Source organism: Oncorhynchus masou, chromosome 11 (genome assembly GCF_036934945.1).
Source record: "Oncorhynchus masou masou isolate Uvic2021 chromosome 11, UVic_Omas_1.1, whole genome shotgun sequence".
Taxonomy (NCBI): domain Eukaryota; kingdom Metazoa; phylum Chordata; class Actinopteri; order Salmoniformes; family Salmonidae; genus Oncorhynchus; species Oncorhynchus masou.
This window is the reverse complement of record NC_088222.1, coordinates 16,039,389-16,111,477: the sequence shown is the minus strand read 5'-3', so window position 1 is coordinate 16,111,477 and position 72,089 is coordinate 16,039,389. Positions and strand designations below refer to the sequence as shown.

At 46.4% G+C, this 72,089-nt stretch overlaps 2 protein-coding genes across 6 annotated transcripts; one reads left to right on the top strand and one right to left on the bottom strand.

The window, feature by feature from the left end:
• Positions 1-13,232: 13,232 nt before the first annotated feature.
• c9 (complement component 9) lies at positions 13,233-26,534 on the bottom strand. The gene is made up of 12 exons (XM_064977524.1): positions 26,405-26,534; positions 26,169-26,277; positions 25,855-26,008; positions 20,610-20,751; positions 17,962-18,100; positions 17,336-17,569; positions 17,003-17,142; positions 16,709-16,809; positions 15,579-15,710; positions 14,893-15,068; positions 14,011-14,233; positions 13,233-13,892 (listed from the first exon to the last, which is right to left on the bottom strand). The coding sequence occupies exons 1-12, from the start codon at positions 26,476-26,478 to the stop codon at positions 13,720-13,722; spliced, it is 1,797 nt and encodes a 598-aa protein (XP_064833596.1). The 5' UTR covers positions 26,479-26,534; the 3' UTR covers positions 13,233-13,719.
• Positions 26,535-55,518: 28,984 nt separating this feature from the next.
• Positions 55,519-71,022, top strand: LOC135548181 (disabled homolog 2-like). Of its 5 annotated transcripts, none has more exons than XM_064977523.1 (15): positions 55,519-55,721; positions 59,235-59,510; positions 59,761-59,900; positions 63,255-63,353; positions 63,596-63,727; positions 63,806-63,886; positions 64,244-64,270; positions 64,426-64,476; positions 66,460-66,522; positions 67,319-67,930; positions 68,570-68,687; positions 68,978-69,643; positions 69,793-69,995; positions 70,318-70,384; positions 70,473-71,022. In XM_064977523.1, the coding sequence occupies exons 2-14, from the start codon at positions 59,375-59,377 to the stop codon at positions 70,357-70,359; spliced, it is 2,370 nt and encodes a 789-aa protein (XP_064833595.1). In that variant the 5' UTR covers positions 55,519-55,721; positions 59,235-59,374; the 3' UTR covers positions 70,360-70,384; positions 70,473-71,022. The 5 variants fall into 5 exon arrangements, with proteins under 5 accessions (XP_064833595.1, XP_064833593.1, XP_064833592.1 ...); XM_064977520.1 differs by lacking the exon at positions 67,319-67,930 and adding an exon at positions 58,689-58,768 and having other exon boundaries at positions 55,522-55,721; positions 59,235-59,519; XM_064977521.1 differs by lacking the exon at positions 67,319-67,930 and having other exon boundaries at positions 55,521-55,721; positions 59,235-59,519; positions 70,477-71,022.
• Positions 71,023-72,089: the final 1,067 nt, after the last annotated feature.

Sequence of the window (72,089 nt, the reverse complement as noted above, 5' to 3'; positions counted from 1 at the left end):
CTACACACTCACATGACCCTACACACTCACAGGACCCTACACACTCACATAACCCACATACACACTCACAGGACCCTACACACTCACAGGGCCCTACACACTCACACTCACCCTACACACTCACATGACCCTACACACTCACAGGACCCTACACACTCACATGACCCACCCTACACACTCACATAACCCTACACACTCACAGGACCCTACACACTCACACACTCACAGGACCCTACACACTCACCCTACACACTACACACTCACATGACCCTACACACTCACAGGACCCTACACACATAACCCTACACATAACCCTACACACTCACAGGGACCCTACACACTCACACTCACACTCACATGACCCTACACACTCACAGGACCCTACACACTCACACCCTACACACTCACAGGACCCTACACACTCACATGACCCTACACACTCACATGACCCTACACACTCACAGGACCCTACACACTCACCCTACACACTGACCCTACACACTCACATGACCCTACACACTCACATGACCCTGACCCTACACACTCACATGACCCTACACACTCACATGACCCTACACACTCACATGACCCTACACACTCACATAACCCTACACACTCACATAACCCTCACATGACCCTACACACTCACAGGACCCTACACACTCACATGACCCTACACACTCACATGACCCTACACACTCACATGACCCTACACTCACATCCCTACACACTGACCCTACACACTCACATGACCCTAACACTCACATACCCTACACACTCACATACACACTCACATGACCCTACACACTCACATGACCCTACACACTCACATGACCCTACACACTCACATGACCCTACACACTCACATGACCCTACACACTCACATGACCCTACACACTCACATGACCCTACACACTCACATGACCCTACACACTCACATGACCCTACACACTCACATGACCCTACACACTCACATGACCCCACACTCACATGACCCTACACACATGACCCTCACATGACCCTACACACTCACAGGGCCCTACACACTCACATGACCCTACACACTCACACACACTCACATGACCCTACACACTCACATGACCCTACACACTCACATCACAGGACCCTACACACTCACATGACCCTACACACTCACACACTCACATGACCCTACACACTCACATGACCCTACACACTCACATGACCCTACACACTCACATGACCCTACACACTCACATGACCCTACACACTCACATGACCCTACACACTCACAGGGCCCTACACACTCACAGGACCCTACACACTCACAGGACCCTACACACTCACAGGGCCCTACACACTCACATGACCCTACACACTCACAGGGCCCTACATACTCACACAAACAGTCACCACATCATTTGCTCACACACATAATATGAGTCTACATTCTGACTCTACACACACACTCACATACAATCACCATATAAGATGCTACTACTCTGTTTATCATATATCCTGATGCCTCGTCACCTTATCCCTATACATCTCCCTCTGTCACTCCAGTATCCCTGCACATTGTAAATATGGTACTAGAACTGACTGACCCTGTATACAGTATGTATATAGTATGCTTACGTAATTTCTTGTGTGTTTTTGTTCTACCTTACATTGTTATTGATTACTGCATTATTGGGGTTAGAGCTGGAAAAAAGTCATTTCACTGTACTTGTGCACATGACATTAAAACTTAAAACTTGCTCAAGTTACTTTTGCTTTCCTTCCCACTCAATGTAAAAAAGAAAGAAGAAAACTGTGGAAGCCCTGCAGCTTTGTCACGGTGATGTGGCGAATGCATTTATGGGCCTTTGTTTGCCGTCACAAAAGAGGGTCCTGCGGCTTTAAGAGGGCAGGCCTGGTCTCCAACCATTATTAATTGTATTGCCTCTTTATTATTGCTAGGGATAATGAAGGAATGAGAGTCATATGGGGCCCCCAAAACCATACTTTCTCCTGAAATGTTTTCAATTAACTTTTGGCACTGGAGGAAAATAGGCAAGATGTTTTTTTTCCATCATGCTGAAATAGAGGAGAGGCTAGAGGGGGATGGGTGCAGCGCTGCGGGACACACTACCTCATTAAAGTCACCTCATCATAACTCAACCCTCTACCTCTAGTACCCCCCCTTCCCCATTTATCCACACACAGATGCACCCAAGCACAAACACATACATTCAGAAGGGCATACACACACACACACAAGCACATAGCATACACACACACTAACCCCTCGTTCTGGGTAACTCTGTGATCTGCAGAAGCAGACTAAAGGTCGTACATTAGTGGACATTCTAATCTAGACACAATTAAGGCGATGATGTGACTTATGGTTGAGATGCTTCTTGGAACAATGATTAACAAACCGCTGAGCATACTGACCACATTTTCCTCTCTGAACTTTCTCTCAGTTGAAATACATTATTAGAAGGTAAACCATTAACATTTGACACAATGTAAACTGCGTAAATGTAATAAGTATCAATACTGGATATCTAAGGTAATTGTGTGGTATTCTAATATCAAAAAAGGGTATATTTCATAAGATGCATTCATGTTACACAAAAAATTTTTTTACACATTTATTTCACCTTTATTTAACCAGGTAGACCAGTTGAGAACAAGTTCTCATTTACAACTGCAACCTGGTCAAAATAAAGCAAAGCAGTGCGACAAAAAAACAACACTGAGTTACACATGGAATAAACAACCGTACAGTCAATAACACAATAGAAAAATATATGTACAGTGTGTGTAAATGGAGTAAGGAGGTCAGGCAATAAATAGGCCAATAGTAGCAAAGTAATTACAATTTAGCAAATTAACACTGGAGTGATAGATGTGCAGATGATGATGTGCAAGTAGAAATACCAGTGTGCAAAATAGCAAAAAAAGTCAATAAAAACAACATGTGTGCCCCTTAACAATTTTCTATGTTGTTTAAGAAGCATCTGTAGGCTACTCAATGAACAACAATAATAAATAGTAATAAAAATGCCAGTAATGAAATTACTCCATTTCTCTTTTAAGCTTCTGTGAAACTCTTCAAAATTCCAAACTGCCACATTGATTCTGTCACGTCAAGCCCTTTGTGAGTTCACCGGCCTTTGAAGAAAACTGTCTCTAATCCAGTTAGACTTCCTTGTGCCTCCTGTGAACCCTAAGCTAGATGGAGAGAAAAATCGGCGAGTGGGGAAAGAGTAAGACTGAAATTGTTCTGAAAAAGAAGGTTGAAGTCCTATTTGTGTGTAAACAATCAGCCTAACCTAGAAACGTTGCTTATTTGAAATTGAAATTTAAAGTATAAAGCAAGTGTGTAACGTTTTTTAAATATACAAATATACAGGTATAGGATCTTAATTTGATCACTCTTTTGTTGCTGAGAATTGTCCTGCACCGCTGGAAGTGCACAAGTTTTGTTATTTAGGTAAATTCCCTGAAAACCCACACTAAAACACGGTTTACACTACATTTGGCTAGCTAATAGACTATCTGATCAGGCAGCATTATGGACGAAACGTTCAAATCCGGTTGCTGCAGGATTATTTTGTTTTGACAATACTGGTAAAATGTAGATCCTACAGCTGTATGCTACAGTATATTTGTTTAAATGCAAGCTCTTAGGACAGGGTGCATTTTTCCTCTTTCATTGACATATTTGCTTGTCATGACTGTATTTGACCACACCATGTCTTGTGGAAGGGACTTCTGACAGTATTCTTGACTACTTACCTCTCAGGACTAACTAGAGAATAAACAAACTCACCCACAGACAAGCTGAGTAGGTAAACCCCCAGGCCAGCGGTCTACTGAGGGCTGTAGAGGTTACTGGGGTGTGAGGGAGGGGGCTGCCTGGTTCACCCTGGGCTTTAGGAGAGGTGAGGGGGTTACGTGGGGGAGGGGCTGATTTATTGTTTTTAAGTGCCGGGGGGGGGGGGCTGTGGTCTGGAGGAGGGGGGGGGGTGGATGTTGTCGAGTTCAGATCTCTCTGAATGATGATACTGACACAAAGGTATTCTCCCAAATGGCACCATATTCCCTATGTAGTGCACTACTTTTCCTGGTCAAAAATAGGATAGGGCTATGGTAAAAAGTCATGCACTTACATAGGGAATAGGATGCCATGTGGGACATAGATAAAGACTGGGGATATTCACCCAGGCCAATCAGATAACTTCTTCCAACCCATGCAGGGATCTCTGGAACGCTGGAGTTCAGCTCTCAGTGGGGCGCCCTGATTGGTTTCTCATTCCTGCGTCCAGGGCCAGAGAAGACCAATAGAGGAACGCTAATGTTTTGAAAGGACCGAGGGAGTCGAGAGTGAAGCGTAGGTTTTGAAAGGACCTAGGGAGTCGAGAGTGAAGCGTAGGTTTTGAAAGGACCGAGGGAGTCGAGAGTGAAGCGTAGGGTTTGAAAGGACCGAGGGAGTCGAGAGTGAAGCGTAGGTTTTGAATGGACCGAGGGAGTCGAGAGTGAAGCATAGGTTTTGAAAGGACCGAGGGAGTCGAGAAAGGACCGAGGAGTCGAGAGTGAGGTTTTTGAAAGGACCGAGGGAGTCGAGAGTGAAGCGTAGGTTTTGAAAGGACCGAGGGAGTCGAGAGTGAAGCATAGGTTTTGAAAGGACCGAGGGAGTCGAGAGTGAAGCGTAGGTTTTGAAAGGACCGAGGGAGTCGAGAGTGAAGCGTAGGTTTTGAAAGGACCGAGGGAGTCGAGAGTGAAGCGTAGGTTTTGAAAGGACCGAGGGAGTCGAGAGTGAAGCGTAGGTTTTGAGTTTGGGTTGCGGGGGAGAGTAGAGAAGGAGGAAGAAGGAACACAAAACATTGCTGACACGGGGCATCATTTCATTTCCACGGTGCTGAGACAGCTGTGTGCAGTAATCTGCCATGGCTCCACTGACCCCAGGGGGGGAGACTTCAACTGTGTCCAGCCGTTTAGAGGAGAGGACCAGGGAGTGGAGCCCCTTTCACACCATTCAGGGGTTTGTCTTAAAGCAATATACCCCCCTATACGTCTCTGAGAGGGGAATATGCAGTCCTGTGTTGTTTAGGTCCGAGGACGCAAGGAGACAACAATGGGTCATTTTTTAAAGCAAACTTAGAATTCATGCCTTGGTTCTATAGCTGTTTGATCAATGAGCTGGGAAACAATTACACACACACACACACACACACACACACACACACACACACACACACACACACACACACACACACACACACACACACACACACACACACACACACACAAGAGTTTAGATCTTGGGAAAATATATTTTTTAGAAAGTTAGTTGACCTTTATTTATTTTATTTTACTTTTAGCTACCATTCTGTAAGTTGCTATTTGTTGTTTGGAAAATGTACAAACATAAAAATAATATATTATCATATTGAATATGGCTTTATACAGCCTTTAAGAAACCACATCACTTCTAGCCTGGGGATACATAGATACTTAAATGGTGCATGATCATTTTTGGGAAATAATAATGGTTGTCTATTTCCTTCTGAGGTAAAGGGCCAGGTTCCTACCCTACAATTGTTTACATGTATCTTGTAATTCTGTTCTGTTTTCCCATTATGCACTTGCTGTCCTGGTATATGTTTTTTTTAATAGTTTTGTGTCAATCAAGGTTTTTAACTTCTCCTTTTCTTCATGTGATCATTAAATCATCCTCAAACTTTAATATCGCCAAATATAATTAAACCAACGTGTTTTAGCATACAAACAGAATATTAAAAAACAACTCCTTCAAATATACTCTTCTTTCAAATGACGTTTCAAAGTACTTTTCCCCTTTTGCTCAACAACCAATATAAAAATATGAGTTAACAGAGAACTGGGAGAGTCTATCGAAGGAAAGAGGTTCATTATTTTGTGCTAACCGTTTTGTTATAGAGAGGGGTGAGAACAAAACATTTTATCCTAAGATAATGGCCCGAGGCAAGGGGGATGTCGGTAGTGAATAGGGTCTCCCTGGATCTCAATGGGAGCCCAAAGCTTTACTCCATTATCTTGACATCCTGAGGGCCAGGGGCCACCACCCCCAGCCACTGTCTAGGTATTCATCCATCACACATTCCTCCCACTCTCTCTATTTCTCTCTCTCTCTAGCTCTATGCTCTGAGGTTTTTTCTTTTTACGATGAAGGGAGGATAGTTTTATGGTGTTATTTTTGAAAAACAAAATGTAGGTCAGTCTTGAGAGGGGAAGAGATGGAGTGATAGAGAGAGGAAGGGAGAGGCACTGGATATGAGAGATAGAGAACATGCAATTACAAGAGAGAAGAACAATAGAGTTCTGGTAGAGACAGACAGACAGACAGACAGACAGGCAGGCAGGCAGGCAGGCAGGCAGACAGACAGACAGACAGACAGACAGACAGACAGACAGACAGACAGACAGGCAGGCAGGCAGACAGGCAGGCAGGCAGGCAGGCAGGCAGACAGACATTGGAGTGGCAGGTAGCCTAGTGGTTAGAGCAGGTAGCCTAGTGGTTAGAGCTTTGGGCCAGTAACCCGAAAAGTTGCTGGATTGAATCCCCAAGGTAAAAATCTGTCATTCTGCCCCTGAACAAGGCAGTTAACCCACTGTTCCCTGGTAGGCCATAATTGTAAATAAGAATGTGTTCTTAACTGACTTGCCTAATTAAATAAAGGTTAATGAGAGAGAGAGAGAGGGAGGGAGAGAGAGACAGCACAGAGAGAGAGAGAATTGAGAGAGACAGAGACAGGCAGCGAGAGAGAGAGGAGTCAAGGTTAAGACTGAGGACAAAAAGTGTTTGAGTTGTAGCGGCTATTGAAACAAGCCAAGCAACAAGCACTCAGAATATGAGGGTTTACCACAAGATTTGTTTGTGGAACCAAAATATAATTATAAGAGGCCCCTTCCGTTTCCTTATCTGTGTTGCACAAATGAAATGATAAGATTCATCTCTACTGTCTCCATTACCTAAGCATAACAGCAATGGAGAAGTGATCACATTGGAAAGGTTGCCTAAAAGATAAAATATATATAAATATATCCCATTTAGCAGACGCTTTTGTCCAAAGCGAATGTGTTAGAAACTACTTTTACATATGGGTGGTCCCAGCGGTGCTGCAGTTGATTTGATGTATTACTGAGCCACACAGGACCCAGATCTCATGCGAGTGATTCAAATGTGTTAGAAACACATACCTTTAAGGTATTCTGCGGTGCTGCAGTTGATTTGATGTATTACTGTGCAACTTTCAGACAGTGGCAGCAGTGGCAGTACTCTCATTGCTTTGTAAGCAAACCAACACTCTGACACCCCCACATTTTCTCCCTCCCTCCCTCCCTCCCTCCCTCCCTCCCTCCCTCTACCACTCCACCACTGTTTGTTTAACAAGCTTGGCTCAGGCGTAGGGATCTCCAGTCATGCTTGCAGTGTTGACGGTAAATGACTCAATTTAAACCCGAGAGCAAACAGGCAAATCAAAGCCAGCCGAGCTAGGCAAATATCACAGTTCATCTCAAGCCCTTTCTAGCCATTGTGAGAGCAGGATCTAGGAGCATTAGGCCAGTCATAATGACTTTGTTCACAGCTCTCAGATGGAAACAGATAAACAGTGTCACAAAAGGGGTCAGGACACTTGTGGATGTTAGCAGAGGCTTTAACAAAGGCAGAATGGACTTGACAGTGAAGTGCTATGTAGTAAAAGGGATAATACCTTCTGGTTGTGAAAAGTAACGTGTGTGTGTGTGCATATGTGTGTGTACCATATGTGTGTGATGTGTTATGAATGTGCATGTGTAAGCCGTACGGAGCATGAGTCTGTGTTTCAGTAGTTTCATGACGAGAGGGTAAAAGTTCAAACACCAGGGAGCTGCTATCTTTCTGCCTCAACAACATCCACTGTCACTGTCACTTTCCTTTATTCTGTAAAACCCATCCTGGTTTCATCCAGCAGAACACAGAGACCAGCGGGACACAGAGACCAGCGGGACACAGAGACCAGCGGGACACAGAGACCAACGGGACACAGAGACCAGCGGGACACAGAGACCAGCGGGACAGAGACCAGCGGGACACAGAGACCAATGGGACACAGAGACCAGCGGGACACAGAGACCAGCGGGACACAGAGACCAGCGGGACAGAGACACCAGCGAGACACAGAGAACAGCGGGACACAGAGAACAGTGGGACACAGAGACCAGCCGGACACAGAGACCAACGGGACACGGAGACCAGCGGGACAAAGAGACCAGCGAGACACAGACACCAGCGAGATACAGAGAACAGCGGGACACAGAGACCAGCGGGACACAGAGACCAGCGGGACACAGAGACCAGCGAGAAACAGAGACCAGCAGGACACAGAGATCAGCAGGACACAGAGATCAGCAGGACACAGAGACCAGCGGGACACAGAGACCAGCGGGACACAGAGACCAGCGGGACACAGAGACCAGCGGGACAGAGACACCAGCGAGACACAGAGAACAGCGGGACACAGAGACCAGCGGGACACAGAGACCAGCGAGACACAGAGACCAGCGGGACACAGAGACCAACGGGACACAGAGACCAGCGGGACACAGAGACCAGCGGGACACAGAGACCAGCGAGACACAGAGAACAGCGGGACACAGAGACCAGCGGGACACAAAGACCAGCGGGCCACAGAGACCAGCGGGACACAGAGACCAGTGAGATACAGAGACCAGCAGGACACAGAGATCAGCAGGACACAGAGATCAGCAGGACACAGAGATCAGCAGGACACAGAGACCAGCGGGCCAGAGAGAAGAGCGGGTCAGAGAGACCAGCGAGACCAGCGAGGCACAGAGACCAGAGGGACAGAAAGACCAGAGGGACCAGCGGGTCAGAGAGACCAGCGATACCAGCGGGACACAGAGACCAGCTGGACACAGAGACCAGCGGGACACAGAGACCAGCGAGACACAGAGACCAGCGGGACACAGAGACCAGCGGGACACAGAGACCAGCGGGACACAGAGACCAGCGAGACACAGAGACCAGCGGGACACAGAGACCAGCGGGACACAGAGACCAGTGGGACAGAGACACCAGTGAGACAGAGAGACCAGTGGGCCAGAGAGACCAGCGGGACAGAAAGACCAGAGGGACCAGCGGGCCAGAGAGACCAGCGAGACACAGAGACCAGCGAGACCAGCTGGACACAGAGACCAGCGGGACACAGAGACCAGCGGGACACAGAGACCAGCGAGACCAGCGAGACAGGAGACCAGCGGGCCAGAGAGACCAGCGAGACACAGAGACCAGCGGGACACAGAGGATCAGGAACATCTTTATGACCTGGCCTGTCTGGTTCCAGTTTGCTCAATCTAGGAACCCTGCTGTTACCAGTTCAGACTTGTGTCAAATGATAAACTTGGCTATGTGAGAGGTAATGCCAAAATATGTTCATATCGAAAGAGAGCTCTCTTGTATACATACTTATTGCTAGCCTAAGATGTCTACATACTGCAAATCTAATTTACAAGGTCATGGTATCTCTACACTCTTAGAAAAATGGCTTCCAAAAGGGTTGGTAAGCTGTCCCAATAGGAGAACCATTTTCAGGTAAAAACGCTTTTGGGTTCGATGTAGAACCCTCTGTGGAAAGAGTTCTTCATATAACACAAAGTGGTTCTACCTGGAACAAAAAAGGTTTCTCCTATGGGGACAGCCAAAGAAACATTTCAGGTTCTAGATAGCACCTTTTTTTCGAAGAATGTATACACAATAAAAAAATATCAGAAATCTTATTTTTCTCCTGTCCATGTCAAGATAAACCATCTCTGAATCTCAATCACCTTCATTCGTCAGTCTCCATGTCCTGTCCAGATCTTAGTTTGTCTTTCCCCTCTCTCCCCTCTCCCCCTATCCTTCTATATCTCTCACCTTATCACTCTCTTTTGCTTTCTCTCTCCACCCTCTCCCATCTCTCTCCCAGTTTCAGCGCATCTGTTTCTCATTTCCATGGTGTAGCTGCTTGGAATGTGGCCATGTTTTTAGAGATGAGTTATTAGGCCATTAATACATACTTTACCCAACACTTTTTGAAGTGGGCCAAAGTGGAAAGACACAGCAGCACTGTGTTTTTAGGAACAATGCTGTTTTGGATGACTTCTTTTAGTATGTTTTCATGGTTTCATGCCTATTTGGAATGTTGGATACGTGTTTTGTAAAATGTGTTTTATATGTTTGTGACAGCAACGGGCTGATCAGATTTACCGGCTGTTGTTTTTCTGTAAGTGTATACGGCCCTCCAGTGCCGTTAGGTACATTTCCTTAGTAGACAAAAGAGGATAACTTCTTTGTGGAAGCTCTCTAACGATAATGCATTTAACTTACAGTGCATTCGGAAAGTATTCAGACCCCTTGACTGTTTTGACATTTTGTTACGCTACAGCATTATTTAAAAATGTATTCAATTGTTTTTTCTTCTTCTTATCAATCCACACGCAATACCCCATAATGACAAAGCAAAAACAGGTTTTTATAAATGTTTGCATTTTTTAAACAGAAATATCAAGGGCTGCCCCCAGGTGGTGAGGGTAGGTAGTAGCACATCTGCCACGCTGATCCTCAACACTGGAGCTCCCCAGGGATGCGTGCTCAGTCCCCTCCTGTACTCCCTGTTCACCCACGACTGCATGGCCAGGCACGACTCCAACACCATCATTAAGTTTACAGATGACACAACAGTGCCTGATCATTGCCTGATCACCAACAACAACGAGACAGCCTATAGGGAGGAAGTCAGAGACCTGGCCAGGTGGTGTCAGAATAACAACCTATCCCTCAACGTAACCAAGACTAAGGAGCTTATTGTGGACTACAGGAAAAGGAGGACCGAGCACACCCCCATTCTCATCGACGGGGCTGTACATCGATGGGGCTGTAGTGGAGCAGGTTGAAAGTTTCAAGTTCCTTGGTGTCCACATCAACAACAAACTAGAATGGTCCAAACACACCAAGACAGTCTAACCGGGCTATCTGCACCACTCGCCAACCCCTCTTTTACGCTACTGCTACTCTCTGTTCATCATATGTGCATAGTTACTTTAACCATGTCTACATGTTGTTACGAACCGGCTCAAAGCCCGTAACAAAGGGAGACAATGTGGAGATAAGGAGTAACAAAATATATATTTATTAACGAAAGCAACTAAGGAAAATATACAATGGCGTGTGTAATCAGTAGTGTAAGTGAGTGTTTTGCATGCATGTGATAATGCAGGGTGTTGAAAGGCGCCAATGCAAACAAACAAAAGGCCACCAAGAACCACAACACAATCTACAAAGGTGTCTGCATGGAGAGAGTCTCCTCCATGAATGTGGAAGAGGTCTATTTATCCTGCGACACACCTGGCCCAGGTGTTTCCCATGTAGCTGACGACCCTCCCCAACTCCGCCCACCGGCATCCTAATACGGAAACAAGAACAAAGACAGAATACGGCAGACAGAGTGGGAGGGTCGTCACAATGTACATACTACCTCAATCAGCCTGACTAACCGGTGTCTGTATGTAGCCTCGCTACTTTTATAGCCTCACTACTGTATATAGCCTGTCTTTTTACTGTTGTTTTATTTCTTTATCTACCTATTGTTCACCTAATACCTTTTTTGCACTATTGGTTAGAGCCTGTAAGTAAGCATTTCACTGTAAGGTCTACCTACACCTGTTGTATTCAGCGCATGTGAAAAATATACTTTGATTTGATTTACATAAGTATTCAAACCTTTTACTCAGTGCCTTCTTGAAGCACCTTTGGCAACGATTATAGCCTCAATTCTTCATGGGTATGACGCTAAAAGCCTCAGGTCTCTCCTCTGGCTGGCCACTCAAGGACATTTAGAGACTTGTCCCAAAGCCACTCCTGCATTGTCTTGGCTGTGTGCTTAGGGCTGCTGTCCTGTTGGAAGGTGAACCTTCGCCCCAATTTGAGGTCCTGGACACACTGGAGCAAGGATCTCTCTGTACTTTGCTCCGTTCATCTTTCCCTCGATCCTGACTAGTCTCCCAGTCCCTGACGCAGAAAAACATATCCACAGCATGATGCTCCCACCACCATGCTTCACCATAGGGATGGTGCCAAGTTTTCTCCAGACGTGACGCTTGGCATTCAGGCAAAAGAGTTCCATCTTGGTTTTATCAGACCAGAGAATCTTGTTTCTCATTGAGTTCTTTAGGTGCCTTTTGACAAACACCAAGTGGGCTGTCGTGTGCCTTTTATGGTCATGGTGGTTCCAAACCTCTTCCAGGCCACTGTGTTCTTGGTGACCTTCAATGGTGCCAACCTTTTTTGTTACCCTTCCTCAGATTTGGACTCCAATCAAATTGTAGAAACATATTAAGGGTGATCAATGGAAACAGGATGCACCTGAGCTCAATTGAGTCCCAAAGCAAAAGGTCTGAATACTTATGTAAATAAGGCATTTCTGTTTTGTTCTTTTATCAATTTTTAAAAATGTCTAAAAACCTATTTTCGCTTTGTCATTATGAGGTATTGTGATTAGATTGATGAGGAAAAACGTTTTATTTAATCCATTTTAGAATAAGGCTGTAACATAACAAAATGTGGGAAAAGGGATCTGAATACTTTCTGAATGCACTGTATATACACAGTGGACAAAACATTAACAGCTTCCTAATATTGAGTTGCACCCCCCTTTTGCCCTCAGAAAAGCCTCAAATCCTTCATTAACCTTCAAAAATCTCCCCCTTCTTCTACATTGATTGAAATAGATTTAACAAGTGATCATAGCTTTCACCTGGATACACCTGGTCAGTTTATGTCATGAAAGAGCTGGTGTCCTTAATGTTTGGTACACTTTGTGCATATTTTAACACGAGAACATTATGGTTCTAGATATTTGGTTTCCTGAAGGAGGAATCATGACATTATGATTGCCAAACAGCAATAGGTTTCGGTTAAAATGCATTCCAAGCCTCCATTTCCCTTAACTTCCTGAGATTATGAGATTATCAAAGATGATCATGAAGAAGGTTATGAAGGTTTCTAAGGAACATATGAATTGTATTAACACTGTTGGCCACAAGGCAGAATAGTTTCTTGTTAGACAATCAGTCAAAGGAAGCTACTTCAGGTCACAGTTTAGTGAACACTTGAGATTAGGATGAATTTTAAATATGTAATGGGAGGTTTTCATGCTGTATGGATACCTTACATCATGAACTCTCAATAAAAGGTCAAACTTTATTGGCAATGTTGATTTGTAAAACAGAACTAGGCCTACTTCAAGGAATACGTTGATACAGTTTTTAATATTAAAAAATGACATAGGTGTGTGTGTCTGGCGCGTGCGTGTGGATGTGTTTGCATGTGTGTATGAGTGTGAGTGAGTGAGCGAGCAAACATGTGTATAATAACCATTAACTCCTCTTTGTCTACATGTATGGGGTTCCGTTAGTTATGCTGTCATCATAGTGTTCTGTATGAGTGTGAGTGAGTGAGTGAGCGAGCGAACATGTGTATAATAACCATTAACTCCTCTTTGTCTACATGTATGGGGTTCCGTTAGTTATGCTGTCATCATAGTGTTCTGTATGAGTGTGAGTGAGTGAGCGAGCGAACATGTGTATAATATCCATGAACTCCTCTTTGTCTACATGTATGGGGTTCCGTTAGTTATGCTGTCATCATAGTGTTCTGTATGAGTGTGCTCAGCAGTAGTCTTCAGTGACTATGTCTCCCCTGCAGGTGGCATCAGAAAGGCCCTGTGTGTTACAGCTGCGGGTCCTGATCCGTTTTCCTCCACTGCAGCCTGACCAGGCTGCCCAACACGACCAGTTCCCCTCCTGAGGAACCCTCTCCACGGGGGTTTTAGTATTCTTATCTGGAGAAGAAAACTATATTTTCAGCTTGACAGCTTTAACTGTATACATAGGACAGTGTGCTTGTGCGTGCATACATGCTTGGGCATGCGTGTGTATACAACGGCTGGCTCCACTCACTGTTATCAGCCTTGGCATCCTGGCAGGCCAGACCTTCAAACTGGGGCAGACAGAGACACAGGCAATTCCCGTCCAGCAGGGCCAGAGAGCCCCCGTTGTGACAGGGCTTACACTTGCACACACTGTACTCAGCCTCGTACTCCTGAGTGGCTCTCTGCATGTTAAGCCTCCTGGTGTTCGCATCAGGCATACTCAGTGGGATCAGGGTCTGAATGGGTTCTGGCTATGAGGGGAGACAGACAGAACAGGAAACTGACTTACTGTAACATTCAGTTCAATACAACTCAAGGAAACAGAGTTGTGATGTAAACTGGAGACAGATGGAAGTGGAGTTATTGGGCATGGGATAGAATGACGGTCAAAGATAAAAGTAACAAAACGTTTTTAAAAATACATTTGAATGACACCGAGGGGCAACGCTGTTACATCCACTCGCATTCAAACCCATGCATGTGCACACACACTCATACACAGATGTAAATAGTGCAAACATGCACTGAAACATATTCATTTGGCCTTGCTGTTATATATATGATGTTTGTTGTCCTGGAAGTATTTTGTTTTCTGTTGTTTTCAGTTGTTATTTTCTGATGGTGTTTCTGTTTTCCTTTGTTTACATTTTCTTCTCTTTTGTTCATTTTGTTGGCTGTTGGGGGACTGTGGCTTGGGGGGAATGGAAGGTGAAGTTGTTGTTTTTTGGGGGGGAGGGGAGGGGGCTTCACTGCAGGTAGATTGTATGTTTTAATATACATACAGTATATATTTTTTATTACAAAAATACAACTTTAACAATCCCCTTTTGGGCAATGTAACACCTTTTTCAGATCTACAGTGTTTATAGGAATGAGACAGTATGGGATGGATTTGGAATTGTGCCCTCACCTCACTGCTGAGGAGTGCAGGGGCATCGCCCACTGTCCGGGCCCAGTTCTGATAGGTCTGCACGTCCATTAGCCCCTCCTTCGTTATCTGGGTTCTCATGGCGACAGCAGCCTCCAGGGTTCCGCCCCTGACTACAGTTATCACCTTATCCACCAGCGCCTTGCCCTCCTTCTCAGCTGTGGATACAGAGCCACCATTGGAATCAGGAATCAAGGAGGGTGGGTGTTGTGTGTGTGTGCCAGCAGCATACCACCCTGCATGCCACTGCTGGCTTGCCTCTGAAGCTAAGCAGGGTTGGTCCTGGTTGGTCCCTGGATGGGAGACCTATTGCTGCTGGAAGTGGTGTTGGAGGGCCAGTAGGAGACACTCTTGATTGGGGACATTGCCCTTTGTAGGGTGCCGTATTTCACATGGGACATTAAACGGGTGTCTTGACTCTGTGGTCACTAAGGATCCCTTGGCACTTATCTTAAGAGTAGGGGGGTTAACCCTGGTGTCCTGGCTAAATTCCCAATCTGGCCCTCATACCATCAGGGCACCTAATCATCCCCAGCTTCCAATTGGCTCATTCATCCCCTCTCCTCTGTAACTATTCCCCAGGTCTTTGCTGTAAATGAGAATGTGTTCTTAGTCAACTTACCTGGTAAAATAAGGGTTAGTTAAATGGTATGTTTGTGTTGACGGACCTGTGTTTTTATTCACAGTGTCTTTACAGTGTCCAGGTCTGATGTGGGCATCTCCTCCAATCCCGATGTTGGTGTCAAAGTTTGCTGAGATTCCAACTTTAATGCAGTCCTGGAGCTTTCTCTCAGTCAGCTCTATAGGAGAGACAACATTGCTAAAACATCAAATACGGATATCACTGCAAACAGGAGAGGTTTTTATATGGTCACATTTCATTCATTTTCCCAAATCATTATAAAAAACATTCATATAGAACCAAATATTTTCTCTCTGATCCTCAATACATTGTTGGGCTGTTTTGAATAAGAGCCCTAGCTAGTATTGATGTTTCATGTATCAGTGGTAGTCTCTTAAAGGCCCAGTGCAGTCAAAATTGTGTTTTTCTTATATCATATGTACAACAGCTGATGAAACTAACACTGTAAAGTGTGATTTTTTAAATGTTTATCAGATGGCAAATGTCCCGACGTTAAATCTTCGTCATACTTCTTCTGCACAAAACTCCTCTTTTGTTACTAATAACACTAATCAGCTACCTTGACCACTTTTCTCAACAATATGTCGTAGACAAAACCTTAAAGGGTATGACACCTTGGTCTACTTCTCATATATTCAAATCTGAAATCAAAACAACAATAACAATAACTACTTAAGTAAAATATTTTAAACTTCTTCCACTACCACAAAAATACTTGTAAAGATTTTAAAGCAAGTCCCACCAATTTTTCATCACGGAAAATAACCATCCAGTTTCCTGATAGTTGCTGGTAAAAAATGCACTCGACACAGGAACTTCTAATCAGCAGGTTTGCATTGGCGGGAATTCCGGCTTTCCATGATGACAACACCATACAGTAAATAGGTTAATTGACCAATAACAATGTTCTAAACCTCTGCCAATAACAGCTAGTTTTCCGGTTTCCCCTCCCCACTCAGACCACTCCCAGCCAGTCCTATAAAATTATTGGTTGAGAAATACTTTTACTAAAAAGTTATTTTTGCCAATTTTAATGTAAATCTATTACAATAAGGTATTTAATTGTTACCCAGAAATGATTTGATATAAAAACAGCTGCATTGGACCTTTAAGAGTGGTGTTGGTAGAAAAACAACACGATTTTAAGATCCCTACTTTTGTCCTTGATGGTGTCCTGGTTGAGAACGTAGACCAGCTGGTACTCTCCTCCAGACTTCCCATTCCTGGTGTAGTGAGTCCCATAGTCCTCCAGAAAGCTGCATTCCATTCAATTCAATTCCATTAAATTCCATTCCATTCAACTTAACTCAAAACACTTCATCCATCCCACAATTGTCCAAGCAGGAGTAGGCAAATACACACACAACAATTTATATACATTATATATCAATTTACATAAGATATAGTCACAAAAACTATGTGTTTCTAGTGTAATGATAACAGTCCAACCTGAAGTACTGTCCTTTCTCGTACTCCAGAGGTAGAGACTTGACATGCTCTAAAAACTCCCCAGCCACCTGAAGGTCCCGGGAACGCATCCTATAGGTGCTCAGCTGCACATGGCCGTTCACACGCATGAAACTCTTGTTCTGATTGGACAAGAACCAACATCAATTCATAAATTCAAATCAGGGAGTTTAAACTCAATCAGCCTTCAGTCAAATATAAAGCCACTGTGATTTACAAGATGGATGAAATAAACAAATACAAATGGACTGAAAGTATTTTATCCATGGGGGTACAGAGAGCGTACACTACAGTATAACATGAAGCCTACTGTACCTTGATGGTAGTGTACTCCGAGACTTCCTTGATCATCTGTGTCCTGTCATACTCAGCATCCAACCCAACCCCTCCTGACACAGTCGTATTGGACTTGGCCATAGACTTTTCTGTGGGGGTGAATTTTATGTTCAACCCAGCGCTCACAGTCAACTTGGTCTCAGTCATCAGTTCCCTCAGGAGGGTGTATGTGTCCTCATAGATCTCTTTGGAAACGGTCTCCTCTGCTATAGTCTGGGAAAGACACATGCAGGGGTCAGAGGTCAATCACCAAGGTTTGAATTTGCTGAAGTGTTACATACTGTATTGTCTCATCTTCAAACCCAGAAGCAAATCTCACATGCTCATTGGCCAGCTACTAGATGTTAATAGTCTGTCACAATGTGGGATGGAACTTTGAGCAAATATACAGACAATATCATAAAGCCAGAATGGTTTGAGTCAGTGCAATTTAAGAACTGATTTGAAATTACATAAAGATGATTTGAAATTACAATGCAAGAATTGAAAAGTTACATTTATGGACGGAGAAGTGATTCATCTTAGTCTGAAATCTGAGCTGAATATCTCTGTTTCAATATTGTTTTACTGAAGTGAAGGCAAATTCCAAGCTAGGCCTTACTCACCTCATAGTTGAGCAAGCCCACGTTCCAAGGCAGCCTGTTGTACTCGTTGTTATTGGTGTTCTTCACCTTGTTGCACATCCCATTGAAGTAGTCGTTGTTGAAGGGGTTTATACGGGGCTCCATGCCCAAGATGTTGACTCTGTCACAGCATAAAGACAGACACAGAACTTAATAGAACACTAATATAATATGTATTTCTATGGACATGTCAGAGAGCTCTGTATTCAGACCTTAGTGGCTGCTGGAGAGCATTCAGGAGCAGACCCGAGTTCAAATAGTATTTGTTTTCTTTACTTTGTGTCTTTGATTAAGTGTGCCTGGAGTCAAGGTTTGCATTTTTGGGAATATTCCATTGCACCAGGCATACTCAATCAAGTGCAGCTATCATCCCGTGCTCAATGAAAGGGAAAGTAACTGAACAACTAGCGATCCGTAGCACTAACTTCCATCATCAAAAAAAAAAGTATGTATGTCTATATAGGTATGTGTATGTATATGTATATATGTATGCATGCGTGTATGGATATATATATTTACCCAAAAAATATGGGGGATTGGAAATGATGCATTCAATTACATTGGAAGCGACATTATTTCCACAATATTAAGCTGATCCACCCTCTAGAGAAAAAATAAAAAATAAATTAAAAAAACATCCGTCATCATGAAATGCTTCAAAAGGCTAGTCAAAGACGACATCACCTCCTCCCTCCCCTGACACACTCAACCCTCTCCAATTTGCCTACCGCCCTGACAGATCTACGAACGAAGCAATCACCATTGCGCTGCACACTGCCCTCACCCACCTGTACAAAAGGGATGCATACAGTATGTGAGGTGTCACGATCGTTTGTAGAAACGGACCAAGGCGCAGCGAATGTTCAGATCCACATTATTTATTATAAAGTGAAACTAAGCAAAGACAAATAAACAAACTAACCACGAACTGTGACTACAGAGATGCTACAGGCACTAACACAAAACAATATCCCATAACACACAGGTGGAAAAACCGCTACTTTAGTATGATCCCCAATTAGCAACAACGATAGCCAGCTGCCTCAAATTGGGAATCATACTAAAACACCAACATAGAAAAAACTAACTAGAACCCCACATAGAAAATATAAACTAGACTAAACCCCTGGTCACGACCTGACCTACTCTACCATAGAAAATAAAGGCATTCTATGGTCAGGACGTGACATGAGTTTGCTGTTCATTGACTACAGCTCTGTCTTCAATACCATAGTGCCATCTAAACTCATCACAAAGCTCACGACCCTTGGACTGAACTCCTCTCTCTGCAACTGGGTCATGGACTTCCTGATGGGTCGCCCCGAGGTGGCATCATTACCTCCGCCACAATGATCCTCATCACAGAGGCCCCAGAGGGTGCATCCTAGGCCCCCTTCTGTATTCCCTGTATACACACGATTTTGTGGTTTCACACAGTTCCAACTCCATTATCAAGTTCGCTGATGACACGACAGTAGTAGGCCTGATTACCAACAATGACGAGACGGCCTACAGAGAGGAGTTAGGCACTCTGACGGCGTGGTGCCAGGTAAACAACCTCTCCCACAACATCAGCAAAATAAAGGAGCTGATTGTGGACCTCAGGAGGAACCAGGTTGGGCACGCCCCCATCCACATCAACGGTGCCATCGTGGAGACGATACAAAATAAAGGAGCTGATTGTGGACCTCAGGAGGAACCAGGTTGGGCACGCCCCCATCCACATCAACGGTGCCATCGTGGAGACGATACAAAATAAAGGAGCTGATTGTGGACCTCAGGAGGAACCAGGTTGGGCACGCCCCCATCCACATCAACGGTGCCATCGTGGAGACGATACAAAATAAAGGAGCTGATTGTGGACTTCAGGAGGAACCAGGTTGGACACGCCCCCATCCACATCAACGGTGCCATCGTGGAGACGATACAAAATAAAGGAGCTGATTGTGGACCTCAGGAGGAACCAGGTTGGGCACGCCCCCATCCACATCAACGGTGCCATCGTGGAGACGATACAAAATAAAGGAGCTGATTGTGGACTTCAGGAGGAACCAGGTTGGACACGCCCCATCCACATCAACGGTGCCATCGTGGAGACGATACAAAACGTAAAGTATACACACACATCTCTGATGAGCTCAAATGGTCAAACCACACGGACACCGTAGTGAAGCAGGCAAGGCAGCAACTCTTCAACCTTAACAACACACATTTACCCTGCACACCCTCCAATGGACATTTATCATTGTTACAGCTGGAAATATGTATATATTATTACTTTTTATTATTGTTTCATTCACTTCTCACCGCCCTCCCCTGCTGCTCCCCCTCTATGGACACTTAACCTCCACCCCCCCCCCCCCCCCCCCCATGGACATTTATCATTGTACAGTTTTAAATGTGTATATTATTATTATGATTGTCTCATTCACTTCTATTTTTTTGACCTGCACTGTTGGAGCTCGGAGCATAAAAATTGCACTGTAACCTGCGAAACAATCTGCGATCTTGTGCATGTGAATAACAAACTAATCTGATGTAAAATATTTAAAGCAGAAATAAATACTAGTTGAACCCTATTTGGTCTGCTACTGTCCAGGTGTTTGAGAGGTGAGTGCTGCTGTGCTGACCCGTATCCTGCAGTCCTGCCCTGTTCGTTGGTGTCGTACAACTTTGTGCCACAGGGCTTACGTACGGGCTCACAGTCCTCGTCTGACCCGTCCTCACAGTCATAGTCTCCGTTACACGACAGTCTCAACTTAATACATGCACCTTCACAAAAAGAGGGAGAGAGAGCGAGAAACACAGATAGACAGAAACGTGCATGATCAGTGTATGACGACAGTTTTATAAATTAATTCACTGCAATAGCACTACTGCAACTGTGTAAATTGTATTACTGTTAACTTAACTTTAGTCCATAGCTGCTCAGAGTAAACGTCCTGCCCTAACTGAAATATTGCCACCAGCTTTGATGCACACAGATTCAGCTTCATATTCGATCTGAAAAATGGAGGCACCATTGTGACAGCCCCTCCCTGCTCTGTCTACTGGGTTTTGCTGTGCTTACTTTCTGCAGGAGATTGATGGGCGGAGTAGTAGAGGTGGGTGGAGCTGGGAGGGTCGTCAGTGCTGATGGGGCACACTTCTGAAATCTCAGCTGTGGCATAAAGCCACTGTTTACCCATTCAGCAAGAGATTCCTCTCTCCATGCATACCTTTGGTTGTTTTGATGTAGCTGTGGCAGTTGACACATGTTGGGCAGTGTTAGCTCTTTGTTATTTTTTGTGTGGTGACCATGGCTGGGGCAGTTGTCTCAGGAGCACATCCGTGGCTCAGTGGGGTAACCAGCTTGCTAGGAGCTTTGTCTGTGACAGCGGGGTAAAGTGCATGAAGACTGAGGTTGAGCTAGTAATAGGTCTTTGGGAAGCTCCACTTGTTTTTTTTGTTTTTTTCTATCCTGTGTGGTTGACACTGATTCTGTTTTGTCTGGTTTGGGGTACTCAATTGGGGCGAGAGCAGGTTTTTGTTCGTTGACTGGTTGACTATGGCTAACATTGAGTAATTATTCCAAGTCCTGAGGGAGGAGCTTCCTGGATTGTTATACTAAAGATCAATTATTACAAATTGCAACATATAACATTGAGATTGATGATAAACGTCTAAAAGAGACGGTTAAGTCCATACTAAAGGCCAAGTCCATACTAAAGGTCAAGTCCATACTGAAGGTTAAGTCCATACTAAAGGTTAAGTCCATACTAAAGGCCAAGTCCATACTGAAGGTTAAGTCCATACTGAAGGTTAAGTCCATACTAAAGGTTAAGTCCATACTAAAGGCCAAGTCCATAATAAAGGTCAAGTCCATACTGAAGGTTAAGTCCATACTAAAGGCCAAGTCCATACTAAAGGTCAAGTCCATACTGAAGGTTAAGTCCATACTAAAGGTTAAGTCCATACTAAAGGCCAAGTCCATACTAAAGGTCAAGTCCATACTGAAGGTTAAGTCCATACTGAAGGTTAAGTCCATACTAAAGGTTAAGTCCATACTAAAGGCCAAGTCCATAATAAAGGTCAAGTCCATACTGAAGGTTAAGTCCATACTAAAGGCCAAGTCCATACTAAAGGTCAAGTCCATACTGAAGGTTAAGTCCATACTGAAGGTTAAGTCCATACTAAAGGTTAAGTCCATACTAAAGGCCAAGTCCATAATAAAGGTCCATACTAAAGTTAAGTCCATACTGAAGGTTAAGTCCATACTAAAGGCCATAGTCCATACTAAAGGTTAAGTCCATACTAAAGGTTAAGTCCAAGTCCTTACTGAAGGCCAAGTCCATACTAAAGGTTTTACTAAAGGTTAAGTCTTAAAGGTCTCCAGGCCAAGTTTTCCATACTAAAGTAGTCTTCTAATGGAGTTGTATTCTCCTGTGTTCCAGCCCATAATCCAATCTTATCTTTTGAACAGCAAAAAGAACTGTTCTACAACTAGAGCATGATAGACTAAAACGGCAACAAGCCTTGGAAAAGGAGTTGGAGGTAGAAAGGTGCGGAGCATGCCAAACTGACGCTGCAACAAGTCCGTTTAGACATGGTCTGTCGCGCCTGGCCTTAATTCTATGTTTTCTTTATTATTTTGGTTAGGCAGGTGTGACATGGGTGATTTATGTGTTTTGTCTTATCTAGGGTTTTTGTAGTCTATGGGGTTGTGTTCTTGATTTCTAGGTAAGTCTATGGTTGCCTGGACTTAATCAGAGGCAGGTGTTTATTTATTGTGAACATATTTAGCCATATTCTTTAGGTATATTGTGTGTGATTGTTCCTGTCTCTGTGTTTTGCACCAGTTAGGACTGTTTTGGTTTTTCCAAGTTTTCTTATTTTGTAGAGTGTTCACGTGGTCATCTTTCATTAAAGATGTTTATAAATAACCACGCTGCATTTTGGTCCTCCGATCCTTCTCGCATCTCCTCTTCGGAAGAAGAAGAGGAAATCCCTTACAGAATCACCCACCACAACAGGACCAAGCGGCGTGGTGACAGGTAGCGGCCGCAGGAGCAGCGCAAGGAGGAATGGACATGGGATGATGTGTTGGACGGCAAGGGTTGCTACACTTGGGAGGAGATCCTGGCGGGTAAGGATCGCCTCCCATGGGAACAGGTGGAGGCAGCTAGGAGAGCAGAGGCAGCCGGAGAGAGGAGCCGTTGATACAAGGGAACATGGCTGGCAAGGAAGCCCGAGAGTCAGCCCCAAAAATTTCTTGGGGGGGAACACAGGAAGTGTGGCAAAGCCAGGTAGGAGACCTGCGCCAACTTCCTGTGCTTACCGGAGGGCTAGAGAGACCAGGCAGGCACCGTGTTATGCTGTGGAGCGCACGGTGTCCCCAGTGCGTGTGCATAGCCCGGTTCGGTACATACCAGCTCCTCGTATCGGCCGGGCTAGAGTGGGCATCGAGCCAGGTGCCATGAAGCCGGCTCTACACATCTGGTCTCCGGTGCGTCTCCTTGGGCCGGCGTACATGGCACCAGCCTTGCGCATGGTGTCCCCGGTTCACCTGCACAGCCCAGTGCGGGCTATTCCACCTCGCCGCACTGGCAGGGCGACCGGGAGCATTCAACCAGGTAAGGTTGGGCAGGCTCGGTGCTCAAGAGCTCCAGTGCGCCTGCACGGTCCGGTCTATCCAGTACAACCTCCACGCATCAGCCCTCCGGTGGCAGCTCCCCGCACCAGGCTTCCTGTACATGTCCTCGTCCCAGTACCACCAGTGCCAGCACCACGCACCAGGCCTACAGTGCGCCTCGCCTGTCCAGCGCTGCCAGAGCCTTCCTCCTCTCCAGCGCTGCCTGAGCTGCTCGTCTGCTCAGCGCCGCCTGAGCTGCCCGTCTGTCATGAGCCGCCAGTCTCCCGTCTGTCATGAGCCGCCAGAGTCTCCCGTCTGTCATGAGCCGCCGGAGTCTCCCGTCTGTCATGAGCTGCCAGAGCCACCAGTCTGCAAGGAGCCGCCAGAGCTGCCAGTCAGCAAGGAGCCACCAGAGCTGCAAGTCAGCATGGAGTAGCCAGAGCCGCCAGTCAGCATGGTGCAGCCAGAGCCGCCAGTCAGCCAGGATCTGCCAGAGCCGCCAGTCTGCCAGGATCTGCCAGAGCCGCCAGTCTGCCAGGATCTGCCAGAGCCGCCAGTCTGCCAGGATCTGCCAAAGCCGCCAGTCTGCCAGGTTCCGCCAGATCCGCCAGTGTGCCAGGATCCGCCAGAGCCGCCAGTCTGCCAGGATCCGCCAGAGCCGCCAGTCTGCCAGGATCCGCCAGAGCCGCCAGTCTGCCAGGATCCGCCAGAGCCACCATTCAGCCAGGATCTGCCAGAGCCATCAACCTGCCTGAGCTATCTCTTAGTCTTGGGCTACCTCTCAGTCCTGAGCTACCTCTCAGTCCTGAGCTACCTCTCAGTCTTCAGCTACCCCTCAGTCTTGAGCTACCCCTCAGTCCCGAGCTACCCCTCAGCCCTCTCAGTCCTGAGCTACCTCTCAGTCTTCAGCTACCCCTCAGTCTTGAGCTACCCCTCAGTCCCGAGCTGCCCCTCAGTCCTGTGGGGCCCTTTGTTACTAGGCCAAGGTCGGCGGCGAGGGACGCCACTCAAGGGACGCTAAGTAAGAGGACTAAGACTGTGTTGGAGGGCCAGGTCCATGTCCCGCGCCAGAGCCGCCACCGTGGACAGCGGCCCACCCAGACCCTGGGGGGGTAGGGGGGGTACTGTCACGCCCTGGCCTTAGTATTCTGTGGGAAACCACAGACTGAGTGAAGGAATAACAAAATGAAATTATTCCATACATAAAGTAAACACTCTCAACAATAATTAGATGAGGCAGGAAGGTCAGTAAATTAGGTGTCAACTGCCAAAGCCACAACAAAACAACCAGAGGTATGCATGGTGAGGAATTACTTGCTGAATGGTGAAAAAGTGGCTTTAGCTGAGATTTCACAAGTGTGCCCCATGAGCACTGACGACCCTCCCAGCTCCGCCCACCTCTACTACTCCGCCCACCTCTACTACTCCGCCCACCTCTACTACTCCGCCCACCTCTACTACTCCGCGAAATGCACCAGCCACTTTTCAACGCCTTATGAACAGGGTTGTTTCTGGTTTGGAGGGATGAGCTGTGTACCTCGATGATGTAGTTGTGTACAGTGATACATGGGAACAACACTTGTGCCGTGTAGCAGCACTGTTTGGTCGCCTGGCAGAAGCTCGACTTACCATTAACTTGGCAAAGTGTGAGTTTGCCAGGGCAACTGTGACATACCTTGGTGAAGTTGTCGGTCAGGGGGAAGTAAGGCCGGTACGCGCTAATGTTTTGGCCATTGATCATTATACTCACGTCCAACCACTAAAAAAAGATCTCCAGTGTTTTTTGGGGATGGTCGGCTACAACCGCAGTTTTGTAAGAATATTTCGACTGAGGCCGCACCCCTTACTGACTTGCTTAAGGCAAAGGCCAACTTTGTCTGGTCTCCATTATGTCAATGGTCCTTTGCGGATGTTAAAGCTCTTCTCAGTACTGCTCCTGCAGGAGATTGGTGGGCGGTGTAGGTGAGGTGGGTGGAGCTGGGAGGGTTGTCAGTGCTGATGGAGCACGCTTGTCAAAGCTCAGCTCTGGCATAAAGCCACTGTTTCCCCTTTCAGCAAGAGATTCCTCTCTCCATGTTGACATCTAATTTACTGACCTTCATCTGATTATTGTTGTGAGTGTTTACTTTATTTATGGAATAAATTAATTTTGTTATTCCTTTACTTAGTGTGTGGTTTCCCATTGTTTGTTCCAATCTTGAGCCAGGTTGTAACACGATACACATACATACTCATGGCTATGACCTAATTGGGAGGTACAGTACCTGATTCACAAGTGAACTCAGTGCTGGAGCACTCAGAGGGCAGGGCCTGTTCACACACAGCTTCACTGGTGCACGCCTGCTGCTCTCCTATTGGCTGTCCTTGGCAGGGCTTCCCACCAAATTGACCGAACACCTCCACACTCCGAGAACGGTGCTGCCAACATGACAGAGTTCACACAGTTAAGGAGCATACAAACTTTCACTCGTGCTTTTTAAGCCATGAATAATTTGAGTCTGACATTTGAGAAAAATGAGAGACTGGGAGGCCAAATTGCTAGGCCCTGATCTGTATATTTTATTAATCTGGGACCCACCCGTATCTTGGTGCAGCTGTTACAGGGGGTCCACTCAGACCAGCGGCTCCAGACACAGTCCACCGGGTCAGGGGGAGCCACCTTGACCTCCCGAGTGTCCCGTTTGCCTCTATGGGTTACACACATAAGGTTCAGAGCTCAGATTACTAGAACAAGTGTCCTCTAATTGTATGTTGTGTAATGAGAGAATAAACAAGAGTAATGAGAGTATTTTGTGTCAAATAGAGCATACGTACGTTCTGTTTTCATCACCAGACACAGCCACAGCACAGAACCCCAGGAGAAGAGCAGCAGCTACCTCAGTCCTCATAACGGCAGAATGATAAACAGAAGTTTGGTATGTCTTGCTTTATATTTACGGCCTTTCTGTTAATGATTGCAGAACAAATCGATAGTTTGGATCTTGATTTATGGAAAAACGCAACCCAGAGTGTTATCAGTGGACTCATGGTAGAGTTAGTGGACTATCCCCTATTTCGCAATTTATTACAATTATTGTGTATTAGAATAAATGGACAGAAGATTTTCGAAATACAGTGTATTTTGCATTTTTCTATCCAATATATTATCCCAACATATGATACATTTCTGGAATCCTCAAGACGTTTCCTAATCACACAAAAATGACAAATGTTAATATCATATTCATAGGAGGCATTACACACCATTTTGTGTACTCTGAGCCAAAACCATATTTTCAATTTGGGACAGTTTATTTCTTGGTCTGACAAGTGAAAATCTAAACTATTGTTTCTAAACCCTTGTAGAGAAACCACATGATCAAAATCACATCACTTCATTGGTGTGACCTTATAGAGGAGGGGAAAGCAAGCTTCAAACAGGAAGCTCACCTCTGTGAAGAACACAGTGATTTTAGTGACAGTTTTTTTCTGTTTTGATGTTAAGGTTATAAAACTGTCATAAATAATGCACTGTGCCAAACTGTGATGTAAATGTGCATACTATCTACTGGTACTATGTTAAAAAAAATTGTTGTCCCGCTTTACCAACCATAGCTAGCTAAAGTAGAACAGCATAGCTAGCTAAAGTAGCACAACATGGAGTAGCTAAAGTAGCACAGCATAGCTAGCTAAAGTAGGACAACATGGAGTAGCTAAAGTAGGACAGCATAGTTAGCTAAAGTAGGACAACATGTAGTAGCTAAAGTTGTACAACATGGAGTAGCTAAAGCAGGACAGTCTTATAGGCTTTTCTAATGGATGAAAGAGATCCAGTTTACATCAGGGACCCCCTGTACTCATGTTAGGCAGAGCTCTGGTTCTCATAGTACTATATCCTGTTTAATTTACATTTATTGGCACCAAATATAACTATTGTAGGCCTACTGTATCTACCATGAACAAATTATTACAATTAGCTATGTCTAACATCTGCAAAGGTATTGATTCAAGAGTATTACTGGAAAATGTCCTCTGTCCCCCTGACCACTGGAGTTTGTGGAAATAGAAGAGCAAATAGTTGCTTTGTTTGTAGAAACTTGTGATGCAATGGTATTATTGACAAGATAAAAGTCCAACAACATTTTTGGGCCAGTTTTCCATTCTGGGAAAGCATTCCCATTAAACTGTTTTTAGTCCAGGCTGGACTAGGCTTAGTCTGTGTCTTGATACCTGGCCCTAAATCATTTATAAAATAGCCTCCAACACTCTACTCAACAAATTGGATGCAGTCTATCACAGTGCCATCCATTTTGTCACCAAAGCCCAATATACTACCCACCACTGCGACCTGTACGCTCTCGTTGGCTGGCTCTCGTCGCCAAACCCACTGGCTCCAGGGCATCTACAAGTCTCTGTTAGGTAAAGCCCTGCTTTATCTCAGCTCACTGGTCACCATAGCAGCACCCACCCATAGCACGCGCTCCAGCAAGTATATCTCACTGGTCACCCACAAAGCCAATTCCTCCTTTCTTTCCAGTTCTCTGCTGCCAATGACTGGAACGAACTGCAAAAATCACTGAAGCTGGAGACTCATATCTCCCTCACTAGCTTCAAGCACCAGCTGTCAGAGCAGCTCACAGATAACTGCACCTGTACATAGCCCATCTGTAAACAGCCCAACCAACTACCTCATCCCCATTCTGTATTTATTTATCTTGCTCCTTTGCACCCCAGCATCTCTACTTGCACATTAATCTTCTGCACATTGCTATATTGCAATTACTTCGCCACCATGGCCTATATATTGCCTTACCTCCCTTATCTTACCTCATTTGCACTCACTGTATATAGACTTTTTTTCCTACTGTATTATTTACTGTATGCTGGTTTATTCCATGTGTAACTGTGTTTTTTTTATTTTTTGTTTTTTTATTTCACCTTTATTTAACCAGGTAGGCTAGTTGAGAACAAGTTCTCATTTGCAACTGCGACCTGGCCAAGATAAAGCATAGCAGTGTAAACAGACAACACAGAGTTACACATGGAGTAAACAATTAACAAGTCAATAACACAGTAGAAAAAAAAGGGAGTCTATATACAATGTGTGCAAAAGGCATGAGGAGGTAGGCAAATAATTACAGTTTTGCAGATTAACACTGGAATGATAAATAGTCATGTACAGGTAGAGATATTGGTGTGCAAAAGAGCAGAAAAGTAAATAAATAAAAACCGTATGGGGATGAGGTAGGTAAAATTGGGTGGGCTATTTACCGATAGACTATGTACAGCTGCAGCGATCGGTTAGCTGCTTAGATAGCAGACGTTTGAAGTTGGTGAGGGAGATAAAAGTCTCCAACTTCAACGATTTTTGCAATTTGTTCCAGTCACAGGCAGCAGAGAACTGGAACGAAAGGCGGCCAAATGAGGTGTTGGCTTTAGGGATGATCAGTGAGATACACCTGCTGGAGCGCGTGCTACGGGTGCGTGTTGCCATCGTGACCAATGAACTGAGATAAGGCGGAGCTTTACCTAGCATGGACTTGTAGATGACCTGGAGCCAGTGGGTCTGGCGACGAATATGTAGCGAGGACCAACCGACTAGCACATACAGGTCGCAGTGGTGGGTGGTATAAGGTGCTTTAGTGACAAAACGGATGGCACTGTGATAAACTGCATCCAGTTTGCTGAGTAGAGTGTTGGAAGCAATTTTGTAGATGACATCGCCGAAGTCGAGGATCAGTAGGATAGTCAGTTTTACTAGGGTAAGTTTGGCGGCGTGAGTGAAGGAGGCTTTGTTGCGGAATAGAAAGCCGACTCTAGATTTGATTTTTTTGATTGGAGATGTTTGATATGAGTCTGGAAGGAGAGTTTACAGTCTAGCCAGACACCTAGGTACTTATAGATGTCCACATATTCAAGGTCGGAACCATCCAGGGTGGTGATGCTAGTCAGGCATGCGGGTGCAGGCAGCGAACGGTTGAAAGCATGCATTTGGTTTTACTAGCGTTTAAGAGCACTTGGAGGCCACGGAAGGAGTGTTGTATGGCATTGAAGCTTGTTTGGAGGTTAGATAGCACAGTGTCCAAAGACGGGCCGGAAGTATATAGAATGGTGTCGTCTGCATAGAGGTGGATCAGGGAATCGCCTGCAGCAAGAGCAACATCATTGATATATACAGAGAAAAGAGTCGTGTTGTTGTATGTGTCGAACTGCTGTGCTTTATCTTGGCCAGGTCGCAGTTGTAAATGAGTACTTGTTCTCAACGAGCCTCCCTGGTGGAAAAAAAGAAAAGAAAAATGGCCCTCCACAAACAGGGGGGGTCATCTGTGTCTCTAATGTGTGTCGTTTAACAAATGTCCACAAGGTGGCAACCCTAGACTGATCTGAGGTCTGATCTGAGGTCTGTGCCTCTGTCTGTCTGAAACTGTGAACTCATGAATTACAGCGGCTTTTAAAACAACCTGCAACAACATTACAAATGTTCCACTCTGGTTCTTTTTCCTCATCATTTAAAAACATTTGCAATCACTGCAATGTCTGTTTACATTTGCTACCCTCCTGTAGGCATTTATGGAAAAACCACAGTCGGCCTAATGAGCAACATGACTAAAGTACAGTACATTAAAACATAGCCTAACACAAAAAAAGCTTGCTTCTGAGAACATTTCAGAATGTTCTACAGAGTGATCTTGCCGTCATGTGATCTGATCGTTAAGGAAGCAGGAGTTTTCTGTGCTGAGAGAGAAAAGAAGAGAGAAGAGAGAACAAGAGATGTTAGGGCAAGAGAGAGAAAGGCTCATTGTCAGCACGGATCGAAGCTCTTTTACACTGAAGGGGTTTGTTTAAGTCTGGTTTGATCAATATTGATTTATGTTTTATTTAATGGTGGATTATTTCATGTTGAAGAAATGTTGGTCACATATTTATTGTGAGTATTTTTATGTGTGTAAAAGTGTAATTATTTGGTTTATGTACTGACCTTATGTCATGAAATAAAACTCCCAGCCCAAGCTGCTAGCAATTGATGAAGAGTTAGCAGTAAGCTGCGAGCAATTCTTTAACCAAAGCAACCCTCCTTTTAACCCCTACCGCCCCCCCCCCCCCCCAGTCAATTTGGAGGCTGCCTGCTCCTGACTCCTCCTCTCCTCCTTTCCTCCCCTCTGCCCCTCCTCCGCTCCTTCCCTCTGCCCCTCCTCCTCTCCTCCTCTCCTCCCCTCCTCCGCTCCTCCCCTCTACCTTTCCTCCCCTCCTCCACTCCTGCACTCTTCCCTGAGCAGTGATAAATGCCAGGCAGAGAGAGAGGTAGAACAGAGGCCATCTGGCCAGGGTTTGTGTGTACATGTTGTGCATGCATGTGTGTGTCTCTCTCTTAGGTCCTGCCTGAGAGGCACAAATATGTGCTGAAGTCACCATTTTTCACCGGGCTCTGCCGCTGCAGCCTGTTTCCTCCCAGCCTTCTCAGGAAGCCAGAGGGGAGGCAAGGTGCTGCTTGGTCAAGGTTTCTCCTCACTAGAAAGACTTCCTGATTTAGAGGGGGGGTTGGGTCAGTGTCATCAGCAGGAACAGAGTTTGAGCAATGATGTATAACATTATAGGATATGTAGAAACATCTATACTCAAAAGCAGTAAGAAAGTGAAAAGATGAATCACAGTTCAAAACCAGACATGGTTCAACATCACCAGTAGTACCTTAGAGTGTACTCTAAGAGAGAAAAAATGCTTTATACTCTGTCTTTCATATGGGGTGGCAGCCAGAGGGCCAGGGGACCCAGTCAGATAATAAACCAGTCCAAGATTCAAAGTAGACATTCAGGGAGACCAGGATAAGAAGCATATCAACTTCTCCTCTGGCACAGTCAGAAGACTAAAATAAGAAAAACAGACAAAGGAAGAAGACTCCCTCAATTATGGAGTTAATTGTCTTCTTTGGGTCCAGGCTGTGATCTGATTGGCTCCTTTGGGTTCAAGCTGTGATCTGATTGGCTACTTTGGGTCCAGGCTGACACTGTGGTCAGGTGGCCAGAGGTGATGCCAGAAGTCACTCCTCACATTGTTCCTGCAGGGACTGGAGCCTTCCTGTGGTATACTTGAGTCAGCTGCACTGCTATGGACATGGCTATTGGCTAGTTCCCAGGTACAATTGGTTTTAAATAATTACATAGAACTCTTACTCATCACATTCAGCAGAATTTCATCAGCAGAATAATTTCTCAGAATAATTTAGTAGAATAATTTAGCAGAATCATTTAGCAGAATCATTCAGCAGAATCATTCGAATCATGGCTAATACATCAATATGAATTGGTATCTCTTGTTTGGCTCCTATTTGTGGCAGGTTTGGCAACACATTTCCCTTCATAGTGCACTACTACAGAGCCCTGGTAGTAGTACACTAGTAGTACACTATTTAAGGAGCCATTTGAGATGCAGTCTTGATGTCTGTTCACTAAATCACATTCCCCAAATATAGACTGTGGAATGTTTATTCAACTTTGTGTGTTGTTGTTATCTCTGTCACCACAGACGTCAGTTCAATGTCTAGTTTTGATTTACATTTGTTTGAGTTGTCAACTAATGTGAATTCAGCATGAAATCAACAAAGAATATCACCATGCCATTGGATTTATGTTTAAAATTGGGTGAAAAAATACTAAATGCTCCTACACTGACTTTGCAAATCCAATTAGTTTTCCACGTTGATTCAACATCGTCACATAGATTTTGGGGTTTGAAATGATGTGTAAACAAGGTTAATTCAACAGTTTTTGCGCAGTGGGTGGATACTAGACAGGGAAGTTGGGACATGTATCTGTGGTCAGAAGTGTCCCAATAGTGTTCTTGTTATTGGGTGTGCTTCACAACTAAATGGAATGGAAGTGATTTATATTCAACAGAAATATGAAACACCATTTTTTCCCCCTGACACCAGAGTCATTGAAAGAAGAATGAACTTGTCACCATTGACAGATTTGATAGAGGGCATTGTTCTGTGCCTATATTGAATATGCCTATAGGATACTATGTGTCTCGTACACATGCGTCTACATCTGTTTCGTAAAGATTCTATATCTATTGCTGAATGGAAAATACAGTGCCTTGCAAAAGTATTCGGCCCCCTTGAACTTTGCGACCTTTTGCCACATTTCAGGCTTCAAAAAAAGTTTGAAATATCCAATAAATGTCGTTCCACTTCATGATTGTGTCCCACTTGTTGTTGATTCTTCACAAAAAAATACAGTTTTATATCTTTATGTTTGAAGCCTGAAATGTGGCAAAAGGTTGCAAAGTTCAAGGGGGCCGAATACTTTCGCAAGGCACTGTAGTTCTACACGCCCACGGTAATTCCACCCTAACCTGTATCATATATGGTGGGTTGACATAACAGAATCCTGCTGATATACTCCACTAGCCCTGACTGGCCATTTCTCAAATGGCACCCTATTCCCTTTATAGTGCACTACTTTTGACAAGAGTACTTTTTGTTGTTGTTTATTTGTTTGACCATTTAAAAGCACAATACAACCACATGTGGACACAATGCATTTAAACATGATTGAAGATGACACAAAAATAGATTTAAAACACATTTCCGTTCTTGTCGTGTTGAAAACAGAATATCAAATCAAATCAAATCAAATGTATTTATATAGCCCTTCGTACATCAGCTGATATCTCAAAGTGCTGTACAGAAACCCAGCCTAAAACTCCAAACAGCAAGCAATGCAGGTGTAGAAGCATACATACACAAGATTAGAACATGAAAACAAAATACACATCATCAAATTAAAGTGTATTGGTCGCGTACACAGATTTGCAGATGTAATAGCAGGTGCAGTAAAATGCTTGTGTTACCAGCTCCTGCAGGGCAGGAGAACATCTCTCAAAAACAATACAAATACACACATAATCAAATCAAAGATCAAATCAAGAAATGACAGAATGAATCGAATAAACAACCCAGAGGAGCTATACTAGAGTGAGAATGTGTCAGAATCCAGAATATAAATACGTGGTGTGTATAGACAGTATATACTTCATATACTGTATAGACTTCAGAAGCAATCGTTGGGCAAGTGTAATTTCAGTGTAGGAAAGGATGAAACAGCGTCTGTGTAGTAAGTACAGATAGTAGTTTAAATCCCCTCCCACAGTCTCCGCAGCCGGACAACTTTCTCATGGCTTCAGGAGGGAATGATGTAGAAATACTCACCCGGTGTCGCTCATTCAGCCAACAGAAACGTTCAACTGAGTCTCCCCATTAAGCAACGGGTCGGTCAGAGGCCGAGCCTTCTCTGGTCTCTACTCCTCCCGTTAAAGGGTCTGAGACGCCGAAGCCTCCCACCATCAGCTCTGACATATTGAAAACCCTAGTCATTGGTGATTCCATTACCCATAGTATTAGACTTAAAACGAATCATCCAGCGATCATATATTGTTTACCAGCGGGCAGGGCTACCGACGTTAAGGCTAATCTGAAGATGGTGCTGGCTTAAGCTAAAACTGGCGAGTGTAGAGAGTATAGGGATTTTGTTATCCACGTTGGCACCAACGATGTTAGGATGAAATCAGCTAGAAAGATGTGTCGGCATCGAGTAATTGTCTCTGGCCCCCAGTTAGGGGGAGTGATGAGCTCTACAGCAGAGTCTCACAACTCAGTCGCTGGTTGAAAACTGTTTTCTGCCCTTCCCAAAAGATAGAATTTGTAGATAATTGGCCATCTTTCTGGGACTCACCCACAAACAGGATCAAGCCTGTTGAGGAGCGCCGGACTCCATCCTAGCTGGAGGAGTGCTCTCATCTTATCTACGAACAAAGACAGGGCTCTAACTCCCCTAGCTCCACAATGAGAGTGCAGGCCAGGCAGCAGGCTGTTAGCCAGCCTGCCAGCTTAATGGAGTCTGCCACTAGCACAGTCAGTGTAGTCAGCTCAGCTATCCCCATTGAGACCGTGTCTGTGCCTCGACCTAGGTTGGGCAAAACTAAACATGGCGGTGTTCGCCTTAGCAATCTCACTAGGATAAAGACCTCCTCCATTCCTGCCATTATTGAAAGAGATTGTGATACCTCACATCTCAAAATAGGGCTCCTTAATGTTAGATCCCTCACTTCCAAGGCAGTTATAGTCAATGAACTAATCACTGATCATTATCTTGATGTGATTGGCCTGACTGAAAAATGGCTAAAGCATGATGAATTTACTGTGTTAAATGAGGCCTCACCTCCTGGTTACACTAGTGACCATATCCCCTGCGCATCCCGTAAAGGCGGAGGTGTTGCTAACATTTATGATAGCAAATTTCAATTTACAACCCCCCCCCCCCGATGTTTTCGTCTTTTGAGCTTCTCGTCATAAAATCTATGCAGCCTACACAATCACCTTTTATAGCTACTGTTTACAGGCCTGTTTACAGGCCATATACAGCGTTCCTCACTGAGTTCCCTGAATTCCTATTGGATGTTGTAGTCATGGCAGATAATATTCAAATTTTTTGATGACTTTAATATTCACATGGAACAGTCCACAGACCCACTCCAAAAGGCTTTCGGAGCCGTCATCGACTCAGTGGGTTTTGTCCAACATGCCTTCGGACCTACTCACTGCCACAGTCATACTTTGGACCTAGTTTTGTCCCGTGGAATAAATGTTGTGAATCTTAATGTTTTTCCTCATAATCCTGGACTATCGGACCACCATTTTATTATGTTTGCGATTGCAACAAATAATCTGCTCAGACCCCAACCAAGGATTATGTCATGCTATAAATTCTCAGACAACCCAAAGATTCCTAGATGCCCTTCCAGACTCCCTCTGTCTACCCAAGGACATCAGAGTACAAAAATCAGTTAACCAGTTAACCAATCAGTTAATCAGGGCGTGACTGGGGGGTTAGTCTAGTTTATTATTTCTGTGTGGGTGTTCTAGTTTTCATGTTTCTATGTTGGTGATTTGTATGATTCCCAATTAGAGGCAGCTGGTAATTGTTGTCTCTAATTGGGGATCATATTTAAGTAGTGTTTGTTCCCACCTGTGTTTGTGGGATATTGTATTTTGAGTAAGTGTATGTAGCACCTCTGTAGTCACGGTTCATTGTTCATTTATTGTTTATTGTTTTTGTTAAGTTTCACTATTAATAAATGATGTGGAACTCAACATTCGCTGCGCCTTGGTCCGTTTCTACAAACGATCGTGACACTTGCACAATACCCTAGCTGCAGTTGCATCCCTAAAAACAAAAAACATTTTTCATAAGAAACTGGCTCCCTGGTATACAGAAAATACCTGAGCTCTGAAGCAAGCTTCCAGAAAATTGGAATAGAAATGGCACCACACCAAACTGGAAGTCTTCCGACTAGCTTGGAAAGACAGTACCATGCAGTATCGAAGACCCCTCACTGCTGATCGATCATCCTATTCTTCCAACTTAATTGAGAAGAAAAAAATCCAGAAAATCACATTGTAGGATTTTTTATGAATTTATTTGCAAATTATGGTGGAAAATAAGTATTTGGTCACCTACAAACAAGCAAGATTTCTGGCTCTCACAGACCTGTAACTTCTTCTGTCCTCAACTCGTTACCTGTATTTATGGCACCTGTTTGAACTTGTTATCAGTATAAAAGACACCTGTCCACAAACTCAAACAGTCACACTCCAAACTCCACTATGGTCAAGACCAAAGAGCTGTTAAAGGACACCAGAAACAAAATTGTAGACCTGCACCAGGCTGGGAAGACTGAATCTGCAATAGGTAAGCAGCTTGCTTTGAAGAAATCAACTGTGGGAGCAATTATTAGGAAATGGAAGACATAAAAGACCACTGATAATCTCCCGCGATCTGGGGCTCCACACAAGATCTCACCCTGTGGGGTCAAAATGATCACAAGAACGGTGAGCAAAAATCCCAGAACCACACGGGGGACCTAGTGAATGACCTGCAGAGAGCTGGGAACGTGGAGGACGGGTGGGCATATAATGAGAACGGGGAGGACGGGTGGGCGTATAACATGAATGTGGAGGACGGGTGGGCGTATAATGAGAACGTGGAGGACGGGTGGGCATATAATGAGAACGTGGAGGACGGGTGGGCGTATAACGTGAATGTGGAGGACGGGTGGGCGTATAACGAGAACGTGGAGGACGGGTGGGCGTATAATGAGAACGTGGAGGCGGGTGGGTGTATAACAAGAACATGGAGGATGGGTGGGCTGATAACGTGAACGTGGAGGTTGGGTGGGTGTATAACGAGAACGTGGAGGACGGGTGGGTGTATAATGAGAACGTGGAGGACGGGTGGGCGTATAACGTGAACGTGGAGGACGGGTGGGTGTATAACGAGAACGTGGAGGACGGGTGGGCGTATAATGAGAACGTGGAGGATGGGTGGGCGTATAATGATAACATGGAGGACGGGTGGGCGTATAATGAGAACGTGGAGGACGGGTGGGCGTATAATGAGAATGTGGAGGACGGGTGGGCGTATAACGAGAACGTGGAGGACGGGTGGGCGTATAATGAGAACGTGGAGGACGGGTGGGCGTATAATGAGGACATGGAGGACGGGTGGGCGTATAATGCGAACATGGAGGACGGATGGGCGTATAATGAGGACATGGAGGACGGGTGGGCGTATAATGAGGACATGGAGGACGGGTGGGCGAATAACGAGAACGTGGAGGACAGTGGGGCATATAACAAGAACGTGGAAGACGTGTGGGCGTATAATGAGAACGTGGAGGATGGGGGGGCGTATAATGAGAACGTGGAGGACGGGTGGGCGTATAACGTGAATGTGGAGGACGGGTGGGCGTATAATGAGAACGTGGAGGACGGGTGGGCATATAATGAGAACGTGGAGGACGGGTGGGCATATATTGATAACATGGAGGATGATTGGGCGTATAATGACGACATGGAGGACGGGTGGGCGTATAATGAGAACATGGAGGACGGGTGGGCGTATAATGAGGACATGGAGGACGGGTGGGCGTATAACAAGAAAGTGGAAGACGGGTGGGCATATAATGAGAACGTGGAGGATGAGTGGGTGTATAACGTGAATGTGGAGGACTGGTGGGCGTATAATGAGAACGTGGAGGACGGGTGGGCATATAATGATAACATGGAGGATGGGTGGGCGTATAATGAGGACATGGAGGACGGATGGGCGTATAATGAGGACATGGAGGATGGGTGGGCGTATAATGATAACATGGAGGACGGGTGGGCGTATAATGAGGACATGGAGGACGGGTGGGCGTATAACAAGAACGTGGAAGACGGGTGGGCGTATAATGATAACGTGGAGGATGGGTGGGCGTATAACTTGAACGTGGAGGACGGGTGGGTGTATAACGAAACGTGGAGGACGGGTGGGCGTATAATGAGAACGTGGAGAATGGGTGGGCGTATAATGATAACATGGAGGACTGGTGGGCGTATAATGAGAACGTGGAGGATGGGTGGGCGTATAATCAGAACGTGGAGGACGGGTGGGCGTATAATGAGGACATGGAGGACGGGTGGGCGTATAATGAGAACATGGAGGACGGATGGGCGTATAATGAGGACATGGAGGACGGGTGGGCGTATAATGAGGACATGGAGGACGGGTGGGCGTATAACGAGAACGTGGAGGACAGTGGGGCATATAACAAGAACGTGGAAGACGGGTGGGCGTATAATGAGAATGTGGAGGATGGGTGGGCGTATAACGTGAACGTGGAGGACGGGGGGGCGTATAATGAGAACGTGGAGGACGGGTGGGCGTATAATGAGAACGTGGAGGATGGGTGGGCATATAATGAGAACGTGGAGGACGGGTGGGCATATAACGTGAATGTGGAGGACGGGTGGGCGTATAATGAGAACGTGGAGGACAGGTGGGCATATAATGAGAACGTGGAGGATGGGTGGGCATATAATGATAACATGGAGGATGGGTGGGCGTATAATGAGAACGTGGAGGACGGGTGGGCATATAATGAGAACGTGGAGGACGGGTGGGCATATAACGATAACATGGAGGATGGGTGTGCGTATAATGACGACATGGAGGACCGGTGGGCGTATAATGAGGACATGGAGGATGGGTGGGCGTATAATGATAACATGGAGGACGGGTGGGCGTATAATGATAACATGGAGGATGGGTGGGCGTATAATGAGGACATGGAGGACGGGTGGGCGTATAATGAGGACATGGAGGATGGGTGGGCGTATAATGATAACATGGAGGACGGGTGGGCATATAATGATAACATGAAGGATGGGGGCGTATAATGAGGACATGGAGGACGGGTGGGCGTATCTTGAGGACATGGAGGATGGGTGGGCATATAATGATAACATAGAGGACGGGTGGGCGTATAATGAGGACATGGAGGATGGGTGGGCGTATAACGTGAACGTGGAGGACGGGTGGGCATATAATGATAACATGGAGGATCGGTGGGCTTATAATGAGAACGTGGAGGCGGGTGGGTGTATAACAAGAACATGGAGGATGGTTGGGCTTATAACGTGAACGTGGAGGTTGGGTGGGTGTATAACGAGAACGTGGAGGATGGGTGGGTGTATAACGAGAACGTGGAGGACGGGTGTGCGTATAATGAGAACGTGGAGGACGGGTGGGCATATAACGAGAACGTGGAGGACGGTTGGGCGTATAATGTGAATGTGGAGGACGTGTGGGCGTATAATGAGAACGTGGAGGACGGGTGGGCATATAATGAGGACATGGAGGACGGGTGGGCGTATAATGATAACATGGAGGACGGGTGGGCGTATAACGTGAACGTGGAGGACGGGTGGGCATATAATGATAACATTGAGGATGGGTGGGCGTATAATGATAACATGGAGGATGGGTGGGCGTATAATGAGGACATGGAGGACGGGTTGGTGTATAATGAGGACATGGAGGATGGGTGGGCGTATAATGATAACATGGAGGAAGGGTGGACATATAATGATAACATGGAGGATGGGTGGGCGTATAATGATAACATGGAGGACGGGTGGGCGTATAATGAGGACATGGAGGACGGGTGGGCGTATATCGTGAACGTGGAGGACGGGTGGGCATATAATGATAACATGGAGGATCGGTTGCCTTATAATGAGAACGTGGAGGACGGGTGGGCATATAATGATAACATGGAGGACGGGTGGGCATATAAAGAGAACGTGGAGGACGGGTGGGCATATAATGAGAACGTGGAGGACGGGTGGGCATATAATGAGAACGTGGAGGACGGGTGGGCGTATAATGAGAACGTGGAGGACGGGTGGGCATATAATGAGAACGTGGAGGACGGGTGGGCATATAATGAGAACGTGGAGGACGGGTGGGCATATAATGAGAACGTGGAGGACGGGTGGGCGTATAACGAGAACGTGGAGGACGGGTGGGCGTATAATGAGAACGTGGAGGATGGGTGGGCGTATAATGAGAACGTGGAGGACGGATGGGCGTATAATGAGGACATGGAGGACGGGTGGACGTATAATGAGAACGTGGAGGACGGGTGGGCGTATAACGTGAATGTGGAGGACGGGTGGGCGTATAATGAGAACGTGGAGGACGGGTGGGCATATAATGAGAACGTGGAGGACGGGTGGGCATATAATGATAACATGGAGGATGGGTGGGCGTATAATGAGAACTTGGAGGACGGGTGGGCATATAATGAGAACGTGGAGGACGGGTGGGCATATAACGATAACATGGAGGATGGGTGGTCGTATAATGACGACATGGAGGACGGGTGGGCGTATAATGAGGACATGGAGGATGGGTGGTTGTATAATGATAACATGGAGGACGGGTGGGCGTATAATGAGGACATGGAGGACGGGGGGCGTATAACGTGAACGTGGAGGACGGGTGGGCGTATAATGAGAACGTGGAGGACGGTTGGGCATATAATGAGAACGTGGAGGACGGGTGGGCATATAATGATAACATGGAGGACGGGTGGGCATATAATGAGAACGTGGAGGAAGGGTGGGCGTATAATGAGAACGTGGAGGATGGGTGGGCATATAATGATAACATGGAGGATCGGTGGGCTTATAATGAGAACGTGGAGGACGGGTGGGCATATAATGATAACATGGAGGATCGGTGGGCTTATAATGAGAACGTGGAGGCGGGTGGGTGTATAACAAGAACATGGAGGATGGTTGGGCTTATAACGTGAACGTGGAGGTTGGGTGGGTGTATAACGAGAACGTGGAGGACAGTGGGGCATATAACAAGAACGTGGAAGACGTGTGGGCGTATAATGAGAACGTGGAGGATGGGTGGGCGTATAACGTGAACGTGGAGGACGGGGGGGCGTATAATGAGAACGTGGAGGACGGGTGGGCGTATAACGTGAATGTGGAGGACGGGTGGGCGTATAATGAAACGTGGAGGACAGGTGGGCATATAATGAGAACGTGGAGGACGGGTGGGCATATAATGATAACATGGAGGATGGGTGGGCGTATAATGAGAACGTGGAGGACGGGTGGGCATACAATGAGAACGTGGAGGACGGGTGGGCATATAACGATAACATGGAGGATGGGTGGGCGTATAATGACGACATGGAGGACCGGTGGGCGTATAATGAGGACATGGAGGATGGGTGGGCGTATAATGATAACATGGAGGACGGGTGGGCGTATAATGATAACATGGAGGATGGGTGGGCGTATAATGAGGACATGGAGGACGGGTGGGCGTAGAATGAGGACATGGAGGATGGGTGGGCGTATAATGATAACATGGAGGACGGGTGGGCATATAATGATAACATGAAGGATGGGGGGGCGTATAATGAGGACATGGAGGATGGGTGGGCGTATCTTGAGGACATGGAGGATGGGTGGGCATATAATGATAACATAGAGGACGGGTGGGCGTATAATGAGGACATGGAGGATGGGTGGGCGTATAACGTGAACGTGGAGGACGGGTGGGCATATAATGATAACATGGAGGATCGGTGGGCTTATAATGAGAACGTGGAGGCGGGTGGGTGTATAACAAGAACATGGAGGATGGTTGGGCTTATAACGTGAACGTGGAGGTTGGGTGGGTGTATAACGAGAACGTGGAGGATGGGTGGGTGTATAACGAGAACGTGGAGGACGGGTGTGCGTATAATGAGAACGTGGAGGACGGGTGGGCATATAACGAGAACGTGGAGGACGGTTGGGCGTATAATGTGAATGTGGAGGACGTGTGGGCGTATAATGAGAACGTGGAGGACGGTGGGCATATAATGAGGACATGGAGGACGGGTGGGCGTATAATGATAACATGGAGGACGGGTGGGCGTATAATGTGAACGTGGAGGACGGGTGGGCATATAATGATAACATTGAGGATGGGTGGGCGTATAATGATAACATGGAGGATGGGTGGGCGTATAATGAGGACATGGAGGACGGGTTGGTGTATAATGAGGACATGGAGGATGGGTGGGCGTATAATGATAACATGGAGGAAGGGTGGACATATAATGATAACATGGAGGATGGGTGGGCGTATAATGATAACATGGAGGACGGGTGGGCGTATAATGAGGACATGGAGGACGGGTGGGCGTATATCGTGAACGTGGAGGACGGGTGGGCATATAATGATAACATGGAGGATCGGTTGCCTTATAATGAGAACGTGGAGGACGGGTGGGCATATAAAGAGAACGTGGAGGACGGGTGGGCATATAATGAGAACGTGGAGGACGGGTGGGCATATAATGAGAACGTGGAGGACGGGTGGGCGATAATGAGAACGTGGAGGACGGGTGGGCATATAATGAGAACGTGGAGGACGGGTGGGCGTATAATGAGAACGTGGAGGACGGGTGGGCGTATAACGAGAACGTGGAGGACGGGTGGGAGTATAATGAGAACGTCGAGGATGGGTGGGCGTATAATGAGAACGTGGAGGACGGATGGGCGTATAATGATAACATGGAGGATGGGTGGGCGTATAATGAGAACTTGGAGGACGGGTGGGCATATAATGAGAACGTGGAGGACGGGTGGGCATATAACGATAACATGGAGGATGGGTGGTCGTATAATGACGACATGGAGGACGGGTGGGCGTATAATGAGGACATGGAGGATGGGTGGTTGTATAATGATAACATGGAGGACGGGTGGGCGTATAATGAGGACATGGAGGACGGGGGCGTATAACGTGAACGTGGAGGACGGGTGGGCGTATAATGAGAACGTGGAGGATTGGGCATATAATGAGAACGTGGAGGACGGGTGGGCATATAATGATAACATGGAGGATCGGTGGGCTTATAATGAGAACGTGGAGGACGGGTGGGCATATAATGATAACATGGAGGACGGGTGGGCATATAATGAGAACGTGGAGGACGGGTGGGCGTATAATGAGAACGTGGAGGATGGGTGGGCATATAATGATAACATGGAGGATCGGGTGGGCTTATAATGAGAACGTGGAGGACGGGTGGGCATATAATGATAACATGGAGGATCGGTGGGCTTATAATGAGAACGTGGAGGCGGGTGGGTGTATAACAAGAACATGGAGGATGGTTGGGCTTATAACGTGAACGTGGAGGTTGGGTGAGTGTATAACGAGAACGTGGAGGACAGTGGGGCATATAACAAGAACGTGGAAGACGTGTGGGCGTATAATGAGAACGTGGAGGATGGGTGGGCGTATAACGTGAACGTGGAGGACGGGGGCGTATAATGAGAACGTGGAGGACGGGTGGGCGTATAACGTGAATGTGGAGGACGGGTGGGCGTTAATGAGAACGTGGAGGACGGGTGGGCATATAATGAGAACGTGGAGGACGGGTGGGCATATATTGATAACATGGAGGATGATTGGGCGTATAATGACGACATGGAGGACGGGTGGGCGTATAATGAGAACATGGAGGACGGGTGGGCGTATAATGAGGACATGGAGGACGGGTGGGCGTATAACAAGAAAGTGGAAGACGGGTGGGCATATAATGAGAACGTGGAGGATGAGTGGGTGTATAACGTGAATGTGGAGGACTGGTGGGCGTATAATGAGAACGTGGAGGACGGGTGGGCATATAATGATAACATGGAGGATGGGTGGGCGTATAATGAGGACATGGAGGACGGATGGGCGTATAATGAGGACATGGAGGATGGGTGGGCGTATAATGATAACATGGAGGACGGGTGGGCGTATAATGAGGACATGGAGGACGGGTGGGCGTATAACAAGAACGTGGAAGACGGGTGGGCGTATAATGATAACGTGGAGGATGGGTGGGCGTATAACGTGAACGTGGAGGACGGGTGGGTGTATAACGAGAACGTGGAGGACGGGTGGGCGTATAATGAGAACGTGGAGAATGGGTGGGCGTATAATGATAACATGGAGGACTGGTGGGCGTATAATGAGAACGTGGAGGATGGGTGGGCGTATAATCAGAACGTGGAGGACGGGTTTAATGAGGACATGGAGGACGGGTGGGCGTATAATGAGAACATGGAGGACGGATGGGCGTATAATGAGGACATGGAGGACGGGTGGGCGTATAATGAGGACATGGAGGACGGGTGGGCGTATAACGAGAACGTGGAGGACAGTGGGGCATATAACAAGAACGTGGAAGACGGGTGGGCGTATAATGAGAATGTGGAGGATGGGTGGGCGTATAACGTGAACGTGGAGGACGGGGGCGTATAATGAGAACGTGTAGGACGGGTAATGGGTGGGCATATAATGAGAACGTGGAGGACGGGTGGGCATATAACGTGAATGTGGAGGACGGGTGGGCGTATAATGAGAACGTGGAGGACAGGTGGGCATATAATGAGAACGTGGAGGACGGGTGGGCATATAATGATAACATGGAGGATGGGTGGGCGTATAATGAGAACGTGGAGGACGGGTGGGCATATAATGAGAATGTGGAGGACGGGTGGGCATATAACGATAACATGGAGGATGGGTGGGCGTATAATGACGACATGGAGGACCGTTAATGAGGACATGGAGGATGGGTGGGCGTATAATGATAACATGGAGGACGGGTGGGCGTATAATGATAACATGGAGGATGGGTGGGCGTATAATGAGGACATGGAGGACGGGTGGGCGTATAATGAGGACATGGAGGATGGGTGGGCGTATAATGATAACATGGAGGACGGGTGGGCATATAATGATTACATGAAGGATGGGGGGCGTATAATGAGGACATGGAGGACGGGTGGGCGTATCTTGAGGACATGGAGGATGGGTGGGCATATAATGATAACATAGAGGACGGGTGGGCGTATAATGAGGACATGGAGGATGGGTGGGCGTATAACGTGAACGTGGAGGACGGGTGGGCATATAATGATAACATGGAGGATCGGTGGGCTTATAATGAGAACGTGGAGGCGGGTGGGTGTATAACAAGAACATGGAGGATGGTTGGGCTTATAACGTGAACGTGGAGGTTGGGTGGGTGTATAACGAGAACGTGGAGGATGGGTGGGTGTATAACGAAACGTGGAGGACGGGTGTGCGTATAATGAGAACGTGGAGGACGGGTGGGCATATAACGAAACGTGGAGGACGGTTGGGCGTATAATGTGAATGTGGAGGACGTGTGGGCGTATAATGAGAACGTGGAGGACGGGTGGGCATATAATGAGGACATGGAGGACGGGTGGGTGTATAATGATAACATGGAGGACGGGTGGGCGTATAACGTGAACGTGGAGGACGGGTGGGCATATAATGATAACATTGAGGATGGGTGGGCGTATAATAATAACACGGAGGATGGGTGGGCGTATAATGAGGACATGGAGGACGGGTTGGTGTATAATGAGGACATGGAGGATGGGTGGGCGTATAATGATAACATGGAGGACGGGTGGGCGTATAATGAGGACATGGAGGACGGGTGGGCGTATATCGTGAACGTGGAGGACGGGTGGGCATATAATGATAACATGGAGGATCGGTTGCCTTATAATGAGAACGTGGAGGACGGGTGGGCATATAATGATAACATGGAGGACGGGTGGGCATATAAAGAGAACGTGGAGGACGGGTGGGCATATAATGAGAACGTGGAGGACGGGTGGGCGTATAATGAGAACGTGGAGGACGGGTGGGCGTATAACGAGAACGTGGAGGACGGGTGGGCGTATAATGAGAACGTGGAGGACGGGTGGGCATATAATGAGAACGTGGAGGACGGGTGGGCGTATAATGAGAACGTGGAGGACGGTGTCAAGATCTGGAGGACGGGTGGGGAGTATAATGAGAACGTGGAGGATGGGTGGGCGTATAATGAGAACGTGGAGGATGGATGGGCGTATAATGAGGACATGGAGGATGGACGTCGTGAGGACGGGTGGGCGATAACGTGAATGTGGAGGACGGGTGGGCAGTATAATGAGAACGTGGAGGACGGGTGGGCGTAAAATCAAACGTGGAGGACGGGTGGGCAATAATGATAACATGGAGGATGGGTGGGCGTATAATGAGAACTTGGAGGACGGGTGGGCATATAATGAGAACGTGAGGACGGGTGGGCATATAACGATAACATGGAGGATGGGTGGTCGATAATGACGACATGGAGGACGGTGGGCGTATAATGAGGACATGGAGGATGGGTGGCGATATTGTGAACGTGGAGGACGGGTGGGCATATAATGATAACATGGAGGATCGGTTGCCTTATAATGAGAACGTGGAGGACGGGTGGGCATATAATGATAACATGGAGGACGGGTGGGCATATAAAGAGAACGTGGAGGACGGGTGGGCATATAATGAGAACGTGGAGGACGGGTGGGCATAAATGAGAACTGGAGGACGGGTGGGCGTATAATGAGAACGTGGAGGACGGGTGGGCATATAATGAGAACGTGGAGGACGGTGGGCGTATAATGAGAACGTGAGGACGGGTGGGCGTATAACGAGAACGTGGAGGACGGGTGGGAGTATAATGAGAACGTCGAGATGGGTGGGCGTATAATGAGAACGTGAGGACGGATGGGCGATAATGATAACATGGAGGATGGGTGGGCGTATAATGAGAACTTGGAGGACGGGTGGGCATATAATGAGAACGTGGAGGACGGGTGGGCATATAACGATAACATGGAGGATGGGTGGTCGATACGACATGGAGGACGGTGGGCGTATAATGAGGACATGGAGGATGGGTGGTTGTATAATGATAACATGGAGGACGGGTGGGCGTATAATGAGGACATGGAGGACGGGGGGCGTATAACGTGAACGTGGAGGACGGGTGGGCGTATAATGAGAACGTGGAGGACGGTTGGGCATATAATGAGAACGTGGAGGACGGGTGGGCATATAATGATAACATGGAGGATCGGTGGGCTTATAATGAGAACGTGGAGGACGGGTGGGCATATAATGATAACATGGAGGACGGGTGGGCATATAATGAGAACGTGGAGGACGGGTGGGCGTATAATGAGAACGTGGAGGACGGGTGGGCATATAATGATAACATGGAGGATCGGTGGGCTTAGAGAACGTGGAGGACGGGTGGGCATATAATGATAACATGGAGGATCGGTGGGCTTATAATGAGAACGTGGAGGCGGGGTGGGTGTATAACAAGAACATGGAGGATGGTTGGGCTTATAACGTGAACGTGGAGGTTGGGTGAGTGTATAACGAGAACGTGGAGGACAGTGGGGCATATAACAAGAACGTGGAAGACGTGTGGGCGTATAATGAGAACGTGGAGGATGGGTGGGCGTATAACGTGAACGTGGAGGACGGGGGGCGTATAATGAGAACGTGGAGGACGGGTGGGCGTGGAATGTGGATATAATGAGAACGTGGAGGACGGGTGGGCATATAATGAGAACGTGGAGGACGGGTGGGCATATATTGATAACATGGAATGATTGGGCGTAACGACATGGAGGACGGGTGGGCGTATAATGAGAACATGGAGGACGGGTATAATGAGACATGGAGGACGTGGAGGAAAGTGGAAGACGGGTGGGCATATAATGAGAACGTGGAGGATGAGTGGGTGTATAACGTGAATGTGGAGGACTGGTGGGCGTATAATGAGAACGTGGAGGACGGGTGGGCATATAATGATAACATGGAGGATGGGTGGGCGTATAATGAGGACATGGAGGACGGATGGGCGTATAATGAGGACATGGAGGATGGGTGGGCGTATAATGATAACATGGAGGACGGGTGGGCATATAATGAGAACATGGAGGACGGGTGGGCGTATAACAAGAACGTGGAGGACGGGTGGGCGTATAATGATAACGTGGAGGATGGGTGGGCGATAACGTGAACGTGGAGGACGGGTGGGTGTATAACGAGAACGTGGAGGACGGGTGGGCGTATAATGAGAACGTGGAGAATGGGTGGGCGTATAATGATAACATGGAGGACTGGTGGGCGTATAATGAGAACGTGGAGGATGGGTGGGCGTATAATCAGAACGTGGAGGACGGGTGGGCGATAATGAGGACATGGAGGACGGGTGGGTGTATAATGAGAACATGGAGGACGGATGGGCGTATAATGAGGACATGGAGGACGGGTGGGCGTATAATGAGGACATGGAGGACGGGTGGGCGTATAACGATATAACAAGAACGTGGAAGACGGGTGGGCGATAATGAGAATGTGGAGGATGGGTGGGCGTATAACGTGAACGTGGAGGACGGGGGCGTATAATGAGAACGTGTAGGACGGGTGGGCGTATAATGAGAACGTGGAGGATGGGTGGGCATATAATGAGAACGTGGAGGACGGGTGGGCATATAACGTGAATGAGGACGGGTGGGCGTATAATGAGAACGTGAGGACAGGTGGGCATATAATGAGAACGTGGAGGACGGGTGGGCATATAATGATAACATGGAGGATGGGTGGGCGTATAATGAGAACGTGGAGGACGGGTGGGCATATAATGAGAACGTGGAGGACGGGTGGGCATATAACGATAACATGGAGGATGGGTGGGCGTATAATGACGAATGGAGGACCGTGGAGGACATGGAGGATGGGTGGGCGTATAATGAGAACATGGAGGACGGGTGGGCGATAATGATAACATGGAGGATGGGTGGGCGTATAATGAGGACATGGAGGACGGGTGGGCGTATAATGAGGACATGGAGGACGGGTGGGCGTATAATGATAACATGGAGGACGGGTGGGCATATAATGATTACATGAAGGATGGGGGCGTATAATGAGGACATGGAGGACGGGTGGGCGTATCTTGAGGACATGGAGGATGGGTGGGCATATAATGATAACATAGAGGACGGGTGGGCGTATAATGAGGACATGGAGGATGGGTGGGCGTATAATGAATGTGGAGGACGTGTGGGCGTATAATGAGAACGTGGAGGACGGGTGGGCATATAATGAGGACATGGAGGACGGGTGGGCGTATAATGATAACATGGAGGACGGGTGGGCGTATAACGTGAACGTGGAGGACGGGTGGGCATATAATGATAACATTGAGGATGGGTGGGCGTATAATAATAACATGGAGGATGGGTGGGCGTATAATGAGAATGGAGGACGGGTGGAGAGGACATGGAGGATGGGTGGGCGTATAATGATAACATGGAGGAAGGGTGGGTGTATAATGATAACATGAACGTGATAACATGGAGGACGGGTGGGCGTATAATGAGGACATGGAGGACGGGTGGGCGTATATCGTGAACGTGGAGGACGGGTGGGCATATAATGATAACATGGAGGATCGGTTGCCTTATAATGAGAACGTGGAGGACGGGTGGGCATATAATGATAACATGGAGGACGGGTGGGCATATAATGAGAACGTGGAGGACGGGTGGGCATATAATGAGAACGTGGAGGACGGGTGGGCATATAATGAGAACGTGGAGGACGGGTGGGCGTATAATGAGAACGTGGAGGACGGGTGGGCATATAATGAGAACGTGGAGGACGGGTGGGCATATAATGAGAACGTGGAGGACGGGTGGGCGTATAACGAGAACGTGGAGGATGGGTGGGCGTATAACGAGAACGTGGAGGACGGGTGGGAGTATAATGAGAACGGGAGGATGGGTGGGCGTATAATGAGAACGTGGAGGATGGATGGGCGTATAATGAGGACATGGAGGACGGGTGGACGTAATGAGAACGTGGAGGACGGTGGGCGTATAACGTGAATGTGGAGGACGGGTGGGCGTATAATGAGAACGTGGAGGACGGGTGGGCATATAATGAGAACGTGGAGGACGGGTGGGCATATAATGATAACATGGAGGATGGGTGGGCGTATAATGAGAACTTGGAGGACGGGTGGGCATATAATGAGAACGTGGAGGACGGGTGGGCATATAACGATAACATGGAGGATGGGTGGTCGTATAATGACGAACATGGAGGACGGGTGGGCGTATAATGAGGACATGGAGGATGGGTGGTTGTATAATGATAACATGGAGGACGGGTGGGCGTATAATGAGGACATGGAGGACGGGGGGCGTATAACGTGAACGTGGAGGACGGGTGGGCGTATAATGAGAACGTGGAGGACGGGTGGGCATATAATGAGAACGTGGAGGACGGGTGGGCATATAATGATAACATGGAGGATCGGTGGGCTTATAATGAGAACGTGGAGGACGGGGTGGGCATATAATGATAACATGGAGGACGGGTGGGCATATAATGAGAACGTGGAGGACGGGTGGGCGTATAATGAGAACGTGGAGGATGGGTGGGCATATAATGATAACATGGAGGATTGGTGGGCTTATAATGAGAACGTGGAGGACGGGTGGGCATATAATGATAAAATGGAGGACGGGTGGGCATATAATGAGAACGTGGAGGACGGGTGGGCATATAATGAGAACGTGGAGGACGGGTGGGCATATAATGAGAACGTGGAGGACGGGTGGGCATATAATGAGAACGTGAAGGACAGTTGGGCATATAATGAGAACGTGGAGGACGGGTGGGCATATAATGAGAACGTGGAGGACGCATGGGCATATAATGAGAACGTGGAGGACGGGTGGGCATATAACGAGAACGTGGAGGACGGGTGGGCGTATAACGAGAACGTGGAGGACGGGTGGGCGAGGACGGGGGGCGTGTATGAAAACGTGGAGGACAGGTGGGGCATATAACAAGAACATGGAGGACGGGTGGGCGTATAACGAGAACGTGGAACGGGTGGGCGATAATGAGAACGTGGAGGACGGGTGGGCGTATAACGTGAACGTGGAGGACGGGTGGGCGTATAACGAGAACGTGGAGGACGGGTGGGCGTATAATGAGAACGTGGAGGCGGGTGGGTGTATAACAAGAACATGGAGGATGGGTGGGCTTATAACGTGAACGTGGAGGTTGGGTGGGTGTATAACGAGAACGTGGAGGACGGGTGGGTGTATAACGAGAACGTGGAGGATGGGTGGGCGTATAATGAGAATGTGGAAGACGGGTGGGCATATAACAAGAACGTGGAGGATGGGTGGGCGTATAACGTGAACGTGGACGACGGGTTGGTGTATAATGAGAACGTGAAGGACGGGTGGGAGTATAATGATAACATGGAGGACGGGTGGGCGTATAATGAGAACGTGGAGGATGGGTGGGCGTATAACGAGAACGTGGAGGACGGAGGCGATAACGGAACGTGGAGGATGGGGGGGCGTATAATGAGAATGTGGAAGACGGTGGGCATATAACGAGAACGTGGAGGACGGGGGGCGTATAACGAGAACGTGGAAGACGGGTGGGCTTATAATTAGAACGTGGAGGACAGGTGGGCGTATAATGAGAACGTGGAGGACGGGTGGGCGTATAATGAGAACGTGAAGGACGGGTGGGCATATAATGAGAACGTGGAGGACGGGTGGGGCGTATAACGAGAACGTGGAGGACGGGTGGGCGTATAATGAGAACGTGGAGGACGGGTGGGCGGTAATGAGAACATGGAGGGCGGGGTGGCGTGTTATGAAAACGTGGAGGACAGTGGGGCATATTACAAGAACGTGGAAGACGGGTGGGCGTATAACGAGGGACGACGGGTGGGCTTATAACGATAACGTGGAGGACGGGTGGGCATATAATGAGAACGTGGAGGACGGGTGGGCGTATAATGAGAACGTTGAGGAATGGTGTGCATATAATGAGAACGTGGAGGACGGGTGGGCGTATAACGAGAACGTGGAGGACAGGTGGGCGTATAATGAGAACGTGGAGGACGGGGGGCGTATAACGAGAACGTGGAAGACGTGTGGGCGTATAATTAGAACGTGGAGGACAGGTGGGCGTATAATGAGAACGTGGAGGACGGGTGGGCGTATAATGAGAACGTGGAGGACGGGTGGGCATATAATGAGAACGTGGAGGACGGGTGGGCGTATAACGAGAACGTGGAGGACGGGTGGGCGTATAACGAGAACGTGGAGGACGGGTGGGCGAATAACTCGAATGTGGAGGGCGGGGGGGCGTGTTATAAAACGTGGAACAGTGGGGCATATTACAAGAACGAAGACGGGTGGGCGATAACGAGAACGTGGACGACGGGTGGGCTTATAATGATAACGTGGAGGACGGGTGGGCATATAATGAGAACGTGGAGGATGGGTGGGCGTATAATGAGAACGTGAGGAATGGTGTGCATATAATGAGAACGTGGAGGACGGGTGGGCGTATAACGTGAACGTGGAGGACGGGTGGGCGGGTGGGCATAACGAGAACGTGGAGGACGGGTGGGCGTATAACGAGAACGTGGAGGACGGGTGGGCGAATAACTCGAATGTGGAGGGCGGGGGCGTGTTATGAAAACGAGGAGTACAGTGGGGCATATAACAAGAACGTGGAAGACGGGTGGGCGATAACGAGAACGTGGACGATGGGTGGGCTTATAAATGATAACGTGGAGGACGGGTGGGCATATAACGTGAACGTGGAGGACGGGTGGGCGATAACGAGAACGTGGAGGACGGGTGGGCGTATAACGAGAATGTGGAGGACGGGTGGGCGATAATGAGAACGTGGAGGAATGGGTGCATATAATGAGAACGTGGAGGACGGGTGGGCGTATAACGTGAACGTGGAGGACGGGTGGGCGTATAACGAGAACGTGGAGGACGGGTGGGCGTATAATGAGAACGTGGAGGCGGGTGGTTGTATAACAAGAACATGGAGGATGGGTGGGCTTATAACGTGAACGTGGAGGACAGGTGGGTGTATAACGAACGTGGAGGACGGGTGGGTGTATAACGAGAACGTGGAGGATGGGTGGGCGTATAATGAGAATGTGGAAGACGGGTGGGCATATAACGAGAACGTGGAGGATGGGTGGGCGTATAACGTGAACGTGGACGACGGGTTGGTGTATAATGAGAACGTGGAGGACGGGTGGGCGTATAATGAGAACGTGGAGGATGAGTGGGCGTATAATGATAACATGGAGGACGGGTGGGCGTATAATGAGAACGTGGAGGATGGGTGGGCGTATAATGATAACATGGAGGACGGGTGGGCGTATAACGAGAACGTGGAGGACGGGTGGGCGTATAATGAGAATGTGGAGGACGGGTGGGCGTATAACGAGAACGTGGAGGACGGGTGGGCGTATAATGAGAATGTGGAGATGGGTGTATAACAAGAACATGGAGGATGGGTGGGCTGATAACGTGAACGTGGAGGTTGGGTGGGCGTATAATGAGAACGTGGAGGACGGGTGGCCGTATAATGAGAACGTGGAGGCGGGTGGGCGTATAACAAGAACGTGGAGGACGGGTGGGCGTATAACGTGAACGTGGAGGACGGGTGGGTGTATAACGAGAACGTGGAGGACGGGTGGGCGTATAATGAGAACGTGGAGGATGGGTGGGCGTATAATGATAACATGGAGGACGGGTGGGCGTATAATGAGAACGTGGAGGACGGGGGGCGTATAACGAGAACGTGGAGGACGGGTGGGCTTATAATGATAACATGGAGGATGGGTGGGCGTATAACGAGAACGTGGAGGACGGGTGGTTGTATAACGAGAACGTGGAGGTTGCGTGTTGAAATCACATTCGGGACAACTTATGCATTTTACCTAATTAGCACCTTTACAACTATTTAACATGCTAGCTAACCCTTCCCCTAAGCCTAACCTGAACTCTCACCTTAACCCCTAAACCTAACCTTAACTCTTACCCCTAACCTTAACCCCTAAACCTAACCTGAACTCTCACCTTAACCCCTAAACCTAACCTTAACTCTTACCCCTAACCTTAACCCCTAAACCTAACCTTAACTCTCACCTTAACCCCTAAACCTAACCTTAACTCTTACCCCTAACCTTAACCCCTAAACCTAACCTTAACTCTCACCCCTAACACCTTGCCTTGCTAACATTTGTCACCTAGCTAATGTTAGCCACAACATATTGGAATTCATATAAGATATCATATGTATTGCAAATTCGTAACAAATTGTACGAATTGCAATTAGTAACATATCATACAAATTGTAATTCCTAAAATATCATAAGAAATGGATGATGGATATCCACAAATTACAAAACGTAACATATCAAATTAAATGGAGAGAGACAGATTTACATTTACTATGTTACGTCTACCCCTGAGTCCAGGTTGGTCTTAAAGCATTTTGCCCATTAACCAATCAGGGGCCCACAAGGCTCTGGTCAAAAGTAGTGCACTGTAGTATGTAGGGGATACGGTTCCATTTGGGACGAAGCCACTGGCTATCCACTCCAGAGGTCACAGGCACGGGAAAAAGGGAAAAGAGGTTCTTCCTCAGCTTGACAGTGATCTGGTTCAGAGACACTCTCCTCCCTAACTCCTCCTAAACAACATCCTCTGTCAGCAGATCTACACAGGAAACCTAGCCAGGAAGGAAAGCTTCCCTCTATATCTAACTCTCTCCCCTAATCTGTCTCATAAGGCTAGTCTGGAATCACACACACGGACACACACGCACACGCACACACACACACGCACGCACGCACGCACGCACGCACGCACGCACGCACGCACGCACACACACACACACACACACACACACACACACACACACACACACACACACACACACACACACACACACACACACAGGGTGGCTGTGAAATACTACTTCAACAACCACTTTTATTCTACTGTCATCATGCCCAGTGTGAACAATAGAAGCGTAAGATAAAAAAATTAAAAAATGAACTGATATCCTACCCTTCCTTTTTCTCTGAAGGAGGTTCTGACAAAATGCTGCCCTATGCAACATGTGTTACTGAAATAGTTTCACTTCATGGAAATTGCATTTCAAATATTTGTCTTTGGCCTAACAGGCCTACTAAATTTGGGTCAAATAAACCTGAGGCAGTGCAGTGGGGAATTATTAAATGTTTTAATCTGCAAAACATCAGAAAATATCTGATATGTTCTTATAGGCTTAGGCTACACAGATCCCAAGCAGTATGGCCAAAATATTAGAATGTACATTTAGAGAGCAGTTACATTGATTTGCATAAAACTAAAGGCAACATCAGAAGGGTATACTAGTACAAAGTATGTTTAATGAGTTAGCCAGCTAACTTTGATGAACAGACAGAAATAGCTTGATGTTCCTTTTTCATTAGGAAAGCTAAACTTAGATATGTGTTTTTGGTTGTTGACTCAATTAGACCATTCCCATTTCAAGCTAATTTTTCTGAGAAATGTAAAGTTATTTCAAAATATTTAGGCAAGTTAGCTGGCTAACTCATTCATTTTGCTTTGTAGTATGCCTCTTTTTTTGCGATGTGGTGTGAGAATGAAATAATGCTTTCATGTCAATCATATTGGTCTCATCATTGGTTGGTGTAGATTTGGGGGCTCTGACGTTCTGGCATGCAAGGGGTTAAATTGGGAGGTTGCATGATCCTGCTGCTGTGGGGGGAGTAGCCAATTCACTGCATAGCGGCACATCTCAGCGGTAACATCTGATTCCAACAAGTCTTTGAAAAGCTGCGTTTGATTTAACCCTCATAGCGGACAGGAGACGTGTCGACGGGCAAAGTAGTATTCGCATGACATTCAGAACGCAAGACAAACCTCGAATATGAAGAAATCTGTCTGGAGCGCTTGTTAACGGTACGTGACAGCCACATTCACCAGGCAGGGATCGCAATTTGTCTTGTCACGGAGTCCTATATACAATGATACATTTGGGATGATATTTGTGACATGTTTTACATGCTGAATCAAACAAACTCAAAGCCTCCTGGTTTTTCTATTAGTTCCAGCTGTGCGCACGTCACTTGTAATTGTGGGAGTTCTCTATTTTTCATGCCGAAAATGTACTTCGGCTGAATAACGGATCGCCTTGTCTGTCTTGTTGAATGTAAGGCTAAAACGACGTTCAAATCATATTTTGGCCACCTTGGCTGTTTATCCATCATGGTTAATATTTGTCCTATTGCGCAACCAGATGTATTCCTGTCCTCCTATAGCCTAATGCTATTTATGACTGCATCTTTTGAGTTTATTAAACACAATACAAATAGCAGCTTTTTTATCCCTAGTAGACTGTTTCCCTGTAGTCCAGGCCACTGCCTGTACCCACAGTGGGCCTATAGGCAGTAGTGCATTTCACCATTCCATTGAGTATGTGATTAATCCCATGATCTCCTCCAGATGTGCTGAATCTCTCTCTCCAGCAGTTCTACTGACTTGGTGAAAAAACACTATGAATTCAGTCTATGCATTTGGGCAAGATGGCCAATGTTCATGTTGATTCCCTGGCAGCTTTCAAATGGCTTCTAGCTATTTGTTAAGCGTCTGGTTCTTCTTTCACTTCTAAAGCTGTGGAAATGCCAATGGTTTTTGTCTGTTCTTAGACTGGTGGCAGGTTTTCACGCAGTGTGTCAGCCAGGTTCGTTAACATGCTGACATTGAAGTTGTATTTTATTAGTGTTTTCTATAGTCGCTGACCCCACCACTTATCTGGGGCAAAGTTACCTGGACTGTCACCCCATGGTAGTTATAGACCAGCTAAGATCATGTGGGTCGTGTCACCACCCCTAAACTATTTCAGTCTTAACCTTCCTGTCTGACAGTATCCCAAATTGTCCTCTTCTCACCCATTACTGGAGGTTCTTTGACTTGTCACACACAGAAACCCCAGTGTTTTTCCTATATTTATTTAGCAGCGTCAGGCCTTCCTGTATAATACATTTTGTATTTCTTTTAGTTTTTGTTGAAGAATTTATGTTTGCGTCCCTCCGATAGCATAAGAACACAGCATAAGTGACTGTATGTGTAGAATTGCAAGAAATTAGCTTTAAAACAGCAATATTCTCAGCCCCTTGCCAAAATTTGTAGAATCGCAGGAAATTGGCTTTAAAACGGCAACATTCTCTGGCCAAGAGGATTGCCTCTAAAAATGTAGGGGGTGTGGCCAATGGCACAGTCCTATCACGCCACCACGCCAACTTTGCCACCACTGCTGAAATAAATCTTGGGGGTAACAGTCACAAACAGTGTGGTGTGATGTGAACCATAGCTGAACCAATCAGTCATGAGATATGATCTGGGATGTGATTGGTATGGTATCTAACTCCTAATTGATTTGGAACCTAGGCTTAATTGTCTTCTCTGTGCTGGAGGCCCACTAAACACACATGCAATGAATAAGAACACTTGCACTCAGTGACAGATGGGACCAGCGATTCCGCAAGTCTTTAAGCGGGGGACTCAACCAAACCCTGCTGTCTCTGACTGCATCAGCTATCATGTCATGACTGGAAAACACTTCTGGACGCTGCTGCTGTTAACTCTGAACATGGTAGCGCTAGAAAGCATTTCATCTGACTTTGAAAATCAAATGGCTTTAGAAGAGATGCATACTTCTCATAGTGGAAGTTTAAACGGTTCAATCTCTTTGACAGCCTCCAGTCTCTATCATTGTTTTAATGTTACTGTGATTAGCTGACATCAGGTTAGAGCTCAGAATGGACTTTACTTGATGAGAGTTGGATTAATGTTAGCTACTCCTCAGCAGTCACTGACTGTGCTTTGGGTTTTAAAAGTGCCTGTAGACTGTCAGCTTTCTGCTTGTTTTCAGGAAATGGACTGTTTTTATGAGTAACCCCCCCCCCCAGACTAGCACAGGGAGGGGAGGGGGGGGGACAAGGATTTACAAGAGGCATCTATGTAAAGGGGAGGGAATTTAACTTGAGCTGTGTCAAACAGGAGGTTCTTGGCCTTGCATGTCTCCCTATTCCAGTGTTATGATGTTTGTTGGATTTTAGCCAGCCTGGAGACATACACTGAGTATACCAAACATTAGGAACAACTTCCTAATATTTGCCCTCAGAACGGCCTCAATTAGTCTAGGCATGGACTCTACAAGGTGTCGAAAGCATTCCACAGGGATGCTGGCCCATGTTGACTCCAATGCTTCCCACAGTTGTCATTTGGGTGGTGGACCTTTCTTGATACACACGGGAAACTGTTGCGTGTGAGAACCTCAGCAGCGGTGCTGTTTTTGTCACAAACTGGTGCGCCTGGCACAACCTTTTTTTCAAAGGCATTTAAACATTTTGTCTTGCCCATTCACCCACTGAATGGCACACATACACAATCCATGTCTCAATTGTCTCAAGGCTTAAAAATCATTCTTTAACCTGTCTCCTCCCCTCCATCTACACTGATTTTTGAAGTGGATTTAACAAGTGACCTCTAAGGGATCATAGCTTTCACCTGGTCAGTCTATCAAGGAAAGAGCAGGTTCTTAATGTTTTGTATGCTCGGTGACATTGTCAAGTTGTTTGCATTTTGGTCTATTATGATTCCCATCTGAGGTTTTATAGGGTAGACCTGCAGTTGCTGAAGGAGAATTGCAAGCTGTACTGTCATGTTGTCCTTAGGTGTGTGTCATTAAGAGCTAACTGGAGCACTTGGTCATCATGGGATCTGTCAGTTTTAACACCAACCAGCTAGCGTAAGATTAAACTTTGGGAGCGACCAAAGGTTGAGCTATTAATCTTTGCTCTGCCAGAATGAGTCGTGGCTTATTCAGATTTTAAACACCCAGCCTTTTGCCTATGCTCGTCTCAGACTTGGACTGGTGGTGTTCTGGACAGGACCCCTGTGACTGTGGGAATCTGACTGACGTGATGCACAGTTCGAAACAGGAGGTGCGTGTGTGTGGCCAGTTGCACAACTCTTTTTGACGCCCTCTAGGAGTTTCTCTCTCTCACACATACACTCAATATTAATTAAAGAGCCCACTGAATTCAATGGCACTTCCATTACCTGCGATCAGCCATCGTTACATAAAGCACATGGTTCACAGCAAGGCTACAACAAGGGTCTAAATGGTGTGTGCTCCTTGTGCGTGGTTAGTAGGAACAAGGTACTGGAGTCATGACTCTTGGTGGTTGATCATTAAAGTGATATTACTTTTTATGACGCGAACAAAACCCGCAAGGGACAATATTCAGGTAGCACAAGCCAGCGAAAGCTGTTGGTCTTTAAAATGTTTAGAGCTTTAATGTCTTTTATCACCAGAAATGTTTTTGTATTTCACCTTAACTTTTCCTGAAAGCTTAACATCGGTGTGTCATTGCATTGTCACACTCCTTCCCCTCAACCCTCCTTCAGGCATATAACTGAGCATATACGAGTGCTGAACCTCTTTGCTGAGTTAACCCCTGACCGAGCGACCGGAGCTGCCACCTCATCAGGTTTACCCGTTCTGTCTGCCTGTCCCAACTCCCGTAAGGCTGGCCCCCCAACCCACCATGTCTACGGAAGTGGCGAGCAATACACCTGTCGTCCCAGCCGACCCCTCCAGCACTCCCTCCCCCACAACAAGCATCCCCACCACCCCTTCCACAGCACCAGCCAAGACCCCCTTCAAGAAAGAGAAGAAGAAAGGTATTGTATGTAAGGGCCCCTCCCTCTCTCCCCACATGTGAGTGATTTGGTGGTAAGGGCTGAACAGCCTTTTTCTGTCACCTCCGACTTGACCTATTTTGACTCTGCATATTTTGATTTCTATGCTTCTTGTGGTGTGATGTTTGAGGCTATGTCATAAAATAAATACAGTAGAATAAGAGGGCATGCTCAACCGGATAGGAAGTGAAAATCAATCAGTTTGATATCCTTCTCTCATACCTCTGTCCAGCTCCAGAGAAGACTGATGAGTACCTGCTGTCCCGGTTCCAGGGTGATGGTGTGAGGTACAGGGCCAAGCTGATTGGCATCGATTATGTCCCAGAGGCCCGAGGGGACAAGATGAGCCAGGACTCCATGATGAAACTCAAGGTACCACATATCATGACGCAACCGCTACAGTACACTTACTGTTACGCATCTACACTCAGTGGTCAGTTTATTAGGTACACCATCTAGTGCCAGGTCGGACCACTTCATCTCCAGAACAGTCTGAATTCTTTGGGGCATGGAAACGGTATCACCGGGACCTAACATGTGCCAGGAAAACATTCCCCTCACCATTCCAACACCACCTGCCTGTACTGTTGACACCAGGCAGGATGGAGCCAGGGCTGCTTATGCCAAATTCTGACTCTGCCATTGGCATGATGCAATAGGAATCTGGATTCATCTGACCAAGTTGTGTTTTTCCTCTTAAACTGTCCAGTGTTGGCGATTGCGTGGCCATTGGAGCCGCTTCTTGTTTCTAGCTGATAGGAGTGGAACCCGGTGTGATCTGCTGCAATAGCCAGTCCGTGACCAGGATCGATGAGTTGTGTGTTCCGAGATGCCCTTCTGCACACCACTGTTGCTGAGTACCAAGCTGAGTTTGTGGGCGCGCCTGTTAGCTTTCATGATTCTTGCCAGTCTCCTTCGACCTCATCAACGAGCTGTTTTCGGCCACAGGACTGCCACTGACAGGATGTTTTTTTGTCTGTCGCTTCATTCTCCATAAACCTTAGAAACTGTAGTGTGTGAAAAGCCCAAAAGGATGGCAGTTTCTTAGATACTGGAACCGTCGCGCCTGGCACCGACGATCATGACACGCTCAGTCGCTTTTGTCACTCATTTTCCCATTCGAACATTCAATCCAACAGTGCTGATATAGCAAGCCAAGGTTATGTGACTGCCTGTAGAAGCAAACCATTTTCGTGAACGGGGTAGTGTACCTAATAAACTTGCAATCCTCACTTACCTAAATACTATCCGGAATGACAAAGTGAGAACATGTTTTAGGAATTCTTAAATGAAATACAGATATATTTCATTTGCATAAGTATTCACACCCTGGAGTCAATACATGTTAGAATCACCTTTTGCAGCAATTACAGCTGTGAGTCCTCTGGGTAAGTCTAAGCTTTCCACACCTGGATTGTGCAACATTTGCCCCATTATGCTGTTCAAAATGTTAAGTCGAAACTAACTCGGCTACTGAGGAACATTCACAGTGTTCTTGGTAAGCAGCTTGAGTGTAGATTCGGCCTTGTTTTAGGTTATGGTCCTACTGAAAGGTTAATTAATCTCCCCATGTCTGGTGGAAAGGAGCCAGTTTGACACATGTTTTCCTCTAGGATTTTGCTTGTGCTTAGCTCCATTGTTGTTTTTTATCCTGAAACTCCTGTCCTTTTACAATTACAGGCATACCCATAACATGACTCAGCCACTCCTATGCTTACAAATATGGAGGGTGGTACTAAGTAATCTTCTTGGGTATGACTCTAAAAGCTTGACACGCCTGTATTTGGGGAGTTTTTTTCCCCCATTATGCTTGGGACAAATCCAATAACACTTAACTAAATGAATTGCTTTGACATTTTTTGCAGCATTACTGGAATATTCTCATTTTGTACAGACTTCCTTTTCACTCTGTTATTTAGGTTAGTTTTTTGGATTAACTACAATGTTGATGCCATCCTCAGTTTAATGGTTGTGAAAGGAGAAAACTAACTGTTTTAAGGTCACCATTGTCTTCACGGTGAAATCCCGGAGTGGTTTCCTTCCTCTCCGGCAACAGAGTTAAAGACGCCTGTACAATGCATTTGGAAAGTATTCAGACCCTTTCAACTTTTACACATTGTTACATTACAGCCTTATTCTAAAATGTATTAAATTGTTTTCGCTCATCAATCTACAGAATAATGACAAAGCAAAAACAGGTTTAGAAATTACATTTACGTATAAGTATTCAGATCCTTTACTCAATACTGTGAAGCACTTTTGGCAGCAATTACAGCCTCAAGTCTTCTTGGGTATGACGCTACAAGCTTGGCACACCTGTATTTGAGGAGTTTCTCCCATTCTTCTCTGCAGATCCTCTCAAGTTCCATCAGGTTGGATGGGACTGCCGCTGCACAGCTATTTTCAGGTCTTTCCAGAGATGTTCAAGTCTGTGCTATGACTTGTCCCGAAGTCACTCCTGCATTGTCTAGGCTGGGTGCTTAGGGTCGTTGTCCTGTTAGACTGGGGCGACGGTTCCCCTTCGGTACTGGAGCAGGTTTTCATCAAGGATCTCTCTGTACTTTGCTCTGTTAATCTTTCTCTCAATCCTAACTAGTCTCCCGGTCCCTGCTGCTGAAAAACATCCCTACAGCATGATCCTGCCACCACCATGGTTCATTGTAGGGATGGTGCCTGATTTCCTCCAGATGTGACGCTTGGCATTCAGGCCAAAAGGTTCAATCTTGGTTTCATCAGACCAGAGAATCTTGTTTCTCATGGTCTGTGTCGTTTAGGTGCCTTTTGGCAAACTCTAAGCAGGCTGTCATGTTCCTTTATACTGAGGAGTGGCTTCCATCTGTCCACTCTACCATAAAGGCCTGATTGGAGTGCTGCAGCGACGGTTGTCCTTCTGGAAAGTTCTCTCATCTCCACAGAGGAGATCTGAACCATCAGGTTCTTGAACACCTCCCTGACCAAGGCACTTCTCTCCCGATTGCTAAATTTGGCAGGGTGGCCAGCTCTAGGAAGAGTCTTGGTGATTCCAAACTTCTTCCATTTAAGAATGGAGGCCACTGTGTTCTTGGGTATCTTCAATGCTCCAGAAATGTTTTGGTACCCTTCCCCAGATCTGTGCCTCCACACAATCTTGTCTCGGAGCTCGACAGACAATTCTTTGGCTCGTTATTGCTCTGACATGCATGGTCAACTGTGGGACCTTATAGACCGACGTGTACCTTTTTCAAATCCTGTCCAATCAATTGAATTTACCACAGGTGAACTCCAAGTTGTAGAAACATCTGAAGGATCATCAATGGAAACCGGATGCACCTGAACTTAATTTCGAGTCTCATAGCAAAGGGTCTGAACACTTAAGGTATTTTTCACTTTTTATAGAATACATATATTTTTGCTTTCTTGTTATGGGGTATTGTGTGCTGAGTTTATTTTTATTTCATCCATTTTAGAATAAGGCTGTAACATAACAAAAAGGGAAGGGGTCTGAACTTGCTGATTGCAATGGATCTTTGTCGTGACTCGTTGTATTGATACATCATCCAAGTGTAATTAACATCACCATGCTCAATAGGCTTATTTCATGTTTTTTACTTATTTTTACCCATCTACCAATCGGTGCCGTTCTTTGCGAGACATTGGAAAACCTCCCTGGTCTGTGTTAGTATGTATTTTTTTGTGTGGCGTTTATGTAACTCTGTTCTGTGCATGGCTGTCATTGTTTCGTTGAAGGGCTTGGCAATAGCCTCTCGGTCACAGGGCAAACACAAGCAGAGGATCTGGGTCAACATATCCATGTCGGGCATCAAGATCATTGATGAGAAAACAGGGGTGAGAACAACTCTTCTATGGCTTTCTAAACCATGTCTCAGTGGCTGGGGATTACCAACCTACAAATGGAATGATCTATTGTAGACATCATAGAGGGAGCACATTTTCAGAATAATATGAACACAGGACATGATCTCGGTCAAGAGTAGATGCCATGTAGGCCTCCGATCAGTTATATTATGCTAATGAAGACACTATTTTTTTATTTTTTTAAAGCTGTTTTTTCATTTCCTCCCTCTCAGGTAATAGAACATGAGCACATGGTGAATAAGATCTCGTTCATCGCCAGAGACGTAACAGATAACAGGGCCTTTGGTTACGTGTGTGGGTCCGAGGGACAGCACCAGTTCTTCGCCATAAAGACTGGCCAGCAGGTAACACACAGGGACACAGACTGAAAGTCTTTGATTGTTTCTATTGACTGTGTTTTTCCATTCATCTCCTCCATATAGGCAGAGCCCCTGGTCATTGACTTGAAGGATCTGTTCCAGGTCATCTTCAACATGAAGAAAGAGTCTGAGGCCTCACAGAAGGTAAATTACTATGGTGAGATCTGGGTTGTGTTCAGTAGGACACACCGTAGCTAAACATTTTGCAACTGAAAACACTTCTGTGCTAATAGTTCTTCCCTGCTTCAATCAGTTTCACTGAACGTGACCTATTTATTGTTTTTGGGGAGGTAGCGTTTTGCGTTTGCTGACTGAAGTTGTGAGTTCGACGCTGCCCCCTAGCGCTGTATTACAGTCCTGCACCACAAATCATGCTTTCTTTGTATTGCAATGATGACTCGTTATGGCACAAATCACCTCTCAGCCAATAAGTAAATGGATTACATATGACATTACTCCAATGGAATCACCTTGTTTTCCCCTCTTCCTCCATCTGTTCAGGATCAGCGCAATAACGCAACAGTTGAGGTAAGCGCCTGTGTATTTGTCATGCCACTTAACACCTATTTGTGGTTAGTTTTGCTTTTTTAATTGCCTGTATATGTTGATTTTAATAAGCTTGATCTGAGATGTAGGAAGGAGTAGTGCATACTTGACCCTTAATTGCGGTTTCTCAATTATAGAATGGTGGCAACACCTTGCTCAGTATCGATGGCCAGGCAGGCACTGCCAAAGTAAGTGTTTCAGATCATAGAATCATACATGCAAAAGAGCGCCTAGTGGATGCAGAAGAGCATTCTCCAGGACCACCTGTCTACTAGTAGACATTATGTGGTGTTTTGATCAATACTATTTTGTTACATCTTTCTTTATGATGGCACTGGATATATCTTGCTGATACTGGATATACAGTGCCTTCAAAAAGTGTTCAGAAACCTTGACTTTTTCCACATTTTGTTACATTACAGCCTTATTCTAAAATGTATTTTATTTTTAAATGTATATAAAAAATCCTCAGCAATCTACACACTACCCCATAATGAGAGAGTAAAAACAGGTTTTTAGGAATGTTTGCAAATATATTACAAATAAAAAAACATATTATTTGAGTTTTCAGACCCTTTGCTATGAGACTGGAAATTGAGCTTGGGTCCATCCCGTTTCCATTGATCATCCTTCAGATGTTTCTACAACTTCATTGGAATCCACCTGTGGTAAATTCAATTGATTGGACATAATTTGGAAAATGCACACATGTCTATATAAGGTCCCATAGTTGACCGTGCATGTCAAAGCAAAAACCAAGCCATGAAGTCGAAGGAATAGGATTGTTGAGGCACAGATCTGGGGAAGGGTACCCAAAAAATGTCTGCAGCGTTTATGGTCCCCAAGAACAGTGGCCTCCGTCAATGTTAAATGGAAGATGTTTGGAACCACCGAGACTCTGCCTAGATCTGGCCGCCCGGCCAAACTGGGCAATCGAGGTAGAAGGGCCTTGGTCAGAGAGGTGACAAAGAACCTAATGGTCACTGACCGAGCTCTAGAGTTCCTCTATGGAGATGGGAGAACCTTCCAGAAGGACAAGATAAGAAACAAGATTCTGTGGTCTGATGAAACAAAGATTGAACTCTTTGGCCTGAATGTCAAGCGTCATGTCTGGAGGAAACCAGGCACCATCCCTATGGTGAATCACAGTGGTGGCAGCATTATCCTGTTGGCATGTTTTTCAGAGGCGGGGACAAGTCAGAATCGAGGCAAAGATTAAAAGAGCGAAGTGCAAAACCTGCTCAGGACCTCAGACTGGGGCGACGGTTCACCTTCCAACAGGACAACGACCCTAAGCACACAGCCAAGACAACGCAGGAGTGGCTTCAGGATAGGTCTCTGAATGGCCTTGAGTGGCCGAGCCGTAGCCTGGATTTGAACCCAATCAAACGTCTCTGGAGAAACCTGAAAATACTTGCGCAGCGACGCTCCTCATTCAACCCGACAGAGCTTGAGAGAATCTGCAGAGAAGAATGGGAGAAACTCCCCAAATACAGGTGTGCCAAGCTTGTAGTGTCATACCCAAAAGACTCAATGCGGTAATCGCTGCCGAAGGTGATTCAACAAAGTACTGTGTGAAGGGTCTGAAATGCTTATGTAAATGTGATATTTCAGTGTTTTATTTTTATAAATTTGAACCTTTTTAAGCTTTTCTTGCAATGTCATTATGGGGTATAGTGTGAGATTGCTTTTTACGCTAATGCTACTCTCTGTTCATCATATATGCGTAGTCACTTTAACCATACCCACATGTACATACTACCTCAACAAGCCTGACTAACAGGTGTCTGTATAGAGCCTTGCTACTCTTATTTTCAAATGTTTTATTTCTTTACTTACCTACACACATACCCCCCCCCCCCCCACACTATTGGTTAGAGCCTGTAAGTAAGCATTTCACTGTAAGGTGAAACTTTGATTTGAGATTGGAGGGGGGGGGGGGACCCATTTGTATAATAAGGCTGTAACGTAACAAAGTGGAACATATCAAGGGGTCTTTATACTTTCCGAAGGCTCTGTATCTTTATGATATGTAGACCTCTGCGCCACTCGGCAGGCCTAAGGCACTGTAGGCCGTCGTTGTAATTAAGTGTTCTTTACTGACTTTCCTAGTTAAAGGTTCAATAAATGTCTTTATGATGCTGATACTAGATATTTGCGTGTTTGTTCAGGAGGTGCAACAGCTGGATCTGTTTGGAGACATGTCCACACCTCCAGACATCCATTCTCCTACAGTAAGTTGGCCTGTTGCTGTAGGCTGAGGCTCACTGGATGTGCGGACACACAATATAGAACCCCTCGTTTCTGGAAACATGTCATTCTGCGTTCATAAGGAGACCAAATGATGGAACTGGGGAAATGCTCATAACACAAACACTTTAGAAATGTGTATAGTAATGCAGTGGTTGGAGGTTAGTATGCTCAAACGTTTGTCATTATATTTTAGGACGGTACCGCCAACACAACTTTGCTTCTATTTTATTTTTGAAGAAGATCGGCGGCTTTTTGCCCGTTCTTCTTATTACTAACAGGGATCTTTATAATCAGGTGACTTTGACAACTCAGTCTCTGGTAAAGTTTCTCTCAGGTTCTCGCTAGCGCAGTCTTGCCAGTTGTCAAAGATGTCTGTTTTGTTCTGCATTGCGGCAGTGTCTCAGGCTCTACTGCATAACTTCACCCTCATTTTCCACCAATCATATCATCCCACATGTCATACAGGGCTCTCAAACTCAACTCTGTGAAGGTGTGTAAATCTGACTGTCTTGAAGTCGTTTGATGGATTACAAAGGTAAAATCCTGGATATATGGTTAAATCGTCAATCGGACACAAAAGCTAGCCTACTGCCATCACAAAGCACATTCTTAGAGTTGAGTTTCTGATTCCTGTTAAAATGTTCATTGGTCTGTCGTCAATACTGTTGCTTCAACAATCAACTGTCATGTCATTATGTGATTAATTTAGCTATGTTAACAGTTGCTTCTCTTTTTCAGCACAACTGATTTTTATCTCTTTCTCCTCTTGATAACCAGGAGACTAATGATATTCTATTGCTGGATCTGTCCGCTGAGGTTGACAGCAATCAGAACTGTATTAAAGGAAATCCCTTCACTTCCTACGCCTCTAACCTTTGGGGAACCCCCCAAACAGAGAACCCCTTCTCCTCCGCGTTTGGCTTCTTTCCAACCCCAGACTCTGACCCTTTCAGCGACGACCCCCTTGCCCAATCAGCACCCCCCAATTCTCAGATCTCAGCACCCTCCACCAATCACAGCCAAGAGAGCTCTGTTTACATCTTGGGCAGGCCAATCATGAACGGCAATGGTCTTATTGGAGACTCTGACCACTCCGGTCAGCAGTTGAATGGGTTGTCCAATAAGAACAGGACCCTGGCTCTCAGTAATTGCCAGTGGCCACTCAGTGGCGTTATGTCAGAGTGCAGGGTTCCTGTTCTAACCCAGAACAGTTTGGGACCTGTGGCCTCTCCACAGAACCCCTTTCTCGACATATCTGGGGAAGTCCCACCCCTCTGTGACGGTGTGCTGTTCGATCCAAAAGAAAACACACCCATGGGTCATGGCAAGGACAGTTGGGTAGTGATAAGCCTCCCTACTAAGGCTGGACGAGGTCTGAGCAGTGCCAAGGTGAAGCTCCATAATGAAGCTCTGATGTTGCTGCGTGTCTGAGAATAAGTCTCTGCACACCACCTCCCCAAACCATGAGAGGTTTTCTAACAACCCCTTTTACAGCACTGGGATACCATACCACTATACTCTGTTCCTCAAGGGCAACAGGTTGTGATGCACTGGGTTTTGTATCTACCGACATGGTTTTTGTAGAAGTATATTAGGGTTGGTGTGTGGGTTTTGTCTCTGGGATGCGGATGGAACTGGTGCGGGTTTCTAATGTAGCTAACTGCATGGTGGTGCTCCCATGGCTTCTCTAACTTGCTTGTCCCAGGGAAGTTTAACAACCTCTCTGCTTGACTGTAAACACTGCATCTGTCTCCTGTTTGCTATCTATTCATATGTTCCTTGTCCTAACGTTCATGCTTCAGTGAGGTGTGGAGGTAAGTGTTGGTATTTGCGTCTAAGTATTGTTAGAAATATTTGTTTTTTATTATCATATAACTGAATACAGTATCATTTAGTTTTCATCCATACAATAAACAATTTAATTTTGTGCTTACCAGTTCTCTGTTCATGATTCATTGAGGGCCAGTAAATCATTCTTCACTATTCCTGTGATAAATTTGGTTGAATAATCTGATATTTCACTGACAGTGTCCTCCTGCTGACGACCTGTTTGGAGCTGACATGTTTGCTGCTCCCAGTCAGCCTGACAGCTCGTCTGCCTCCAATGACCTCTTCAGTCCCACCACCTCCTCCATGGCAGCTCTCGGTAAGACTAGTGTTACCATTGGCTCGAAATAGTCAATGATGCTACCCATGCAGTGTTGACGCATGTTAGTTCTATAAAGTGGTAAAATCTGCATCCGTAGCTGTGTAGCTCCAGCAACTGTTTCATGTGTAATCAGGCTAGAGCAGTACGGCATGGCTCAGCTGGACACCGCTCAGTAGTGTGCATACTAGCTAGTGTGTTAGATTCTGTTGATTTGCAGCCAGTAGGCTACCTACTGTACCCAAACCTAAATACATCACCCTCCTCTCTGTTCTCGCTCTCCTCTCCAGGAGCTTTGCAGTTGGGTCCCCCTTCAGTCACCATCCCTCGGACCGCCCCATCACCATGGGGAGCCCCAGCCTCTTCCATGTTCACCATGCCAGGAGGGGTCACAATCCCCAACCCCCAGCCCACCTTCCCCCAGCCATCTGCCTTCAGTGCCCTGCCCATACCTCCAGCCCCCTGGGGCCAGCAGGCGCCATCCCCTTATGGGGCCCCGCCAGTCAGCCAGGCTTGGGGACAGCCTGCACCTGCAGGGCCCATGGGTGCACCAGGCTGGGGCCAGCCTCCTATGGCTAACCTCTTCCAGCCTGAGCCTTACACCATGATGGGAGGCCCTCCACAGGGTATGCTGCAGGGTCCACCACGGCCCCCACCCCGGCCACTAGTAAAGGAAGCCCCAGCTAAGGTGGAACCCAGTGCCTTCACAGCTCTGGACCCACTGGGAGGGGAGAAGGAGAAGAAGAGTGGGAAGGACATGTTCAAGGACTTCCAGATTGCCAAGCCTCCAGCCATCCCAGCAAGGAAAGGGGAGCAGATACCCGGGTCTGCCGCCCCAAGCACCAATGGGGATGGGGTGTTTGCCCAGTACTTCTCCAGCAAAGTGGGCGTGCCCCAGGAAATTGCGGATCATGACGACTTTGAAATTCAGAGTCGGATTTCAGCTATTGCCAATGGTAATGGCAGTTATTTAGGATTTTAAATTCCTGTCAATAGATTTGGAGAAGACCACATTTATGATAAATAATCCTAGTAAAGATATCTTAATGTCCACTGAGTGTACATACATTTGAATCCACCTGATTACCCCCTTTTCTGTCTCTAGACCCACCCAAACCAGCCCCACTGCACTCTGCACCCATGATATCTCTTGCAGTGGTCCCTGGGCCAGGGCTCCTGGATGCATTTGCCCCTACTCCAGCCACATTCCTTGCTCCTGCAGCAGCAGCAGGTCTCAACCAGAACCTATTTGATGACATATTTGGCTCTGCTACTCCTAATGCCTTTGGAGCACCACTTCTAGCTACGGTATGGATGTACACGCATATACAAACAGTGGTGCAACTTTCACTGAAATTGCATTTTTTTTCACCCCAGTTCTCATTGGAATGTGATACAAAAGGGGGTGTGCTTTAGGACCATGCTGGGTATGCTGTTTGGAGTGTTTATGCGAATGGATTAAAAAATAAACATTATGTCCCCCACACTTCTAAAACCAAAGTTGTGCCCCTGCAAGCACACATGTAGGGAATTAGTTCTATCAAAGTTCAGTTGATTGTGACAATGCTTTGTATCACTATAAAACCTTACTCTTCTCTTTTTTTTATGACTGAACACTGCTGTTGCTCAGACCACTGGTGGCTCGGATCCCTTCGGAGACCCCTTTGCCTGAGTGACACCCTGCCCATCTTCCACATGTGAGTGACAGACGGATAACGCATTCTGAACCTTAGACTGTGAGTTTAGATAATACTTTAAACCAACCTGTGCGTTCTCTTCTTCCAGTCAGGTTTGCAGTGGTCCAGAGAAGAAGCAGCGATGCTCTACGACCAAATGTCTTGAGAACCAGCTACTACAAGCGCCAGACAATCCTACACAATTACAGCTTCTAACCCCTTGCCCACACTGAATAACTGCCTTTCTTGATGTCCATTACATAGCCCCTCGTTTACCCCCCCCAAAAAAAACCCCCACCTTGTTTCGGTTCCAATCTCATAGCTTTTTAGTACCACTGAATGAAATGTATTGTAATAAAGTGACATAAGGTGCGACGGAAGGGAAGGCCCTGGAAATGCTCTATATTAAACACTGAATAATGTATTCCTTTAAGTGTCGTCTTTTGGGTGTCTGCCTATAAGTTGTGTTTTAGACTGGGTTATATGAATAAATAAAAAATGCCAGAAACAATGTTAATTGGTAATACATGTATTTAAAATCACAGTACTTTCGTGTTGTAGTTCAGTACTCCTGATAAAGATTAACTGGGGTGAATTTGACTTTGATGAACCTACTTTACAATCATGTAATAAAATGAATGCAGTGTACTTACAAATAACATGCCTTGGTCTCTTCCAATTGCAGTTTTGTACATTTACATCCTGTAAATGACATTAACACATTCATGTTCATTAATATAGGATGTCGCTCATATTCACATACACTGAGTAAATGTACAGTTGAAGTCGGAAGTTTAAATACACTTAGGTTGTAGTAATTAACATTTTTCAACCACTCCCCAGATTTCTTGTTAAACTATAGTTTTGGCATGACAAGTAATTTTTCCAACAATTGTTTACAGACAGCTTATTAATCTATCACAATTCCAGTGGGTCAGAAGTTTACATACACTAAGTTGACTGCCTTTAAACAGCTTGGAAAATTCCAGAAAATTATGTATTGGCTTTAGAAGCTTCTGCTAATTGACAAAATTTGGGTCAATTGGAGGTGTACCTGTGGATGTATTTCAAGCCCTACCTTAACTCAGTGCCTCTGTGCTTGACATTTACATTACATTTAAGTCATTTAGCAGACGCTCTTATCCAGAGCGACTTACAAATTGGTGAATTCACCTTCTGACATCCAGTGGAACAGCCACTTTACAATAGTGCATCTAAATCATTAAGGGGGGTGGTGAGAAGGATTACTTATCCTATCCTAGGTAGTCCTTGAAGAGGTGGGGTTTCAGGTGTCTCCGGAAGGTGGTGATTGACTCCGCTGTCCTGGCGTCGTGAGGGAGTTTGTTCCACCATTGGGGGGCCAGAGCAGCGAACAGTTTTGACTGGGCTGAGCGGGAACTGTACTTCCTCAATGGTAGGGAGGCGAGCAGGCCAGAGGTGGATGAACGCAGTGCCCTTGCTTGGGTGTAGGGCCTGATCAGAGCCTGGAGGTACTGCGGTGCCGTTCCCCTCACAGCTCCGTAGGCAAGCACCATGGTCTTGTAGCGGATGCGAGCTTCAACTGGAAGCCAGTGGAGAGAGCGGAGGAGCGGGGTGACGTGAGAGAACTTGGGAAGGTTGAACACCAGACGGGCTGCGGCGTTCTGGATGAGTTGTAGGGGTTTAATGGCACAGGCAGGGAGCCCAGCCAACAGCGAGTTGCAGTAATCCAGACGGGAGATGACAA

Bases quoted from the DNA above. Each gene is read 5' to 3' on its own strand.
- c9 (XM_064977524.1), bottom strand. From the start codon at position 26,478: ATGAGGACTGAGGTAGCTGCTGCTCTTCTCCTGGGGTTCTGTGCTGTG. The intron at 17,570-17,961 runs GTGAGTAAGGCC...TGTCTTTCCCAG, and splicing joins TGGGCTTGCTCAACTATGAG to ACTATAGCAGAGGAGACCGT. The intron at 15,711-16,708 runs GTAGGGATCTTA...TCTCTCCTATAG, and splicing joins GGACACCATCAAGGACAAAA to AGCTGACTGAGAGAAAGCTC.
- LOC135548181 (XM_064977523.1), top strand. From the start codon at position 59,375: ATGTCTACGGAAGTGGCGAGCAATACACCTGTCGTCCCAGCCGACCCC. The intron at 64,271-64,425 runs GTAAGCGCCTGT...TCTCAATTATAG, and splicing joins GCAATAACGCAACAGTTGAG to AATGGTGGCAACACCTTGCT. The intron at 69,996-70,317 runs GTATGGATGTAC...GCTGTTGCTCAG, and splicing joins GAGCACCACTTCTAGCTACG to ACCACTGGTGGCTCGGATCC.